The sequence below is a fragment of the Elgaria multicarinata genome, chromosome 6 (genome assembly GCF_023053635.1).
Source record: "Elgaria multicarinata webbii isolate HBS135686 ecotype San Diego chromosome 6, rElgMul1.1.pri, whole genome shotgun sequence".
Classification (NCBI taxonomy): Eukaryota; Metazoa; Chordata; class Lepidosauria; order Squamata; family Anguidae; genus Elgaria; species Elgaria multicarinata.
In genome coordinates, this window is record NC_086176.1 from 42,572,988 (window position 1) to 42,644,766 (window position 71,779).

The 71,779-nt window shown below is 42.2% G+C and overlaps 3 protein-coding genes across 4 annotated transcripts; 1 reads left to right on the forward strand and 2 right to left on the reverse strand.

Annotated features, from left to right (window-relative positions):
* Positions 1–254: 254 nt before the first annotated feature.
* Positions 255–30,633, reverse strand: RCL1 (RNA terminal phosphate cyclase like 1). Its single transcript, XM_063129281.1, has 9 exons — positions 30,331–30,633; positions 26,811–26,882; positions 25,836–26,011; positions 21,788–21,862; positions 20,082–20,206; positions 18,394–18,519; positions 16,259–16,415; positions 10,911–11,014; positions 255–2,000 (listed from the first exon to the last, which is right to left on the reverse strand). The coding sequence occupies exons 1-9, from the start codon at positions 30,464–30,466 to the stop codon at positions 1,850–1,852; spliced, it is 1,122 nt and encodes a 373-aa protein (XP_062985351.1). The 5' UTR covers positions 30,467–30,633; the 3' UTR covers positions 255–1,849.
* An 11,947-nt stretch (positions 30,634–42,580) lies between these two features.
* On the forward strand, positions 42,581–52,632 carry AK3 (adenylate kinase 3). 2 transcript variants are annotated; one of them, XM_063129283.1, is made up of 5 exons: positions 42,581–42,924; positions 46,089–46,208; positions 49,245–49,417; positions 50,758–50,876; positions 52,240–52,632. In XM_063129283.1, exons 1-5 carry the CDS (start codon positions 42,777–42,779, stop codon positions 52,361–52,363), a joined length of 684 nt encoding a protein of 227 aa, XP_062985353.1. In that variant the 5' UTR covers positions 42,581–42,776; the 3' UTR covers positions 52,364–52,632. The 2 variants fall into 2 exon arrangements, with proteins under 2 accessions (XP_062985353.1, XP_062985352.1); XM_063129282.1 differs by lacking the exon at positions 52,240–52,632 and adding an exon at positions 51,445–52,200 and having other exon boundaries at positions 42,608–42,924.
* A 656-nt stretch (positions 52,633–53,288) lies between these two features.
* On the reverse strand, positions 53,289–71,167 carry CDC37L1 (cell division cycle 37 like 1, HSP90 cochaperone). The gene is made up of 7 exons (XM_063129287.1): positions 71,046–71,167; positions 68,740–69,021; positions 67,106–67,196; positions 66,644–66,759; positions 64,219–64,341; positions 61,362–61,526; positions 53,289–60,254 (listed from the first exon to the last, which is right to left on the reverse strand). The coding sequence occupies exons 1-7, from the start codon at positions 71,118–71,120 to the stop codon at positions 60,171–60,173; spliced, it is 936 nt and encodes a 311-aa protein (XP_062985357.1). The 5' UTR covers positions 71,121–71,167; the 3' UTR covers positions 53,289–60,170.
* Between the last annotated feature and the right edge of the window lie 612 nt (positions 71,168–71,779).

Consider the following 71,779-nt stretch of genomic DNA (forward strand, 5'->3'; position numbering starts at 1 on the left):
TTTTGTCAGTAAGCAGCACAATTTGTCCAAACCAGCACTGACCTATTGGTCAGGCTGAAGGGTACTTTGCCACCACCAAAGTATTTTCTTCTTTGACTCTGGAGAATTGTTTGCTATGAATGGCTCAGTCTAATTTCTGACATACAACTGGAATCTTTGAGCATAACTGTTTTATAAAGCATGAAATCAAACCGGTCATGCAGTCTCAAACAGAGGGCATAGGTGAAATCTCATGAATTTCAAGGCAAGGGACATTGAAATGAAATGTTATTTATTATAAACAAGCAGTCTTGCAGGAAAACAAAACACCTTTTGACTTTAATAGACTAATCAATTAGCTACTGTAATTGGTTCTGGAACAATCCCATTTCAGATGTCTTTCCTGAGAAGAATCAGCAACTTGAATAAGGGAAAAAGCAACTGTTGTTGAGTTTGAATATATTCATCGGTCCTCAAAAAGCCTTTATTCGTGTATTGCAATGCTGGGCCAAGGGGTGCTTTTATTGTGCAATCACATTACCTCATTCACATACTTTAATGAAGAGTCCAGGTGACAACGTCTTCCACTTACAGACCACTGCTGCACACTACGATCTCCAGGAGCGCTCCCTGAAGATTCCTAAGAGACAGGCATTTGGGTCTGGCCGAATCAGCTGCTTTTTACAGCCAACATGGCTCCTCAGAGAGTCTGCCCTTCCCAGAGCATTTGCCACAGCAGGAGAATAGGGCAACTGGGGCTCACTGGAACACTGACTGTTCTGCCTCTGGGCTGGGCAGCAGCTTTAGAGAGCCCTGTCAGCTCCACTCTCCCATGCAGCAAATGCCGCAGTGGGAGAGCAGCCAGCCAGGCTTTCTAGAGCACCCACCAAGAGGCACCAACAGTGTGAGTCTCCAGGCAGTAGGGGTGAATATATAATTAACTCCTGAAGCAGGGCCTTCACCACGTTTCATGGGAAGGCAGGCTCTGATACCATAGAGTTTGTCCATTGCTAGACAGCAGAACCATTCTTTTAATCCTCAGCTTTTGCGCCAGATGTTATAGTTGTCATTGTGTGTGACCAGGGATAAGTTATGGCACTATCAAGCAGCATACAAGAGCATCGATTCGTAAGCATAATGATTGGGAGACTAGATGCTTAGATCAGCACTGGCCAAGGGGAAGGGGAAGAAGGAGATATAGCTAGATAGAAGTACTTCATTCAGCACAACCAGTTGATTTCTCACACAATCTATGATGCACATAAGTCTTACAGATCATCCTCTCCGGTGCATTTTGCCATGAAATGAAGAGGAAGGCTCTTCTGCTTAACACCCCCCCCCCAAAAAAAGGAGCTAAATAAAGATGTTCCAAGAGTAATTAATACAAGCAGGAAAGATTACTAGTGTAGAAAATTAAAACTAAAGTTTTGTTTTGCAGCCGATGCCTAATAAAAATGTAGAGGAAGCATATTTATGACTGCAGCTGACAATGGACAAGCTGCATTCAGAAGAAAAGCAGCCGAGTGGCAGATTATGGAATACATTTTGTACTTGGAATGCACAGTGTTCACCATAATCACTTGGAAGGATGTTCTACTAAAATTATTTACTCATTAGGCCAAACATTTTACATCATAGCTCTTCAGTTCAATGAGGATTCTTTTACATAATCTTTCAGAGTAATTATTTTGACAAAACATAGCAAACACTGCTTTACAGAGCAGATAGAATTCAGATGCATACGCAAAATCAACATTTTTTCTGAGTGCAAAGTGAAGTTGGTTAAAAGTTTCTCAACAGAATATTTTATATGTAACAAAATGGTACTTAATTATCAAGGTGCTTTTAATTGAAATCCACAGGCACATCATCATTTTACTGTTTTGCTAAGGTTGGAAAAACCAACGCCAACACATGTCATTAAGACTTTATCACCGCCTTTGCGTTCTTCTTCAAATGATTTGGTTTCAATTTTAAACATAACCTGGAAATAACTTCTCAAATGCCGCAGGAACTCAATCCTAAAAAAAAAAAAAAAGGGGGGGGGAAGAAAACATCAGTATAAACACCTCAACCTATGTTATAGTTAACAAAGACAGGATTTGGGGTCTAATATATGACAACAGGCCGCCCTGGTTGCTATGTTCTGTGGGAGAGGTCTTGCTTACCATATCACGGCCTACTGATGTTCACTTGGGGTGTGGTGCAGAGGAGGACCTTCTCTGCTGTGGCACCCACCAAGCGGAATGACATTTCCATCGAGATCAGGCTGGCTTCTAGTAGGGAGTGATCCCACCAACAACTAAAAAGATATCTGTGTGGGCATTTTCCTGACTGCTAGCATTACCAGCTGCCCTTGCTTATTTTAATGCAATGTTTTATTGTTTTATTGCTGTTTTCTTGATTGGCTTTATTGTATTTTAAGATGGTTTTACTTTTTGAATTGCGTTGGGATCACATAAAGTTTCCATAGGAAGTTTCTTAAATAAAAATCTGTCAGTAAATATAACGTTTGTTACTTTCCCACAATTTCTCAACATGATATGCAGAAGGTGCAGAAACAAAAGACAAAAAAAATATACATGTTGCAATTAAAATTTTCATTTAGTTAGGACAACAGGCTGTTAGAGCTGAAAAGCATTTACCAACAAACATCTGAAGATTGCTTTAAAAATCTAAATGGACTTTGTTCTACAGATTCCAGAACGTTATTTTCTGGGGCATGAAAACAATCTAAAATGTTCAGTGTTTCAAATCAAGCAATTTCAGCAAAGTTTAAAGTATTATATATATTCAAGTAATGCAGTACTTCCACTCTTTATTTCCCAGTCCTGTGCTGCAATTCTAGATAAATATAAATTGTAGAAATAGAAGTGTGCTAATATTAAATTAGAAAACTATTATGTTACATCATATTAAATATCTATGGTGGTATCCACCACTAGCTCAAAAGGGAGCTAGCAGCTCTAAAACCCACCTGAAATGAATGAAACTGCTCAGTTCCGGAATGGGCCAGGTCAACGGAGCTTCCATATCCAGAAACAAGTGTTTCTGGTTGTTTCCAGGGTTAGTTTTGTGGGTCCCGCTTGCACAACAGATTCAGTGGGACTGCCCTCTATATCTACACTCACACACACAAATTAATTTACAATACTAAACTAATCAAAACATTTCATAAGGGTCAATATTACATAATAAATCTTCTTTCACAATTCTCTTTACTGCTTCCAACAATTATCATGCAATAGTTATCAGTTATTCAACATTTGTTTAAGGCTGCAATCCTATACATACTTTACATGGGACTACGCCCCTCTGAACTCAGTGTGTTTATTTCTGAGTAAACATGCACTCGACTGCAACTCTAAATCAATAAATACATACTGATCTATATTTAGGAGTCCTGAAAGGGGCAAAACTACCACTTTGTATCTCATTACATACCTTATATCTAAGATCAATATACAGAAGTTCACTGATGGTAAGTAGAGAGCAAAAATATGAATGCATACTTGCTTTCTGCTGTATTTTTGAAAGGCACACAATATGCAAACATGAATTGGAAGGAAAATTAGATGCTATTAACCTTGCCACAAAAATGATCAAATGAAAGGCAAAAAGTGGGTGCATTTCTATTAGTACCATTTTGTTGGTATGGCTGGAAATACCACTTTAGTTAAAACTGATTTAGTTACCATTGGAAGTTCCAAGAATACTTGGATATATTCCTACAGAGCCAACTTTTTTTTTTTGGTGGGGGTGTTAGTATTGTTTTAAAAAGCAATATATGTTGTTTGGGGATCTCTACAACATAAATAATTAGTCACACCATGTTCATTAAATCAACTTTCCACACATTCCCAGTGCACACTTGAGGAGAATGGAGTGGCTATTTTCTTCAGACAGTTATTAATCAAAAGATTAATTTACAATATGTATATAACCAGAAAAGAAACAGTTAACCTAGAAGTTAAACACAGGAAAATTCCTGCATGGGGAAAAGTGAGTGTGTAAGTAAGAGAAAAAGCAACTATTGTCACTCTCATTGCAGGTTTTTTGACTCCATCAAAAGCGGGCTGGCCAAATGCAAAAGAGGACAGCTTGTCAAGTGTACCCTGCTCAGGCAGCAACCAGCTCAATTATCTGTGGCATTACACCACTCATATATGAGTAATACCACTTGCATGAACAGTTGTGTGTTCAGGTAAGCCCCAAGCTGAGAGCCAGTGTGGTGTAGCGGTTAGACTCAGGAGATCTGGGTTCTAGTTCCCATTCAGCCATGAAACTCACTGGTTGATTTGGGCCAGTCACTGACTCTCAGCTTAACCAACCTCACCGGGTTGCTGTTGTGAGGATTAAATGGAGGTAAATAAGACCATGTGACTCATGTTGGATTCCTTGCAAGAGTAAAAAAGGTAGGATGTAAGTAGAATTAACCAATTAACATAAATTAAATAAAACAAATTCAAGACTGGCACATAGAGTTTCAAGCACTTGTGTCTTGAAACTCCACAGTAAGGTGTGTGTATTTCCATTCCATAGTTTGAGAACCTAGACTGTGAGAAGATTTTACTAAGAGCTGCTCAAGAAACCTTCTCCTTTCAGAAATCATTCATTCTTACCTTACAACACAGGTTTGAATGTAACCTGTCTGCGACTTTATATCAAGAGAGGTGTGCATAGGATTGCAGCTTATGGCAGAGTAAGGGCTTGTGAACAAATACCATATTGTGTGGACATATCACTGGCATTCATGTCATGCTGGATGAAATTAAAAATCAGGCAGTAGTGCTTATCAGAAGCAATTACATGCTGCTGGAAGAGTTAAGCATCACTACACCTGTATGAATTACATCTTACGTATTCTGATGGTGCTTGCTTGCCTACAGAGGTTATGATTGTAGATTCCCCTCCATTTACTACACACACATACACACACACTTGTGGCGCACTAGTACATGCATCACCCCAATTTCTGATCTGATTAGCAGCCTGGAGCATGATGCTATTCGGACCATGCTTTCGGGGCCTCAATTCCTATACTGATATCCCAAGGTTTTTTTAAAAAACATGTCTTTAGGAACTACTTACTGTAAAATCAAATAAATATCTGTAATAATAATAAAAGATTTGTGTCTGTCTATCCATTAGTGTCATAGTTCCAAGGCCATGTAACCTTGGAAGTTGGTGTGCACAGTAAGGGGACCCTAGTGGGTGTATATTTTATTTTGTTTCGGAAACACTTTAATTTTAAGTTGTCCATGTGGTTGAAGCCTGCAGTAACACCTTTAGCCACTAGGTAACAGACGTCCCTGACCAGCACTTAGCTTTATAGTCCATACAGTTTGAAGCCAGGGAAGATTAGCAGGCAGAAGAGACTTATATGCTTGAGCCTTCCCAGCTGCCGTAGGGAAACGGAGTGGGCAGTCCCCTCTCTTAGAGGGCTATAAAGCTGCGCCATCACAGGGGCCATGCTTAGGGATGCCAGCAGCCATAGTGTCACTCAGACAGGGCATGCACAATGTGTCCAATTCTGACAGCTGTACAAGTTTGCTTGAAAACTAAGCCGTTTTCCAACCCATGCGAAGCCCAGCCTATTTGTTAGCAGGATATAAAAGAGGGTGGTGTGAGGGAAAGACAGTTAACTGTTTCAGCTTCACAAAGCTATATATACCCAGAGGGTGGAAATACTCAAACAGAGGCATGGGCTGCCCAGAGATTCAAATCCTTCCAAAATCCCAGGATGAGGAAATTGCAATAGAAACAAAAGCACAGCATGGAACTCATTTTTAAAAAACCTTGACAATTGGACTTATAAGGCAAGAGGAGATAAAAGACTTGGTATAAAGAGATGAAAGGCGTCCAGAGAAAGGTTTGCAGCAAACGATCTGGGATACTTTCTTCCAGTGCATGTCTGAGTAAGGCGCCTAGGGCAGAACTCAGGGTGGTGCTGAGTGCCAGGCTTCCATGTTATGTAAAAGCACGCCTACCTATTCCCTTTGAGGAGCAGCCAGAATGCCTGCCTGCATGGCAGACCTCTCACACCATTCAAACAGACTAGCAGCCTAAAAAAGGAAGCACAATTCCCTTCCCCTTCAGCTATTCCATAGACACGTGATTTCCCATAGCAGCAATAAGCAAACAGGCCCAGACTGGAGAAGGGGATTGTCAGGAAACGGGACAGGCAGCCCTCATAACCCAAGTTCTCTGCCTTTCTCACCAATAAAAGTATTTACGTTCGTGACTAGAACCCAGGAGAAGAGGAAGCTCTCAGTTTGCCTGTACTTAGCAAGCTAAATAGGCAGGGCCATTCATATTCTGCACCACCGCCCCCCCCCCCCCAATCCCAAGAAAATAAGCATTTCTTTATAAAGATTAAAACAAGCAAACAAGACCCAAGATCAAAGCTTGAAATAAATTATGAAAATTGGGGAAAGTGAGGGCTTTGCATAAGCACGGCTTATCTGCATGTTTCATTCTAAACCTGATATTTGAATGGGAAATAGTTGTGTGTGTGTTTTTAGCAAAGGCAGAAAATGAGAAATATGGGAAAAGGAGGGAAGGGGAGAGAGTGTGTGTTATTGCAGGAGCCATAAGAGAAGAGCAGGTAACCATGCAGGACTACCAGAGCCTTTTAACACATTCTTCTTCAAGTTGTTAAATATACATCAAGGCCAGAAACTTCTCTTCTTTAAAACAGAAAAGAAAAGGTAAGGACAAATAAGATTCTAGAGAATCAGATTCTACATCAGATGTCTGACTGCACAGTGTACCTAAACTTTTCAGAGGCTATTTCCATGTACTTAAAATTGCAGAGAATAAACCACTGTAATTGCAAGGCTCAGGCAGATGGCTGCACTATAGGTGGCACTGAGAATAGCCAGGAAGTGCTCAATGCTTTGAAACAGCAGTGCATCTTGGTTACCTTTTGTCAGTCCTGGGAGAAGAAAGCAGAGGTGGGGAAAAGCTAACAGGTGTGAAAGATCTTGTTATATGGCGAGGGCAAGCAAGCAGGTGCCCCCAGATGATTTCGATTGCATCTCCTATAAGCTCTGGCCAGTATGGATAATGATGAAGCATTATGGGAGCTGTAGTCAAAAACATATGGAGAGCACCAGGTTGCCAACCTCTGCCATATGCTAGCAGCCACAAAGCAAGATATTTGATAGGGAGTATTGGTCAAAAAGAGAGCTGAGCAGGTTCTCCGACCCATTACTGCTGCTGCCGGCTAGGAAACATAAAACTAGGCCCATGCCAGCATTAGGATACAGAAGAGATGACAAAATAAACAAACTGTAACAGCAGCATGTTAGCATCTGTTAGGAATCCCTTACCAGGCAGCAGAGGGCAGCAAAGAGGGATATTGATCACAATGTGGCCAACATTTCCCTCAAAAATGTAAGCTGTGCTCCAATTTGTTTTATTTGTAGAATAGCTTGTTCTGTTGAACTCGCTTGCAATATCATTAATTTTCCTCTCAAGGAATGTAGAAATAGCTGTGGCTGTAATTGCATAACGTGAAATCCTGGGAACTTGCACTTTCGCTTTAGAAAGGGCGAGTTTGTAAGCAGTCTTTCCGTGCCTTATGTGGCAGCAAATCCAGTTGTTTGAGCGAAAGGTACACTTGAGGGGCAGCTGAAGCCAAGCCTGCCTCTTTGAAGAGTCTTCCTTTATGACATTTGCCGTTTCTAGCAAGTGTTTGTCTCATCTGCAAACCACACTTTTGGGTGTACAGCTAAAAAATATTTTGTTTAAAAACTGGAATGTATACTGAAATCGATAGAATTAGAGAGGGTAGACAAGGGAACAAATGCTTCATTGAAAAATGGCTTAGTTTTGTTATGTTTGAGGATAATGAAGTGCAGGACAAGGTACAACCTCATGATTTATTGGGAATGTTGTAAGGAGGGTTGACTATGTAACATTACAAGGCTATACAAAAATTATTAGTTGATTGGAATAATAATATGAACGATTGTACAATGGAAATATCTGTATAATCTGACATAAGGTTGCATTATTTATTAAAAATATATAGAAAGGAAAAACATGTGTAAAAGATGCAACTCTTACAACAAGTGCAGAACACAGATGTTGTCAGGTTTTATTTTCAAAAACCGCATAGGTCAGGTCTTCTTCACTTATCACAGATCAGAGACCCTGCCCATGACCCCAATTTTTGTGACCCTATAAATTGATCTATAGGACAGGGTGAGTCCATACAGGATCCCTTTGCTGAGAGAACTGCACAGATCTGCCTGCTACCAGGCCAGGTTTAAGGTCCTGTTATTATGTATAAAGTCCTAAACAACTTGGGGCCAGTGCATCTGAGAGACTGCCTTCCCCCTTATCAACCTGTCTGGTCACCAAGGTCATCAGATGAGGCGCTCTGTTTGGAGTCCACTCTGAGTAGAACTTTCAGTGTATTGCCTTCTTCTCCGTGGAATTCCCTGCCAGTTGATGTTAAGGCAAGTGCTAAAACATTGCTTGGGTTCTGGCATCTGCTAAAAACATTTTTATCTAAACAACCATTTCCTGAATGACTAGCCCTGAGCTTATTGTATAATTTGATTTTAAATGTTTTCTTTTCGTATTTTGATTTTTCTTCTTTACTGTTCACAGGTTGGAAACCATTTTTTAAAAAGATATAGTGGTTTATCAGTTTTGTAAATAAATAAAATCATAGGCAGTTGTGGGCAGGTCATGAGGCAGCTTCTATCTGAAGCCATGTAAGGTCTGGCGACAGTTTTCGGCTGGAAGCAAACAACAGTAAAGTTCTCATCAGAGTTGAAACACTTTGCCTTCTTACTTTCTTCTCTTCCTAACTATAAAAATGGCTTATAACCTATGGCTTTTAGGATCAGAGGAAGGGTTAGTTGGCAACTATAACAGGTCACTTTGTGCAGGGACTAGAGCAGAGGTGGACAGAAGGTAGATCCCCAGATGTTTGGGACTTTGATTCCCAGAAGCCCCTGCCAGCATGGTCAATGGTCAGGAATGCTGGGAGTTGAAGTCCAAAACACCTGGAGATCTACTTTCTGCTCACCCCTGGACTACAGTAAACACACCCATGACAGGCTCATGTTGTCTTCCTTCCAACTCATTTTATATTCATATGATCATAGGCGATAACCCTGTTCAGGCAACATGCTAAACCATGACGTTTATGCATTTTGAGCTAAACAGTATGGCATAGTGTGCCATGTGAACCATTCCTAACCATGGTGGCTTCATTAGCACGGCTTAAACACACCCACTTACCACTTGCTGCAAAAGGGTTAGCGGCGTAACTATGGCTTAACGTGTTGTTTGAACAGGCCTAGTATGTCTGTCATGTTCTTTTGTCTTGGCAGTCCTCAACAAAATGGAGCTATAGTTTCTGCATGCTAAACAGCAAAAAAGAAATCCAAGTTCTGCTTTGCAGGCAAAGTTCTTTTCTTTTACTTTTTTTTAAAGGACTATTATTTGCATGGTGTATTGGCTTGCAGAAGTGCAGATACAGGACTTTGGCCGCACTTTTATATAATGATTAAATGGGAGCTCTCAGGTCAAAAATGCCTCGTCCCAGGTAAGGCAAGTTGACCCTAATTTTTGTATAGGGAATATCAAAGTGGATAAGCAGAAGCCTTTTACTGGTTAGAATAGAATCAACACTGCAAGAATATAAAACACAAGAATTATTATGCTGATATGGTAAACTTTCAAATATATGTTTCTCATGACGTGTTGTTCATTTGAAACCTGAATGTACAACTCCATTCCACCCTTGTAGTAATTCCAGTAGGATCATGACACTTTGGGAAATACTACTGTTCATTGGTTTAATATCCAATTAAATACCACTTGGTAATCTTTATTACCAAGAGAATTACAATCCTTTGCACAAGTCTACTGGAAGCCATTTTTGAGAATTGCTTGATTACCATCCATCAGCATAATGCATAAGCTCTCTCACTTATCATACCATCCTGAGATTTCCTGCTTGGCTTCCAAGATCGGATGCCAATGGTCAGCAATAGTTTTCCAGTATATTACATCTCATTGTGATGGCACCATCATTCTTCAGTTATCACAGTACTGTACCTTTCACATATACAGCACCGGTACCATGATAACCGAAAAAGGACAGTTCACAGTCTAGTTGTTTTAATACTATTCCCCAATGAATATAACAATTGGCATGCAATCTGAAGAACACATAAAGACAAAGCCAAGCTGTTTCCCCAAGGCTGAAATAGTAAGCTAGTTACAAAGGAAGTATAAGCTGAATCCCAATATTCACATCCCTTTCCACAGAAACAGAAGGTCTTTCCCTTCTTACGGACAGTTTTGCACTAGTGCTTAAAAAGACACATACACACATATCCTCTTGCCCATGAAAACACACTGCAAACTCCAAGTAGATCTCTAACAGTTTCCCTTTTAACAGTAACTTCCCCAAACACTTGCTATTCTATGCCACAGCTACTAGGTATCTGGGTCAAGATGTTATTCCAGGTAGAAAACAGCTAGTGTGTGTGTGTGTGTGTGTGTGTGTTTGTTTGTGTGTGAAGGTTTAATTACTCTGATGAGTATTGATGAGTAAGGAAGTCATCTGGTAGCATAAACGAAAATAGACAACAGGTAACATATAGCACTGAATGCTTTAAAGCAGGCTTCGGCAACCTGGCAACTTCCAGTTGTGTTGAGAATACAATTCCCATAATTCCCAGCCAGCAATGGCCATGCTGGCTGGGAATTATGGGAGTTGCAGTCCCAGCACATCTGGAGGGCGCCAAGTTGCCAAAGGTTACTTTAAAAAATAAGTATAAGTCTTTCCTTTGGCAGCTACAAAGAGTTCAAGACAACAACAAAAAAACTGTATTCAATGCAATTAGCAAATTGAACAGGACTTGGTAATTAGTTTTCAGAAGGGAACAAAAGAGACTTACGTGTAAGGCGATAGTGGTCCTAACAGAACTTTGGAAACATCCCGCTGTCCAAGGGTCATGAGGAGCAGGACAAGACTTTGGTTTGTTGAATCCACACAGCCTCCCTGCAAATGCAAACACTTTAATAATTAAGCTTTGCACTAACTAGATAACGCAGGCAGAAAGGGGAAGAGGGAGGGAAACAACAGGAAAGTGCCACTCGCACATTTCAAGGCTCAAAAGATCAGGCACACACATTTTGCTACGTTTTAAACAAACCCAACTCAAAAATAAAAAGTTTGAAATGAGGACAGGGACCCATTTGCATAAAGAGTCCTGCAATTGCTGCCTGAAACTCAACAGCGTGGCAAACCTTTTATATGAATCAAGCGATTTCCACCACAACATCTCAAATCCCAGAATGGGAGGCCTTGCGTTGGTGTGCCAGCACCCACGCGGCAAGTTGTTTCACACAAACGACTTGACCTGTGCAACCCGCTTCCGTAGCTTTGCATTATAACTACGGGGCCGTCTCAGTCAGAAGCAGGGGCAGGGCTAGATGAGGGGGTTGGAGGGGTATGATCTTGCAATTTTATGATCGCGAGATTGTCCCCCTCATCTATACATGGCACGTGACATTCCAGGAGGAAGAGGACGTCGCAGCCGCCATTTTGATATTTTTTCAATTGGAGAGGAGCACAGGAGCGCTCCTGCACTAAATGTGAGTTAATTCTTTTAGAAAACAACCCTCCCGTTCCCCCCACCCCACCCCCGATGGGCACAGAGCTCCTGAGGAGCTCCGTGCCCGGGTCCCGGCTCCTTGCGAGGAAATGGGACAAAAATGGGATGGCGGGCCACATGTTCCGCGGTCTCAGGATCATCCCAAGACCGTGGAAAAAATCAGAATTTATTGGTAGGGTGATATCCTGGGCCAAGGGAAGGATTGTCCCTCCCTGCTCCTGGGATGCCCTGTGCATCATGTGGATGCACAGGAACAATCCCGGGACGATCACCTTGATATCGCCCTGTCTAGCTATGCCCAGGGAGGAGGACAATGTCCCACCCCCACGTCTGATAGTGTTCCTCCTGTCATGGCAGCAAAGAAGAGTCTCCCTGAAGACTTTCATATATTCTAAAGAACTTTGGATCAAGCAGAGGAAATACATACATGCTAACCTATCTACATAACACAGTTTATTCCCAGTGTGGACTGTGGAGTAGTGCGAGTTTCAGTTAAGAAATAAAGGATGTTTTAAATTGTTTTTATTTTTATTACACAGAGTCGAAGACATTTCTCATTAGGAATGTGTCTGCAGCATAAGAGGACTTAAGTGGTAGCAGAGCCTCTGTGGTACTGTGTGTATATCTGAGGGTGATGTTTGCACATCACAATATAAATAAGCCAGAATTCAAAATGATTCTGGCTTATGGCGAATGAACCAGTATGCTGCGCATGCCGTTTGATTGTTCCTGCTGCAAGCATAAGTGGCTAGACAAACGGTGGAACTTCTCCCCATGGTTTGTATATTGCCCACGGTTTGTATCTTTTGGACTGAGGTTCAAATTCCAGTTCAGAGAAGCTCAGGGGGAAGCATTCCCATGGTGGGCAGGGCCAAAAAGTTTAATAATAATAATAATAATAACAACAACAACATATTGTAGCTTAAATCTCTTGCTTTTAGTAAATGAGCTTTAGGAGAGGCATTTCAGATGCTCAGAATGGAGGGAAAGGCTAGGAAACTTCCAAACAGGTGGTTGAGGGAAGGGTCTGGGGCCAGGGGAAGAGAACATGGGCCTTTTGGGGAATCCAAGAGCCAGATCAGGACCCCAGGACTGAGTTTTTGTACCCCTGATTTCTTGTGACAGGCAAACTGCGAACTCTGGCTTGCCTCTCTGCAGACAAGCCAGAGTCATTAGACAGGTTTTTTTCCTCAGCTTATGACTCTGGCTTGCCTGGGGAGAGACAGGCCAGAGTTCCCAGCTCACACATCATGCTAAACAAGCAATGGATGAAAGGTCCTTGGTTTATTCAGCTGTTTCCACTTAGAGCGGGAGCGTACACTAGCACACTGGCTCATTCACACAGAACCAGAATTACATAGAATTCTGGCTTATTGAACTGTGCCAATAGGGCCACTGTATGAGTTGGGCTCAAACCTTTGAACTCCGGAGCAGTATCAACTCAATGAAGTGTCAGGTGGTTTGACAGCTGCCGCTCTAGGATTTTCCTTTCATCAAGCCGATAGTGTTTCCTCCACTTATAGACCTCCGTTGATAAGTATGCCTCATTCTCTATAAACTTGCTGATTTAAATGCACTCTTGAGAAAGAGAACACTTTGAACTGCCTGATGAGAGAGCTTCAAATTTCAATACATGTGAATTTTCTAGCTTCCCCCAATCCAATTGCTAGGGTGACAGGTGGGGTGGGTATCTATTAGAAAAACGCTCTTTCTGACAAACACCTGAAAAACAAAAGCTAGAGCCCTTTTAAAATAAATGAGTACATGGATGAGTTTTATAAAGAGGAGTGAAAGGCAATATATGCTTTATTACCTCCCACTGATCCACTACAATGCTGCGTACTGCAAGCAAGCATTTGCCACACCAGGAAGATTTCTAGGGCCATAGGAGTAATAGTGCAAAAGCAATCACCTATTCATCTTTACTCAGAAGTAAGCTCCATTGAATTCAATGGTACTTATTCTCAAATAAGTGAGTATACAATCATCAGAAAGAACGCCTATAAGAATGTTGAAACTAAGAACTGGTGCCTTTGCTTAGCTCTTTTCTTCCTCCCTCCCAATCCCTTTTCCTCTTGTGTCATGACTTTTAGCCTATAAGCCTGAGGAGAGGGCCTGTCTTATTACTAATCACTGTAAGCAACTCTGGGAGCATGTTTTTGGCTGAAGAGTGGAGTAAAAATGGTGTAAATAAATAAACAAATAAACTTACAGCCTAAGTTAGCAAAATAAGGTAGTTTGACAGGGACATGCCTTTCTGCAACCCCAAACCATTCTGACCCAGGACCTATTTTCTTGACCTCAAGTGCAATCAGCCTAAACATAGAAAGAAGTGACCCTGGTTTTCCACCTCTATACTGAGCCTTACAGCCCATTAGGCAGCACAGAGAAGGCCCATCTGTTTCTCTGGCTTTCATTAGGAAGCAATATAACCAGTACAGTATCCAGTGGCTCAATTTAAGCACTAATGGATCAGGAACCCATTAACTGGTGGGTGCCTCATCGGCAGGCACGGAATGATGCTTCAGCCCACAACCTTCCGCAATGAACTTCTAATCAAGCAAGCGAGGCTTTGAAAGCCACAGACTTGTTCCAATTGCCTATTAAAGAAAAATCGTATTTCGCACAAAGACGATTTGCTGCAGTAGGGGAAAATGCATTATACACAACATAGCTTCACTTTGGGCTCAAAGTGGGCTTCACTTGGACCATTTATATGGAATAAGGAAAGCACGTGGCAAATATAAAATGAGGCGTTCCCCTCAGTCTCAGCTGATGAACTGTCTAAAATACTGCGCTCGTCGAAGCCTTCCACTTGTTCCCGTGATCCAATTCCCTCTCGCGTCTTTATTAATCTTATCCCCGCTATCCTCCCGTCCTTGCTTCACATCATTAATTCTTCTCTGTCCTCTGGCTCATTTCCCTCTGCTTTTAAACATGCTACTGTCTCTCCCATTCTCAAAAAACCCACTCTTGATCGACTTTCTCTGTCTAACTACCGACCTGTCTCTCTGTTGCCCCTTGTCTCAAAGATTCTGGAACGTGTGGTCTACTCTCGCTGTCTTGACTTTCTCTCTAGTAACTCTGCTCTGGATCCCTTTCAATCTGGATTCCGTCCTTTGCATTCCACTGAAACAGCCCTTACCAAGATCACCAATGATCTTCTCACTGCCAAGTCTAAGGGCCATTATTCCGTCCTTATTCTCCTTGATCTAACTCCAGCCTTTGACACGGTTGATCACGATCTTCTCTTAGATTCCCTCCATGACCTTGGACTCTGTGGCTCTGTCTATAACTGGTTCGCCTCCTATCTAGAGGGTCGCTCTTTCAGCGTGTCGGCTAACGGCAGCTCGTCCTCCTCCTTTCCCCTTTCAGTAGGGGTTCCGCAAGGCTCGGTGCTTGGCCCGCTGCTGTTTTCTCTATACATGCTGCCCTTGGGTAAGCTTATTCAATCTCATGGCCTCCAATATCACCTGTATGCCGATGACACACAACTATACCTCTCATCTCCGGAACTTTCTCCTGATGTCCACGATCGTATCTCAGCATGTCTTTCAGATATCTCAGCCTGGCTGCTTCATCGCCGTTTGAAACTCAATATGGCAAAAACTGAACTGCTTGTTTTTCCTCCTAAACCTTCTCCTCACCTCTCATTCTCTCTTACTGTCAACGATGTCACGCTTACTCCAGTCAAGGAAACTCGTAGCCTTGGCTTTATATTTGATTCCTCGCTCTCCTTTATTCCTCATATCGAGGCAGTAGCTAAATCTTGTCGTTTCTTCCTGTATAATATTGCCAGGATTCGACCATTTTTGTCTGTCTCTTCTGCCAAGACTCTCGTTCACGCACTGGTTATCTCTCGGTTGGACTACTGCAACCTCCTCCTCTCTGGCCTCCCCTCATCTCACATCAGTCCGCTGGTCTCTGTCCACCACTCTGCTGCTAAGATCATCTTCCTGGCCCGCCGCTCTGACCATGTCACTCCGCTTCTGAAATCTCTTCATTGGCTCCCAATTCATTCCAGAATCCAATACAAACTTCTCCTGTTGACCTTCAAAGCTTTTCACGGTCTAGCTCCTGCCTATCTCTCCTCTCTCATCTCACACTATTGCCCCGCTCGTGCTCTTCGCTCCTCTGATGCCATGCTTCTTGCCTGCCCAAGGGTCTCTACTTCCCTTGCTCGGCTTCGTCCATTTTCCTCTGCTGCCCCTCATGCCTGGAATGCTCTTCCAGAACACCTGAGAACTACCAACTCAATCACAGCTTTTAAAACACAGCTAAAAACTTTTCTTTTCCCTATAGCTTTTAAACTTTGAGTTTGTTCTGACTCTATACTGTTAGCTTCACCCTTCCCGGTGCCTGTTTACACTTCCCTGTGCCTGTTTGCATTCTCCTTCCCTTCTTATTGTTTACCACAACTTTATTAGATTGTAAGCCTATGCGGCAGGGTCTTGCTATTTACTGTGTTATCTGTACAGCACCATGTACATCGATGGTGCTATATAAATAAATAATAATAATAATAATAAAAACAAAACAAAGTAATATGTGAAACTGCACGCAGGGAGATCCAAGGGTGAGGCACTATCTTGCTTTCTTCTAAAGAGACATGAAAAACAGCCACTTACTCTGTGAATCTCTTCCAGTAGCAACTTTGCACAGTTTGTACCAAGGTCTTCTGGGAGGACAGCTGTACCCTCTCCTTGGGGGTTAGAGGCCAGCTCAGCACTAAGGAAAGTACCGTTTGTCGTCTCAGCCACAAGAGACAGCCCAAAACCTGGAGACCTGAAATAAAGGATGAGCGGGAGGAAGGGTTAAAAGGCTTTTATAGATCTCTATCTATATTTGTAAGTTCTCCCATAAAGATGTCCACTTCTCCTCTCAATGAGAAGGCTGCTTCACCTACGCTTAGTTGTAAAATTGACGTTTGGATATCAAATAGCCAGCCCCAAACATTGCCCCCCTCCCATTCCTGCCCTACTGAACCTGAGAAATCTTCCTTTTCATCTAGAAACATAGGGAGCTGCCTCATACCAGTGGTCAGACTATGCATCCTTTGAGCCCAGTATTGTCTGTTCTGATTGCCAGTGGGTCTCAAGCGGAAGTTTTCCTGCCACCTGCTACAGGATCTTTTTATAACTGGAAATCAGAGACCTTCTGCATGCAGAGCATGAGTTCTACCACTAAGTTAGGGCCTCTCCCCTTTAAAAAAGAATCTTGGGACCAGGATACCTGAGAGAGCGCCTTCTCCCCTACCAACCTGCCCGGTCACTGAGGTCATCCTCCGACTGGATTCCATCAGGGGAAGAGCCTTCAGCATGGTAGCCCCCCTCCTATGGAACTCCCTGCCTCTGGAGGTCAGGCAGGCACCAACTTTGTATACCTTCCGGCGCCTCCTGAAAACGTTATTCCAGGAAGCCTTTCCTTAAGGACCAGCCACGGTTCACTGTACATTTTGCTTCTTTTAAAATCTATTTTAAAGTGTTTTATTCTGTTTTTATTTTATCTTGTACACTACTCTGAAATTTTCAAGATGGAGCGGTATATAAATATTGTAAATAAATAAATAAATAAATATCCAGCCTGATATGGACACTGACTGGTAGTGGCTCTCCAGGATCTTCGCAGGAGTTTTTCCAGCCCTGCCTTTAGATGCCAGAGATTGAACCTGGGACCTTCTGCATGCAAAGCAGGGACTCTACCACTGTGTCAAGTTCCTGCCTGCTCCACATTTGTCTCACAGGCTTGACTTGCAGCTTGATTGGACTCAGCAAGGAATTGCTCTCGCTTTGCCCTCCAACCAGCTCATGCGAAGCTGCATACACCTGGGAAGCCAACAAAGGAAAGCAAGCAGCCTTAATCCAAGATCTTGAAAAGCCAGAGGATGGGCCTGGGAATTTGATTGCAGCTCCTCGTTTAACTTCAGGAGAAAAAGGGCCATCTAGACCATGCTAAGAGGCAGCGCTAGTCTTTCCAATTGGCTTAATAAGAGGACAGTACAGGACCGTAGCACAGTGGCAGAGCATCTGCTTTGCATACAGAAGGCCTCAAGTTCAATCCCTGGCATCCCCAGGTAGGGCTAAGAAATAATCCTGGCAGCTGGTAGTTAGTAGACATGGATGGGTCAATGGTCTGTCTCAGTATAAGGCATGATCCATGAAATGGAAAGGCCAGCTGAGCTGGATGGTGGGGCGGGGAAGGAGAAAGGAGACTGTCTTAAAAACCTCTCAAGCCTAACAGGGGGCAATGGGTGAGATGGTGAAAAGGTAAGAACCCCTCTTCCAAGATCCATCAGATTTGAAGGTGTGGTCTGCAGAGTTCAGGTGAGGTTTCTCCTTCCTCATATAAGCTTATCTTGATCAGGAGGCAGGAAGATTAGATGGACTGTCCTGCCTTGTTGTGAATAACTCCACTGGTGTGATGAAGTAGTTAAGAGTGCAAGCTGGGAAGCCCAGGGGTTCACATCTCACTTTAACCACAAACGCCGTGGTTTGGCCTATGGAAAACCACTGTTCCCTGAGCCTCACTGCTCCCTCACCTGCAATATAGAGATAATCATGATGGCATATCTTACAGGGCTGTTGAAAAGATTACTGAGATAATGAAAACCAGATGCTTGGAAAACTTTAAATGTGCTATATCGTTATTACGACTAGATAGTATTCTGGTCACTTCAAACTTCCCCTTCAAGTGAGCATTATGTTAGTATACCGCTGGTACATATTTTGCAAAAGAATCATCTGGGGGAAAAACCAATACGTACTTCCCAGAGCTGGTCCCCTTCATATGATCTGTGTGAATGTAAATATCTGGAAGGAATTTATTCAGGATGCTCCTTGCAGAATCCACAATTCGGTTTGCTATCTGGGGAGACACTCTGACCGAATAGCTGGTTTATAGTTAAGCAATTTCTTGTAAAAAGACTCTAAAGCAAGGAAATGTCCTGTACACAGAAGGGGACTTTAATACTTTTCCTGTATGAGTGTGTGTGTATAATATTTATTTAATTCAGTTTATGAGTCACCTTATAGCTGAAGCTTTCAGGGCAATGTACATAACAATTAATGTTATTATGTGTGTGTTACTGTCCATACAGCAAAACACAGGACTATGCAATTTACAGGCTACAGTTTGTAAGTAATACTTACATCCCTTTTGTGGGGTCAAAAGGTTATGCTAAAAACACCTTGAGGAGCATAACACACCTACAGAAAGTTACTGTGTCTTTTTACTAAGCTACAACTACACTACAGGCCCAGGCAACATTTTAACTGCCAAAGCAACATGGAAAAAGTAGTGACACATTCCTAAACCAGTGAAGCATAGCTATCATAGTTTTATCTTTCAAACTGTTGCTAAAATACAGCTGTGTTTGACTATTGCAATCCCAACCCTGCAATCTGAACTTAGAACTGCCAGCTTTCCCCAACCTGGTGCCATCCAGATATGCTAGACTACAACATCCATAATTCCCAGCCAGGCTGGAATAAACCATGCTCTACTGCTACTGAATGATTAGGAGAATGGCAAGAGTAAAACAAATGCATTGTTAGCCATTGTCTCTGGGGGCTGTGTGTGTGTGTGTGTGTTGACTTCTCGTCAATCTAATTGAATAGTGAGGTGGATGAATACAATCTAGAACTGAGAAGGCCATTTATGTTCACAAGGAAGCAGACATCAGGTGCTAGTTTCCTGAAGAGCAATATTTGAGCTTCAGGTTAAGTCTTAGCATTCAATTTAGAGTGGGAGATAAAATTGGAAGATTGAAGACCAGGCAAGAACCTGGAGCCATAATATTGGTAAACGAATATTAGGTGTACTCCATCTTCAAGCATTCTTTCCCACACTGCTCACTTTCATGGCTGGATAGTTTATTCTGTATAATCTGATCATAATAGTAATATTGGTAATGCTGAGTTTTAATTCACTGTGGGGAGAAGCTAGGTGTTTGACATTTATGTAATCATCCAATGTAGATGGAAAACAAAGCTTTAAAAAAATCACCACTCATCTTAATCACCTATGGTAATTAAGAATTGGGTCTGGTGAAGGATTCTTATTTTCCTCCTTTTAGGGCACAAATAACTGTAATAGATAGGCACAGACAGGTGGACTACTAAATGTGTGTGGTTTGACAACTATGATAGCCTTCTTTCCAAGGCTGGTGAAATCGCCTGGACAGCAAACTTAAGCATTTGTTGTAAAAGGCAAAGTTCTGCACCACTTGGTTGAAAAGTTCAAACTGTTTCACCACAGCTTAGCCATCTGCACATCGGTCATTCACAGAACATATTATTGACAACACAACCTTATACATTTCTACTAAGAAGCAAAATCTCCATTGAGTTCAATGGGGCTTACTCCTAGGTAAGTAGGGCTGCAGCCTAAATCTCTAATGTACATGAAAAGGGCTGCATAGATTTCAGTCTATAAATATTTAAAGAAGGATACGCAACTCCTCTGATGCGCTTAATTTTGCCAGGGTCGACATACTGAATAGGCTTCAATGCTTTCTTCACGGGACAACAAAATACCACTTCACCTCCACCTTTGGGGGGCATACCCCTCCTTGTGATCTGAAAACAAAAAATGAGATTAACGTTATGAAACAGTCTTTGATTTTCTATCTAAACAACCAAGAGGCCTTACAGACTCTAGTAAGATAATGCAACCAACAAAATGGATTAGAAGGGCTAACTAAAGTGATGTTTCTCAGAATTAAAGTATTTGCTTGTATTCATGCTGCCCAGAACATTTAATTTGGCTCCTATTCAATGGGCTCCCAATGTAAGGACCATTCCCATGTTACAAAAACCACATGCTGTACTTGAGTGTGGACTAGCATGTATGAAGCTGTCTCAGTCTCCACAACCACACTATCTAACAGGGTGGAAATCACACATGCCTATTTGCAGCCTAAAAAATACCTCTGTGCCTCTTTCATAATCATGGATCTTTGTATACAAATATGTCGACACTGGAATCCACTTGGAGCAGAGCCCTATCAACTCTAATTAAGGAAGCTAATACTACCGGCTGGAAGAAAGAAAATAGGGGTGGCAATACAAAAAGCAGTCAGCCTCAGAATGTTACCTCATAAAGTAATCAAATAATATTGCTAGATCACTCAACCCAAGCAAAGCCAGTGCTTGGAATAATTAATCAGTAATTAAGGAACTCTCTTATGGATTAGAAACAAAGTAGAATTATGAGGGAGAAGATGCCTAGGTTCTTCTTAACAATCAGATTTTTGGATCTGGAACAGGAAAGGGAAGACTATGCAACTGGTTCTACACACTCCCCAGTTTCATCCCTCAGTACCCTTGTTCATTCCCTGCTATTTGTTCACTGCGGGGACAAAAACACTTTTTCGAAGTATTTGGTTAGTAACCATTGACTGACGACTCCTCGGTGAATTTATCCAATCACTGCTTAGCTACCTCTTATTGGTCTTCACAATATGAAGGATTGCCTCCTCCCACATGTAAGTGCTCAGATCCTCTACAGAGACCCACTCTGCATCTGCCCCACCGTGATAGGTGGCGACTGGAGACGCTACCCCATTTATGGAATACCCTCTCAGAGAGCCTTGCCTGGAGCCATCCTTATATTATTTTCAACACCAGGTAAAGCTCTTTTTATTTTCCCAGAGTTTTTACATCTGCATATTTTTAATCCACTTTAGATCTGTATACTTTCAGAAATACCATGGATCTCATTATATACTGTTTTATTACTGCCTCTGAAATTCTTATGTCATTTTTTTATTATTTTATTGACTGAGCATTATTGTGTTATAATGTTTTATTGTTATAAAGTGCCAAGGACATTGTTATTGGGGTGGCATACAAATATGGCAAATAAACAAATATCCAATAACAATTATTTATATAAAATTTCTTGACTTTATCAGCTATCTTGACTGGTAAGAGATGCAAAGTAATAAAAAAGGTCAAAAAACAGCAAAATCAGGAGAGAAACTACCTCCCTCTTTCCTTTTTCAACTACCACAGGCTCAACACAAATGATTAACAGAGTATTGTTTTAAATTCATGTCTCTTAGTACATTCCTTTTATTTTCCTGTATTAGAGGAAGGGTAGCACACCAGCGGTAGAGGATGAATGGGAATATGTAGAAATGGCAATTAAGTTCTTACCTTCAATTCTAACTCTTCGCCATCAATTCCAAATCTTTTCAATAAAGGTATAGCGGTTGCCTTAAGAACATCCACCTGAAAGATATTCAGTAAGAAAGCCTCTTTACTCAAAGGGGACGCCAGCAATATTTGTGCACCAATACATCAAATGTTCATTCTGAGGACAGGTTTTTAATCTGTCAATTTGTCTGGCATGTAAAGAAACTGAAAAATTTTAAATGAGCAAAGTCACATTAGTACAAGGTGTATCTATTGATGTCGAAATTGATTATGTAAGTAAGAGAGAGACAGAGAAAATAAATGTACAAGTAGAAAAGTAGGGATATGGGGCAGTATCCAATGGGACATGACTGCTAACATAAATTATATTGTGCTAGTGTAACCTACTTTAGCACAGTACCAATAGTGTTAGCAGGTGCACCAATTTCCAACAGAAATAGGTATCCTAGAGTAGTTTATGCAGATGCAAAGTCATCTATGTTAGCAGCTGCGCCTTGTTGGAATTCTGCCCAAGGGCTGCAAGGTGGTCACTTTCAAGTTCTTGCTAACTAGTTTCACATGCCACCCACTACCGTCTTCCATTCTTTTCAAACGTGTTCTCGTGGTATTGCAGCATGCACACGTGTACCCATTGTGTAGTCTGCAAGCTTCAACCAAGAGTAGAGTTCATAGCTTCAGAGCATTTTCTAACCCACAGAGACCTATGCGAGCCACTGGGCTATTGTTACAAAATTCAAGTCTCCTCCTGTTATTTCTTCTACCATCAGGCTCACCCAGCATCCCTTGCCTCAACCCTTCCTCATCCCCGTTTGACACAGATAATGCTATTTCTTGGCTAGGAGCGGTAACGCTGGCTCCCGCAGGAATGCAGCTATTAGCAAACAGGTGGAAAAAGAGAAGCGTCACCAGGCAAATGCTTCAGTTTTCATGTTGCTCAAAAGGGTTTACAAGGAACTTTTTTTTTTACAAAAATAATAAGCAAGTTTTGAAGCAAAACAGAAGGTTTATTTTTGATTGCTTCCCAACCAAGCCCTTCTTTTTACATTGACATACAGTTGACAAATATTTCAGTTGCAAGACTCCTCAAAATCTGTAGTTCATCGGATGGCAGAACCAGGCCCCAAATCTGGACAGCTACCTTTTTAAAAGAGCTGTGATAGCTGTGGCAGGTCAAGATAACTCAAGGACAGCCGCTTTATTTGCTAGAAACTCCTGGGTCCTGTTGCCAACGGTTTTGACAAAACAGGGCTGGAGTCGCAACATACACTGGCCAGCCCACTAAGACGGCAGTGCTTCTGATCCCTAAACTAGACAGGTTTAGACTCTTCTTTGGAATATCCTTTTCCCCACAGATGTGCTCTGTGCCTTCATTTTCTCGTTAACAAGCTACCTATGAGGAGAGTGCTGGAACCCTCTTGCTGGGGTGGGAGGCATTTGCTGGCAGCCCTCCTTGACATTTCTTTAAATGGTGCTGTACTGACCTTTCGGTAACAATCCTACTGTAAAGGCATATTCAGCTAGGGTGACCAGTGGCTCCTGTGTCTTTAACACTTGCATAGAAAAGAGAATTTCAGCAGATGTCATTTGTATGCATGCAGCAGTAGGTGAAATTCCCTCTTCATCACAACAGTTAAAGCTGCAGGAGCCCTGCCCTCTTTTGTATCTGGTCAATAGGGCAGGGCTCCTGCAGCTTTAACTGTTGTGATGAAGAGGGAATTTCACCTGGTGCTGCATGCAAATGACAGCTGCTGAAATGCCCTTTTCTAGGCAAGTGTTAAAGATACAGGAGCCCTGCCTTCCTTTTCATATGGTCACCCTAATAATATTCACGTGAAGAACCACTTTCCTTATGCCCACACACAGCACTTTAAATAGAGGCTGAATAGAAGGGTCGTAGCTGAGTGGTAGAGCACAGGATTTGCATGCAGAAGGTTCAGTCTCTGACATCACTAGAGAAGGCTGGGAAAGACCAGTATCTGAAACCCTGGAAAGCTGCTGCTAGTCAATATAGACCAGGGGTGCCATACCTTAGGCCTAGAGGGCAAATCCGGCCCTCCTGGGGTCCCAATCTGGCTCTTTGGGATTCCCCAAATGGCCGCGCCCCCTCCCCCTGGTCCCACCCAGTTTCCCCCAACTGCCATTTGGTGGTTCCCTGGCTTTTGCATGTTCCTGCCTCCCCCACATTCCTAAAACATTGAAATGCCTCTCCTATGGCTTAGTTACTGGGATGAAGAGCTTTAAATCGACCTATGCTGTGCATGGTAGTTTGGCCCTACCCACCACTGGAATGCAGCCTGCAAGAGCTTCTCTGAAATGGAATTAGGCCCTTGGGCTGAAAAGGGTTCAATGCCTCAGATATCGACAATGCTGAGCTTGATGGGACAATGGGCAAACTTGGCAGAAAGCAGCTTCCTGCAGAACTAAGCTCCTTGCCATACAGCCTGCTGCTTAGAAAAGAATACGAATAAGGTGGGGATGTGGAGTAGTGGCTAAAGTGTTGGACTGGGTGTCGGGAAATCTAGGTTCTAGTCCCCAGTCAGCCATGGAGACCCACTGGGTGACTTTGGGCATTTCACACACTCTCAGCCCAACCCACCTCACAGGGTTGTTGTTGTGAGGATAAACTAGAGAGGAGAAGGAGGAGGAGGGATATGTACGCCGCCTTGGGTTCCTTGGAGGAAAAAAGGTGGGATATAAATGCAATAATAATAATAAATAAAATATTTCAATGTCCAATCCGTGCAACTTTTAAAAAACAGCTTGTAACACCACCACCCCTTTCTACATATACAATAAACTGGTCTAGGTAAGACAGTTTGGGGGTGGGGGCGGAGGTGGGAGAGTGTTGCGTAATTCATGTAGCTGATCTGAGCTAAGCTGAAAGCTTAGCTTGTCTCCCTTCATTTCCTGTAACTGGGTAAGAGGAGAAAGATGTGTCTAAATGATCTAGAGCAGAACAGCATTTGTTTCTGTTTACTTCTCTGCCTCCCTTCCATTTTGTCTGTTACAAGCCCTGGCAAGTCAAAAGCCAATACCGTGTATCTCAACTGAGAATATTGAAATGTTAGAGAGGAACAAAGTGTTGACGTAGTTGGATGGCCCAAAGGTGCTGTAACCCTTTAGATCCTGGCAGAACCTGGATTCCATTTGCAGACCATCTTGTTTATTAAAGCTATGAATGAATAAAGCATAACACACGTGGTCTCATACCACACAAAGCAGATCTTGAAAATGGGTTGTGGGGTAGCATTTGTTGCTTAGATTTGCCAAGTTCAACATAGCCTCAGGAATGGTTTTGATTTACTAAAGGTTTTGATTTACTAAAGGTAAGCTTTTCTATTCTTTCAATTCCCTGGTCCCAGTACAATTCCTCCATCTTGTCCTGGGACAGAGACGAGGGCCAATCTCTGGCGACTTCCTTACAATGAAAGCACAGGCAACTCGTGCTCAATTTCAAAGGAGCGAAAGCTCTGTCAAGTCGGATGATGGAATTTGTGATTTTCCTCAAATCAATCACAAAATCGACGGCCAGATTACAGCAGCTACCTGTCACATGTATGTGCATGAGCACACTGGTCTACAAACTACTCAGGGCTCCCTGTTGCCAATTCCTTTTCCTGGGGCAGCGATTCTTAAAGCGACCTTTGGTTGGGGCTACAGCTACAGAGCTTGGTGCCCTCCTCTCATGATGACAGACCCTTCCCAATTACATGATATGGACACAGAGAAATGATCTACAACTCTGGAACCAATAAATGTGCCCCAAAGTGTGGAGAGGCAACCCCCCCCCCCACTGTTCCAGAGATGATGTCAAGGGGCATGAGTGCCCCCCCCATCCGTGCCTCCCCTCCCCTTGCTCTTGCTGCAGCCACCCTCCATTGCTTCTGCTTTCTGTCTGATTCCTATCACTTTGTACCACCCTCTATTCCATATCTGCTTCCCCCACCCTGCTCCTGACTATGCCGCTGCATTTGAGTCCCCGTGTGTCCTGAGAGAGGGATGGCTTGAGGAAGAGTACACATTTGGTCCTTGGAGCTTTGCAACTTACCGAAGGATCTACTTGATCGTTGGTGACGCCCCGGAGAACAATTCTTAATGAGTGTTTCATGAATGGTGCTAAGCAGAGAAGGCTCTCCAAGTAATACCCAATGCTGCGACTGGGGCTACAATCGTGTTCCAATGAGCCCCCATAGAGCAGGCCAGGCTGATAGTATAAAGTGGTACCTTTTAAAGACGAAGAGGAAACATTCTCCGCGTTAATTTTTTGCAGCTTCAACAGAGACGTTAAGACCAAGTCACAGTGTGCCCATGATGGGATTCCTACATAAAGTTCCTTTATGACCCTTCAAACCCAAAGCAGCTATTCACTCTGCATTACCAGGTGAGGTCATTGCAGCTCCAGTGGGTGGGCTGAGAGAGACAACAAGGATTTTGGACCATTTGAAGGGGGATTTAACCCTTCTCCAGTCCACCACCCATGCTGCGACCCTAATGAAAATAATCCATAACCCTTCAGCAGTGGGGGCAGATGGCTCCGATGTCAGTAGGGTGGGGAATCTACTCTGGGATTCAGTCAGACTTCTAAAGGAGCTATCCAAAGTGCTTTGTACCTCAGATAGTTCCTCTAGAGTTCTGACTGAAACCTGGAGCAGATTCATCGCCCCACTGGCATTGGAGCCACCAGCATCCACTGCCCTTCATCCTCCACCCCCTGCAAAGCTGCTATTGGCTCTTGAAGGGATGCTGCCATTTATTACTACCAATAAGTTTCACTGATTGCTGTGAGCTACACAAGCAGCCCTTTGTTCAATGAGAACCACCACTATTTAGGTCAGGGTGGCAGAAACTGATGCCTGTGGACCCCATCTAGCCTTCCTGGGTTTCCCCAGATGGCCCCACCCCCTTTCTTCCAATCACTGATTGTCCCTGTTTACTTCTGCCTTCCCTCCTATCCTTGTTCCCCTGTGTGTAATTTTAGATTGTAAGCTCCTCAGGGCAGGGCCCCATTTTCTAGGTAACAAACCTGTTTGGTTTATTTCAATCCTAGAGCCATTGGTTATTTTGTCAATCAGCCGTATAAAGTTGGCTTCAAAATCTGTAAGGGAAACCAAAAGCATATTAGATGCTAAGCATTCAATAGTTATTCCAAGAACTTTCATTGGTGTCCTTTCGCATGTACTGTACTGCAATCAAAATCTTCCCCCCTTTAACCCTTATACAGTTAATTAACCATGTGATTAAAGTAGATGAGCAAGTAAAATTTATTCTTATTTTATAATTGCGGGAACCAAAGGAACAACAAGAATTTACCCCCAACAAGCTCAAGAATGCAATCCTACACACACAGACACACACCAAGACTTTCATTCTAGAAATAATGCATAGAACTCACCTGCAAGATACTTTGCCAGTGCTATGCAAAAAGGCTGCATCATTGTTCCAAACCAATGTTTTGAGTAACTCAACAATTCTCTTTTGTGGCATATATCACATTTGTGCACAACGCATGCTCACACAACCACCAAACAAAAATAAAAAGTGATTTTCTGTGTTGCATTACAAAGATATCTCATGACCAGGCACATCATGTTTTAAAATATAATCTCCAAAACAGCCATAATCAGTGATGCTAGAAGCTCAACACTGCAAAAGAAATGATTAACTGGAATCACTACCTACATTTTGGACCCAAATCATCCCACTTTCTCTTTCCTAGTGATGCTCTCCTTATCAGCTTAGGGTGCTATCCTATGCATGTTTACACAGAAAAAAGTTCTACAACTCCCAGAATTCCCTAGTTAGTATAGCTGGCTGGGGAATGCTGGGAGTTATATGACTATTTTCTGTGTAAACATGCATAGGATTGCATCCTTGGTCACCTATTCTCTCATGGCTCCCATTAGAACACACACACACACACCACATAGGAAATGTGTGGGAGTTTCAGGATATGGTGGTCCTTTACATCCTGTGCTATGACTGTATTATGCAGATATGCCCAGTTCTTCTCTTGACTTCTGCTGGCTCTAGGGTATGTATGGTATGTTTTTAATCAGTTTTTAATGTGTATTTTATATCATGTTTTTATACTGAGTTTTATACTTTGAATGGTGTTAGTTTTTGTGAACCACCCAGGGAGCTTCGGCTTTTGGGTGGTATAAAAATGCAATAAATAATAATAATAATAATATAGTTTTGTTCCTTTTAATTGGAAATCCAAATGATTTAATGCAATCCAATTTGTTTCCCTCCAGATGATTTTGATCACAGAGCTCATCATCTGCAGCCAGCATTGCCAATAGTCAGGGATTATGGGAGTTGTAGTCTGAAACATCTGGAAGGCACCAGACTGAGAAAAGCTGGTTTAATATATTGGTATTGAGGCATAAGTGCGCATTTTGGGCTAAAATATGGGTTGCTTTTAAAGTATTACCTTATTGTTTACTGAAATCTTATTGATTAATTTTGTGTTGTGTATTACCTGAACTTGTGCTTTTTAAATATTGAACTGAAAGTTTATAGGTTTGTGGCATTTATTTTTTATTGTCAAATTTTTCATATTGTTTGCCTTTTGCTAATGTATTTGTATGATATTAAACTCTTTAGGTTTCCTTTTTGAGAGAAAAGTGGGGTACAGTGGATGATGGTGATATTGTGATGTTTAGGCCCCAGCTTCCTTCAAGAAGTTCAGGTCCGCATGTATGGGATCACCCCATGTTTCTCAAGACAAGCCTATGCATGAGCATGAATTTGAACCCAGGTCTTCCCAGTACAGTCCAACATTCTATCCACTACACCTCCTTTCCCCAACCTGCTGTCTTCCAGATGTGCCAGAATACATTTTTTGTCATACCCAGGCAGATGGTGGCTGATGGGAATTGTAGTTCAACACATCTGAAGGACAACAGGTTAATGAAGGCTGCATTACAACTTACAAATGTTGAGATGGAGGCAACTAAGTCCTATGAGAATAGGGAGGCACATACCAAGTATAATTTCTCCTGTCATAGTCTTGAACTGTTCAGATAAGTGAACTTTCATATAACTCTTTGCCATGAAGTCATGGAGCCACAGAAATACCTCTTAAGGCCAACCATTGGCAACTGTATTTTCGAGGTCATGACAAAGCATTTCGTGCTAGTGAATGGAATTGAACCTCAGCCAACAACGTGGCTTTGGAAGACATTGATGAGTCTGGACCAGTGAAGAAACATGTCAAACAATCTGAAAGACGCTCAGTGCAAAGGAACACTCTAGCTAATACTGCAATATAAGAAGTTGCCAAAAATATTATGGTGGGAACTAATAGGTCTCCTGAAGAAAAGTTATAGAACAAAATCTATGAAAGCCCAAGAGTCAGCTGCTTAATACTAATTTAGGTAGAAACATTTGGGAATAATTGTAACATGCTGTAGCTGCAATCCTAAACACCTTTCCCCACCGAACAGAGAGGGATTTGCTTTTAAGTAAACATGCCTGGGAATGCGCCGCATGTCTGTCCTAAGTCAACCACATACCACTTACTGTAAAGGATTTTCACTACATTATATGGGGCAACTGTAGAGTAAGATTAAGTCATAGACAAACCTTAACTCAGTGGCAGAAAACATGCTTTGCATGCAGGAAGTCGTAGCTAGGTTCAATCCCCAAAAATCTCCAGACAGGACTGGAAAAGAATCTTGCCTGAAAACCTGCTGACAATGTGTAGAACTACTGAGCTACAGAGACCAGGGATGGGGAATATGTAGATATTGTTGGATTGCAACGCCATTAGCTATGCTGGCTAGGGCTGATGGGAGTTGTAGTCCACCAGCACACTCTTGGCATGGGCCATTGTTCTGACTCAGTATGTTCCTGATAAAGTATTACCTTTCACCAAGGGGGGGGGGAGTTACAACTCTTCCTAGAAGTAGCTCGAGTCTATTGCCAAGGGCTTTTTTGTTGCGGTTTGTCGGATTTCAGTGTTTTAATGTTGAGTCATTTTGTTCCATCTCCTTAGGAAGGGCTGCCTAAAATACACCCCAGTTCCTGTGGAGATCCAGGCAAGGCCTGCTGCGACAGGGATTGTCCCAGGGATGTACTGACCAAACTATTCTTTTTTCTTTGAAGGAAAGGAAAACCACCTGATACTTTCTCTGAAAGGCATAAACAAGAACGCGCCGAGCAAAGCGCAGGCCGAGAAATATCGGCATTCTACTCCATTGTTCATTGCACAGTTTACTCATAAACGGCGGAGTGAAGAGAGAGAGAGGTCTCGCTTCAATCCCATCACAACCAGCACACCAAACCCCGCACAGAGGAGGCATTCTTCTCGCGCTAGTGGAAGCAGGCAGCCGCGCTCTTTCATCGCCCAGCCGAACACGAACAAAACCAGCCTCTTAACACCGATTCCAGGTTCGCTGGTGTAGCCACCTCCGCGGGAATTCAATCCGCCCGCCAGCAAGCCAGCCTCCAACAGCCGCTCTCAGCATCGCCTGCCTGCCCGCCTCCCACCATCCCGAACCACCTGCATGGATGTGTCCTATACCCTAAGGCGGACGAACCTCTGAGGCCGGGGTTGTCATCCTTGGCTCGGATCTTGCGGATTTTCACCGGCCGCCCGCTCAGCGTGGAAAGCACCAGCCTCTGCCGTAAAAAGTTGCACCCAACATAGCTGAGGGAGTGAGATTCACTCGCCATGTTGTTGTTGCTGCTGCTGCTGCTGCTACGCACCACTGCAACCACGCCAGCCAGCCAGCCAGCCAGCCAGCTAACGAAAGGCACACACGGGCAACCAAGGCAGCCGAGCTACCTTGTTGTGATGATCGCCCAGCACCGCTGCTCTTGCCCCGCAGTGCCCAGCGCGCGTCCACGTGGTTTGGAACAGGAAGATGGAACGCTGAGACATCGGCGGGGTCAAAGGGGAAAGGGGCGGGGTTTACGGAAGGGGCGCTGCTTAGTTAAGGAGCAGGCTCGGCAGAAAGCGGCAGCAAGTAAGATTGACCGTAGGGACGGACTCCGGGAGGAAAATTTAACGTGAGGTCGAGTTTTTTTGTAAAGCACTTAGTACTCTGAAAAGTGCCATAGAAAGGGCTGGTAACACAACGGTAATTAACTGCAGTAGGTGAATCCTGACTAATTTCTAGCTACATTGTGCATGCATGCATGCATGCATGTGATGCTCTAGTCCACAACAACTTAACGCCACACAAACAAACAAAAATTGGGTTCTGCCCGCTTACGTGGGAGTAAATACCTTTGCACGAAATAAACTTCTAAGTAAACAGGCATAGGATTACGCTGCTAGCCTAAAGGTGCCACAAAAATCTTAATTGCTTTTATTTTAGCTGCACGGAGATGCAAATGCACAAGTTTGGATACAAACGCACATATTTTTATCCATTCATAACTGTTTGTGTGAAGGAGCTGTCACCAATCCAACACAACCATAGATAAAATTATAGTGGGGAGGCAATTCGAGTGCAATTCAAGCACTGTCGTGTTTTGCAGTGTCTCATCCACTGCTTTTAGACTGCCTTTGGTTCCCCTGAGCGCACTCTTTATTTTTATGTGAATAATTCAAATCCCATAGTAACATGAAATTTAAACAGTAAGAGACGGTCTTCAAATAAGATTAGGGCTATTTATGAGTCAATTTCCGTTTGGCGTTATTGATCACTGATGTATGACATTCCATCTGGTTAAGAAAAATTAAGTGTGTGCGTGTGTGGCCACTTTGAGTCTGGAAGAATGAAAAAACACTAAGAAGGCTAACAAAAAAGGGGTTCCCCATGGCATAGATATGCACCTTACGTCCTACCAGTAGGCAAGGTGGCGGTAGAGTTTGGGGAAAATCAAATTTATACATGCTAGGTGAGAACTGTTCCAACCCTGGGGGCCAGATTGCCTTCCTGCTCACATCCTGGGGGGCCTGGATGACATCAGGGTGGGCCCTTCCCTCCTTAAAGTCCCACCTCCCAACATTTCTCCATGCTGGGAGATGCAAGGGGCAAACATTCTGTGCCATTCTGTCCATGGAGAAAGGGGTTTCTCCATCCTGAGAGAGGCCCAGAGTTACTTCACTGTGCCTGTCTGAGTATACATGGAGAAAAGAGTTTATATGTGCAGAGAGAGTCATGGAGTGAATGCCCCTGCCTCTCTCTACACAGAGGAAAGACAGCTCTTCTCTGCCTTTGTCTAGATCTGACAAGGAAACCTGCACTGTTATCTCCAATGAGCCGCAATGCTGGGAACCCCTAATCTTAGCCAGGTTCCCTCCCTCAGCCGCTAGAGAAAAGCTGCCTTTTTCTACCGCTGGGAGTGGGGCGGGGCCTAAGAGAGAATTCCTGATGCCTTGTCTGTAATTACTGCACTCTTAAATGGGCTTACAGAAGATTTAAATACCATATTCAATAATCAAGTTGAAACCATTAAAGAGAAGCAAATTGTCAATTACTTAGTTTATTATTATATTTTAACATATACAAGAAGTAGTTTTTATCGTATTTCTCTCTATTTTCCTGGGTCCCCAATGAATCTTACAAATCTCAATGTAATTACTGATACAGGGAGATTATTTCTCTATAATGTTGACTGGTGCAGCCATTTTTCCATCCCACTCCTCCTCTGCATCAGAGGCAGTATGCTTGTGTACGCTGGTTGCTGGGCAACATGGCTGGGAGGGTGCTGTTGCACTCATGTCCTGCCTGTGGGTTTCTCGCAAGCAGCCGGCTGACCACTGAGTGAACAGAATTCTGGTCTAGATGGACCTTAGTCTGATCCAGCATGGATCTTGTTAAGTTCTCAGGCATTCATTCATGAACTTACTCTTGGCTTTTATTCAGAGTAAACAATGCAAGAACGAGGATTGCTCCACCAAGGTTATGACCACTTCAGTCGGCATGTTGGAATGGAGAGAACCTTTTGTATTGCTCAAAAGGTTATGTGGTCATTAATTAACATTCCATATTGCTAATGTTCGGAGAGAAAGAAAATGAAAATGTCCTCCAGGTAAATTTACAAAAGGCCTATTGTAAGTCTATGATATTTATTTTAATGCTATTTGTATACTGCTTTTCAACCATAACAGTTCACAATAATAAAATCAGATTGATAGGCAGAGCATATTGTCTTCCCACAATACCAGATCCAAACCACCGGGTGCTGCCAGTGCTCTCATACAATAGCATTGTGTGCTCCTGGCCCTGCTCTCATTTAAACATGGTGGTGATAGCATATGTGGGTCCTGGGAGTGGCATTGTTTTTCAGAATGCTTTCCTCAGTCCACCAGTGCTACAGAGCAGATGGTATCAATGGCTCCCCCACCACTTAGAGCAGCATGGGTAACATGTAGCTCCCCCAAGCCTTTTTTGCAGCCTCTGCCACCTTTGTCACCGCTGCCCAGTTGCCACCAAATTTTGCTAGCATAGCTGCAAAAAAGCTACATTTTCATTTGAATGCTAGGCGATAGGGGAGTGCACATCTTGCTTTAATGGAGATTCACATTCCCTCAAGGGTTCTGGGAGCGTGATTATTTCAGCCACATTTCAATGGCAGCAATTTCAAGGGGGGGGGGGGAGAAGTGTGGCCCCTGGTGGGTTCTGGGAGTGGGAAATTGGCCTCTGGGCCTACTGAAGTGGTCCACCCCTGCCGTAGAGGCAGCAGCTATTAGAGGCACTGGAGAATATAGAAAGATGTATGAAGTCCTCTCCCCAGCCCTCCAACTTAGACTACCAAGCTTATGCTCAGCAGCCAGATGTTTTAAGGCCTCACTGGGAGTGATGTCCTGAGTGGGGGGGCAGGTGTTCTTCAGAGCCTTCTCTCCAGACCATCAGATGTTCCTGTTGTCACTATTGCTATGCCACAATAGCACTATATGTTATGCGTACAATGGGTTAGGCAATATTTGCTACAGGCACAGAACTGGAAACAGATTTCTGTGCAGCTCAAGTCTAGGTGCACATTTATTCACAAGTATCCCCGCCCCCCAAATTCAAGTAGGTGTGAATAGGACTCAGGGTTTTGAGTGGGGAGGAAGTGGAATGGTTTTATTTCAAATTCAGCCAGACTCAGTATAACCTGTGAGCCGTTCAGCTTCTTCATAACTGCATAAACTATTTGAATTAGCACATTCACACTCATTACTATGAAAAGAACAGTTAGTATAAATGGAGAAGTCAAAAACCATGAGAAGCAGCGGGCAGGCAGTTGGTTAGACAGTTTCCTCTTTCTCCAAGGCCAAACCTCAGCAAGAAGCTGTGCTGGTCTTGAGGCTTCAGTTGCTGGCAGAAGAGAAAGCTATCTGAAAGCACCTGCCTCCCCCAGCTCAGGGCTGGCGTCAAGAGGTGGCATGGTTGGGCACCTGCCAGGGGGCCCATACCAACAGGGTCCCACTGACAAGAACCCCCTGGAGTTGCTCCTCTTCATTTGCAAGGTGCTTGTTCTCTTGCCTCTTATTCTGGCCCAGACAACGGTTGTGATGAGAAGGAGGCGCAGTAAATGCCGCTGCCTCTTTGCTTACTGGTTCTCTGCCAGTCAAAACAGCAAGTAAGGGAAAAGATGATCAGGAACAATAGAAGGTAGACTCACTGTGGGGATCCCACTGCGGTTGTCTTACCTGAGAGCTCTCAAAACCCAGGAGCTGGCACTGCAGCTCCACAAGCAACTCTGGCCTGTGTCAAGTGGGTTTCTGCAAAAATGGTGTACACCCTAGTCTGCATAGCATCCCAGGATAGTTTTATGGCCCTTACAAAGAAATGGGACTGTTTTCTGTCCACCTGATAAGAAGTGGGGATGGCTTTCCACCCCATCACTGATAGGGTTGCATCTTTAATGGTGAGACGAGCATGGCCTTTGCATAATATATATCACCCTCCCCAGGTTCTTTTGATAGCCTTTCTGGAATTGCATATGCATTGCAATTCCACACTGTAATTCTCCATTTGCTGCTCTCTATGGATGTGGCCCAATCACCCCCATCCAAATTCTACACAAATATAAATGTTTACACGTGTACTTTATAATTTAATTGAAATGTATTTAGAATAAATTCTTTAATAATGTATTTTGCTTTTGTTGTTAGAGCAGAAGTTGGTGCAGAAATCTATAACTCCGGATGTATGTTTTGACAAAATAAAGGACAGTTTATACGCATTTTTTAATTTGCATTTACTTAGGCTTAATTGCAACAGTTAAAACATTATATATTATACAGCCCAGTAGATTTACAGCACAATTCGAATTATGTTTACTCAGAAGTAAATCCCATTGAGTTCAGTGGGACTTGCTCCTTAGTAAATGTGCTTAGGATTGCAGTGTATGCATTACAAGCTTTTGAAGTTTTTATTCTCACAGAGTTCTTTCACAGGAAAAGGCAAAAATGTAATAAGATGGAATTTATTTGTACCTGTTCTACATTCCCATGATAGGTTGCTAATTATATGCTGTAGCTTAAATTCTGAATTGCTTCCGCTCTCCATCCCTTTTAAATGATGCTTTTCATTCAAAGGAGTTAAGGGCAGTATATTTCCCCCCATAATGGGGCTGTTTGCACATAATGGTGACAAAATCAAATTGCCATGGTGTACGTGGGATGTTTTCTGAAATGGGTCCCAAAATGCATGTTTGGGCTGAAGGTGGGCCCCACATCTGAAAAGGCTGAAGAACACACTGCTATATAGAGAATTAGTGACATCTGTTGGCCAGAGATAGTATCAACTAATATTTTGTCTAATTTCTAGACAATATTTTAACAAAACAACTGTGTTCTTTTTATAATGTTCTCTGCATTTCCACAAATCAGAAAAATTGCTACAGATCGGCCTTTAAAAAAGCAAAAACAAACACAGAAGGACAATACAGAAAAACACTGGAATGTATTGAGCTGACAATGGCACCATCTGGATTCTCTGTAATTAACGAGTGAATGAAGGATGGCAATTCCAGAGTAAAGGATGAATATAGAGCAACCCAGGATAACATGCATGCTTCAGCTTTGGATGTTTAAACCCAAACTTTTGATATTTCCAGTTGTGTGTGTAAAGGAAACACTCCCCAGCAGAAGCTGGGTTTTTGACTGGATTTAGCACAGATCCCCAGGACAGACACTCACAGCTCACACATTGAGGTTTAAGACCTTTTTTATTTAGGAAACAGGTAGGTTACATGGGATTAGCAGACTAAAACTATAAAAGCATGCATATATATGTAAGAACCCAGAAGGAGCAAGCTAGAAAACTAAAAGTTACAATCATACGTCACCCAACCTTGGTGTTCAGCCGCCCGCCCTTAATCCCCCACTGGACAGGCTTTATACTATCTTTTCAGCTCCTTCCCCCCTCCCTTCGGCTTTGATGCGTGGATCCTTTCACACCTCTGCCTGAGATGTTAATTTCTCTCAAGGCCAAGCGGACATGCCACAACGAGGTGGTCTCCCACATGCAGCTGGGCTGCTTATCTCCCCTCCTACGGACCATAAAATGTAGCACATTAAAAGACATGCCAGCCCCATGTTCCATTTAACCCTTCCTATACCCTTACAGTGTGGTCCTAGGAAAAGTAAATATATAACTCACCAATTATTAATCTTTTAATTTCTGCTGGTTCTCTGGATTGTGTATCTACTACCAAGTATGACACATAGAATTCTATTAGCTAAGTGAAGCTACATTGGTTTAAATGGTTTATTGAATGCAGTCAAACCACTGAAATCAATGGATTTTCACCCATCTAAACAGCATAGTGTGGAGAACATGTATAGGGGAAAGTTTTCCTCCTTCTCCTAATAGTAGAACCTGGAGTCATCCAACGAAGCTAAATGCCGGGAGACTCAGGAAGCAGTTCCTCACTCAGCATGTAGTTAAACAATGGAATTCGCTACAAGGTGTAGTGATGGCCACTAACTGGTACAGCTTTAAAAGGGGACTAGACAAATTCATGGAAGATACAGCTATCTGTGACTACTAGTCATGATGGCTATATAATACTTCCAGTAGTATTGGAAGGAGCATACCTAGGAACACCAGATACTAGAGAACATGAGTGGGAGGGTGCTGTTGTGCTCACGTCCTGTTTCTGGGCTTCCCGTGGGCATCTGATCAGCCACTGCCGGGAAAGCACGCTGGCCTAGATAGGCGTTTGGTCTGATCCAGCATGACTCTACTTACATTCTTATGAAGAGGGTGTGATATGCAATATTACATCATTTATATTTGCTATTTTAAGCGTTACTAGCAGATGAACCCAGTGTCGCATAAGTTGGAATATCCCTGACTTTGATACAAGCAAAGTTACCCAGCTGTCAAGAGTTGAAAACATTATGCCCACCCAGTCTGAGTGAAGCCATGGCTGATGGCAATCCTAGGCTCGGCTCCTGCTATGGTACATCCATACAGCCCTCTGAGGGAGGGGTCTGTCCATTCCCCAGAAGTGGGGCTGCCCCAGAGTAGGGGGAAGGGCAACTGTACAAATGTCCCTCAGACTACTTTCCCAGGGTTTCAAACTACAAAGCTATGTGTTGGTTAGGGATGCCTGCCATTTAGTGACTGAAAATAGTACTGCGGGCTTAGAACACACAAACACATTTAAATTAATTAAAATGTGTTTTAAAAACCAAATAACCATGAAGTGCACACCTCTAGGGTCGCCTTAGTATGCATGCCACGTTTTGGGTGTCTACGTTTTGTGGCCTTGGAGTTATGGTGCTGATGATCTAGGCAAGTCATCTGTTAACTCTAGTAGAGAAGATGTCCACAACGACTGTTTTTTGGCCCCCTATTCTTTGAAGGTCTAGCAGGAACCCGAAGAAGGGCCAGCAGTTTCCATCCAGGCTGCCAAAGAAAGCGGACTTAGTTGTCAACTTATCACATACCTTGAGTGCACAGGAAATTGCCCTTTTAAATAAGAGCCTTTCCTTTGTATCTACCCTACATTATGATTTTTTCCACATCCGGATTGATCATTTCAAATTGATGAGATTATTAAAATTGAAATATCCGGAGGAGATAAAATTACTAGAACTGGGTCAACTGATGTGGATCAATGCACCTGCCTGCATTTTTGGATTCTTCCCAGGGGTGTGGCTATGGGGACTGTTATGATGAGTGCCTGCACTTCAAAATTTAGCATTACATCACTGTTCATAGGGTTGCCAAGACTTTTTTTCCTAGCAGAGGTTCTGTGTCTTTTTCAGATGCCTAGCCTGCAGAAATGTAGTGGGTGAATCTTTTCCTGGCATGACAATGTAATGATGGGGAATGCTTCACCCATAAGTGCAGCCATTAAAGGTGAAAGACCTGCACCAACACACATAGTAGTGAAGGACACATTCAGCTTGCCTTCGTGTTTGCTAACAAAAAAAAGGTGGGGGGGAAGGAGAGCACACAGATTTGTCATACATTAGAGGATCACTTTCCACACTATGGTTTTTAATTTTACATGTATATGTAAAAACAATAACATGTGTTTTCTGTCACAGAATGTATGAAAGCACCATCATCAGTTCTTTTCCCTGTGGGGTAGTAAGTAGCAAATTACATTCTCCAGAGAATTTGCTGATCCACGAATCAGGGTTTGAGAAGCACTATTTTGGGATATTCAATTATACTGTGGAAGTGTTAATATAGCACTTGAGTATTTGGTAAAGGCAGTCCTTCTTTTTAAAATACTGTGTAATTTAAGATACTGTGTAATTAATAATATATCCCCTCTCTCTCTCTCTCTCTCTCTCTCTATATATATATATATCAAATGACATTACTTTTTGCTTCATGTTTTATTATTGACAAATAAAAGTTGTAAACTTGTAAACGAAGAGGACTGAACAATTAAAACTAACAGGACTGAACAATTAAAAAACAACAGCAGGGAAAAAAAAGCAATATCTGCCTTTGAGGTAGATCCGTATGAGGGGCTGCCTGAGGGAGCATTTAGACAGTTTTAAAATGACTTATTTGGTGAAAGGAAGAATGAATAACCTAGTGGTTGCAATGGATTAAAGAGATACTGAGAAGTTGCATAACCTGCTGAATTTATTACACTTCTGGTCAGAGGCATCGTCAAAAATAGAAACCTGAAATTGGTGCTGCCAATTTCACAATCTAATCAGTTAGCACGCACTACAGTAACCGTTACACACTGTTCTACTGTTTCAAGGTAATACGAGAGACAAGCTAGTAGGCCTTGCTTTCCAGGAAGCAATTTCTTTGGCTTTAATTGGACTACTCTGGATTAATGGGATAACATTCAAAAGAGGTGGACTTCTCACTCCTAGAGATCTCATTCCACAAAAGCCTAAGTAAAGTTCAGCACCAAGCCAAAAAATAAATTAAAAAAGAATGTCTAGAAAAGTCTAGGCAACCAGATAAAAACTAAAGTAACAGAGAAGAAATCTTACCAGGGAGGTTATAATTTTTGAATTCTTATCTCAGAATCAGGGACAATAAGGGATACCGTGGTCATGCTGTTATGAAGTACACTCCTAAACCACTGTTCAGGAGGAAAAGACAGACTATATGCACAATTTATTATTATTATTATTATTATTTATTTATATAGCACCATCAATGTACATGGTGCTGTACAGAGTAAAACAGTAAATAGCAAGACCCTGCCGCATAGGCTTACAATCTAATAAAATCATAGTAAAACAATAAGGAGGGGAAGATAATGCAAACAGGTACAGGGTAGGGTAAGCAGGCACAGGGTAGGGTAAAACTAACAGTAGAAAGTAACAGTAGAAGTCTGCACAACATCAAGTTTTAAAAGCTTTAGGAAAAAGAAAAGGTTTTAGTTGAGCTTTAAAAGCTGCGATTGAACTTGTAGTTCTCAAATGTTCTGGAAGAGCGTTCCAGGCGTAAGGGGCAGCAGACGAAAATGGACGAAGCCGAGCAAGGGAAGTAGAGGCCCTTGGGCAGGCGAGAAACATGGCATCAGAGGAGCGAAGAGCACGAGCGGGGCAATAGTGTGAGATGAGAGAGGAGAGATAGGAAGGAGCTGGACCGTGAAAGCTTTGAAGGTTAACAGGAGAAGTTTATATTGGATTCTGAAGTGAATTGGAAGCCAATGAAGAGATTTCAGAAGCGGAGTAACATGGTTGGAGCGGCGAGCCAAGAAGATGATCTTTGCGGCAGAGTGGTGAACAGAAACCAACGGGCTGATGTGAGAAGAAGGAAGGCCAGAGAGAAGAAGGTTGCAGTAGTCCAACCGAGAAATAACCAGTGCATGAACAAGCGTCTTGGCAGAAGAGACAGACAAAAATGATCGAATCCTGGCAATATTATACAGGAAAAATCGACAAGATTTAGCTACTGCCTCAATAGCTAAAGACAATGTCTTTTGATTAGTAGTGCTAGGAGGTATCCATCTGGAAGCAAACACCCATTGTCAGGCGGTTATCAGGTGCTAAAAGGATTGGACTGGAGATGGCTGCCACCTCGATGACTTCAAAATACTTTGGATCACAGTTTGGGAATCTTTTGCAGCTCAAGGGCCAGATTACCACCACAGGAATCTCTTGGGGCCCACATACCAGTAGTGGGCATGGCTGGAGACTATAAGTGTCTCTACATTATGAAAAAAATCTGCATCCTTACCACGCTTTCTTCTTCTGGGGTTATTCCACATTTATTATGGCTTCTTTAGATGGTGTCCAATGGTAACCACATGATTTGTCATTGAAAACTTCCCCTCTGTATAAAATTCAGTGAAACAGGACCATCTAGTCGCTATATTATAGCACAATGGTGACTTTACACACTGGGGATATCCTGCAATGATTTTAAAAAGTGCATCATCTCTGATCTTTTTAAAAGCGAGATTACTACAAGAAGGCGCAAGACATGTCCTGGAGGTTGACAGTATCATGTAAGTTCCATGAGTGGGCAATCATGAAAGTGCAATAAATTGCTCATGTAGAGAAGCTCTATGGGGTCTCTATGGGTGGACAAATGAATGGTGTGGATGAGGACTTTAACACAAGTCACTCACCCACCTCGTAAACACACACTACTCAGCCCCCCTTTCGTATTGTCCAGTGAGAAGAGGCAACTAAGCAGACAAATGGAATGACTGCACCCTCCAGAGGGCTAAGCCCATTTCTTCTCCTTGCATTGGCTAAAGAGATGGGATGAATAAGCATCCAAATGGGGAGGAGCAGATGTGCAATGAAGGAGGAGGTTGGGTGCAGCAGCAACCATCACTTGTCCAGTCCTTCCTGCTGATAAACGAAAAAGCTGAGTGATTCGGCACAGTGAACCAAAACCTCCCTGCTGTGTCATCCACCCAACCAGAAAGGGAGAAGGAACTAGAGGAGACAACCCAATTGCTCAGACTTTCTCTCAGTAGCAAGGATTGGGCAATTGATGGCTGCTACTGATTCCGATTGTTCACGCCTATTCTCTCCCTCTGCAACAATCTACCTGCTCGCTCATCCTCCCTCTTTGGGCAATGGTTGGACTGGAAGTACTGGGCTTCACAGGGACATCCAGAGAGAGTGGGTGGTATGGAGGAGAGAAGCAAGTAAGCAAAAGAAGCAAGTAAACCACATCCTCATTCACTACCTCTTACTGGTGGATAGTGTACAGCTGGGGTGAGCAGAATATAGAACTCCAGAAGTTTTGGACTTCAACTCCCAGAAGCCCCTGCCAGCACAGGCAATGGTCAGGAATGCTGGGAGTTGAAGTCCAAAACCTCTGGATATCTACTTTCTCTCCCCCCCCCCCCGCCCAATGCACAGTAGTTAGGGCTAGTTGGACCCAATCCCCACTGCTGGCACACTCTAGGCTGCATTGGGTGTGTGTGAATGCTCCCTACCATGGTGCCCAAAGGTGGTGAGTAAGAGTAGAGGTAGAAGCAGCTGCTGTCTCCTCTGACATGCACCCGTACCTGCTACGTCCCAGAAGTGGCAAAGTTCACAGGAGGAAGCAGAACCGTGTGGGCTGGACCTGTTGGCTGGGCTGACTGCCCTTTTTTTCCCAGGCAAAATTGCCCGGAACGGCAACTTCCAAGTGAGCCAAATAAACCAAATTTAGAAGTTACACATAACTGGATGGGGTGGGATGCAAAAAGCCATAATACTTTTTTAGAGAGAATCCACATCCCATTTCTGTTCCCAGGTAATATAATACTTTGTTCGAGGAGAGCAATCTGGAATGACAACCTCTGAGTGAGCCAAATCAACCAAATATATGTTTTATAGTTATTATATCAATCCCATCCAATCACGAGTGACTGGTGAGTTTGGTGGATTTGATTAACTTGGAAGTTGCATGTTCCAGGCCATTTTTCCGGAATACAGACTATTGCCTGGAACAGATACCTAAACTTGTTATTGTTTACCTTGTGTATCTTATTGCATCCCTGACATGCAGTTAGGTGTGACTGGTGAATTTGATTGGCTTGGCTCACTTGGAAGTTGCCGTTCAGGGCCACTCTGTTCTCTCCGGATGGGTTCTGGACTTTATGAGGATAAAACAACAACAACACAACATTGCAAGTGTTTTAGCTCTAAAATATTGTTCACAAGAGTCACTAACACAGGCATGGTGTTGTTTTTTAAAGTAAAGGGGCCGCTCCATTCCGGCTGTTCCACCGTTCCCGATTTTCATTCCAGATTATTAAAAACAACAACACGTGTTTGCACTTCTAACCAAGCGGTAAGGAAAAGTCAAGTTAGAATAATTTGGAAGGAGAAGACAAAGAACCCAAAGCGAGATATGTTGCCAGGAGTCGCTTCCGTTTCTGCTTTTGGAGCTGGAATGTGAAAGGAGGCTGGGCTAAATGCTGGGGGAGGAGCGGATTCGGAGCCGTCTGGGCGTCGAAGCTGTACATCCATTTTCCGCCGCCGCTGCTTCCGTTTGCAGTACAAAACCGGAGGTGCGGTGGGGGTGGTGTGTCAATAGAGCACACGGTTGTGTTGTGCCGAGGATGCCCTGGGTTGGCAACAGCCGCCGCTGCTGCTGAGCGACGCCGGGATTCTGCTTCTCTCCCCGCTCACGCGCAACCCGACTCCGACATGGTGGTGCGGGCGCTGCTGCGGGCGGTGATCATGGGCCCCCCTGGCTCCGGGAAAGGCACCGTGTCTTCCCGCATCGTCAAGCACTTCGCCCTGAAACATCTCTCCAGCGGAGATCTGCTCCGGGAGAATATGAACAAGAAGACGGGTAGGAAAAGCTCGTTCGGTGACTGGTTGTGGGGTGATTAGCAATGCGGGTTGTGTACAAATAATGCACAATGGAGCCTCACCTTCCAGAGGTAGCAAACAGCTGGCACTCGGGAAAGCAAACGTAGCCGTTAAAGTGATTGCCACCTTTTTAATTTAACAGGGCTCCAGTGCCTTAAACAGATGCAGAAATGGTCAGAAATTCAACAACTGTATCTCCGTCCCGCATAGAGCTGTGGGTGTGTAGGAAGAAAGCATCTTTAGGCTTAATCTACACCAAGCAGGATATAGCACTATGAAAGTGTTATATAAAAGGCAGGAGCCACACCAAGCAGGATATAGCACTATGAAATGGTATATACTATATGGTATGTGTCAATGGGCCCCAACAGTTGTCAGTGTACTTCAATACCGCTGTAAAGCAGTGTGGCTCCTGCCTTTTATATACCACTTTCGTAGTGCAATATCCTGCTTGGTGTAGATTAGGCCGAATTCCATGTAGCAATTATAGTTGATAAAGGTTTGCACTTTGAATGCACCCATTCTCCCCCAGCGTCTCTTGCAGTTGTCGCTTTGTTTTGGCCTTTTTTCCCATAGAACTACAGCTGCTAACAAATAGGCAGCCAAGCTTGTGGTACAGGCTTGTGGAAGTTCGTGGGGCAGCATTCCTGTGGAGGGCTACGGCATACTGCTGCCTCCCTGCCTCTCGCTCCTGTGCCACGCTGCTATTTGCTCCCTAGCCCAATAGGCTAAAGTTAAAACATATGAAACATGCTCTCTAGAGTAGCACCGTCCAACACTTTGCGCACTTCTCTTGTGGGCAGCTTGCAACGCTGGTTTAATATGTTAATTTAGCGTTAGAAGTGTGCCAGGACTGTAAGAACAACTCTGCTGGATCAAGGCCAAAGGCTTGTTCCATTGAGAGCATTAGGCAGCTAATGAAACATTTTGAGTTTCATTGCTGGGAGTATAACTTCTGCAGTTCTCCATAGCATGGAAAAATAGCCACGAGATTATTTTTAAAATTACATTTTTTGTTACTTTTACTTTCCATTATGAGCATTATGAGTACGGCAATTTTACAGATTGGTGTGAACGTATACATGAAGATTCAGAGGGGTGTGTGTGTCTGTCTCTGTATCATCCTTTGCATAGTCTTTGTGTATGTCATAGAAATTGAAATGATGATAATTGATCTATAAAATCCAGCACTTAACACATAAGTTACAAGGATATTCAATGTCATCGCTGTTACTTAATTTTCTCCTCTCTTCTATCTTGCTAACAACTTGTGTGGCATTGAATCAGAGGTCTCTTTCACTTTAAATATTATTTAAATACAGCCAGTTTAAATACACTTTGGATCAGTCACAAGTTCATGCAAGTTAAACATTCACTTCTAATCAAAGGCAGACATGCATGACCATGCTGATATTCTTTTTCATTGCTCCTAGTGTGTATTGGGTCATCTCTAGACCTGTTTTAAGGCAGCTATCATAGGAGTTTATAACTGAAATAGGATGAAGTTAAAAGCAACTGTGGATGGAGTGGGAGAGCGAGAAAATGAAAAAGACAGAAAAGAGATACTGTTATGATGGATGTTCGTAAAGTGTGAGGTTGGTCTTTTTTGTGTGGTGGTCGGACCTTACCACAACTAAGTATTAAAACAAAATCAAAGAACTCCTTTGCATCTCAGTCCAGTGCATGTTTATTGAGAAGCCAAGTCCCCTGAGTTCTAAGGAATGCTTCTAGGTAAAGCTGTATTGCTACACACAACTTTAAGGATGCCAGAAATCTGATCCGGAAAATGTACGGTGGAAGAAAATGTACCTTGGAAGAATACTAGCAGAACAGTTACCTGATTGGTACAATAGTTGTGGGTGAGGGCGGGGGCGGTAGAGATTAATGGAGGGTAGTTTAAAAATGTAAAAAACCAAAACCAAAAACCCCACCCCGTGATTACCTCTGAAAGTCAACACACAAAGGTTTTAATTATGGAAGATAAGAAAAAAGGAAGGTGGGAGCTTAAAAAAGAAACTAAGGCAAAGGGATTGCAGGAGATGGAGGCAATGTTGAAGGAAGCACCTGAAGAAAGGGCCAATCTATCATTTTTAATTTTATTTTTGTTCATTCACTGGGAGTTATGGGAGATAACTTTTTTAAATTGTTCCGTAAATCACTCTGGGAGCCTTTTTGGATAAAGGAGTTAAAATGCTTCTAGATAAATAATACTGAATAAAGATAATTTTTTTATGGTTACAGTCCTGCTCCCTCATGCTTGGAGGTATCACAGTGGGATTCACAACTAAGCTAACATATTTAGAATAAAGGTATATACACCAAAAATGGCTACAGAAACAAAGTGTTGGCAAAGGCAATGCTGATGGAACAACCCTGTTAAGATTGAATCTGTAGGCAGTTGAAACTGTTGGACTAGATAGTAGACTCAAGGAGTTTGATGGGAGATGCGAAAATAATCAAGTGATACTCAACTAATGTCCCTCAACTCCATCCACATCCCCAAACTGGGGAATACTACCTCATATCATCATCCCCTCCATAAGATTTGGCTTTAAAAATAAAGTGAAAAATGCCAAACCTGGCTTCCTTAAGACTGAAAAGATGGGGAATAGTCTGTAGAATATATATATATATATATATATATATATATATATATATATTGTAATTCTTATACCATGTATGATTTTGTTTTGGCAAGAGGAGATTCTTTGGCCTGTATTTCATGAGTCAACCGAACATGCTGTGCTCAGGCCATAATAGCCCTCTGGCTAAACTCTGTAACAAAGCACTGACTATTTTGAAGAAGTTTCTATATTTCCCAGATCTCTCCCCAAGACATATAGTGAAAAGCAGGGGGGAAACCCCTGGAGGCAAGTTTATTTATTTATTACGTTTATATCCCGCCTTTTTTCCTCCTTAAGGAACCCAAAGGGGTGTACATAATCCTCCTTCCCTCCATTTTATCCTCACAATATCAATCCTATGAGGCAGGTTGAGCTGAGAGTGTGTGATTGGCCCAGTGAGTTTCCATGGCCAGGTGGGGACTAGAACCCGGATCTCCCGACTAGTCACTGCACTGGTTCTCAAGTTGTATAGTTTCTTACAGGATTTTAAAAAGCCTTTTGTTTGTTCTTGCTTCAACAGAAATTGGTATCCTTGCTAAGTCGTATATTGATCAGGGGCGACTGATTCCTGATGACATCATGACACAGCTGATGCTAACTGAGCTGAAAACTCTTGACCAGAACCACTTGCTGCTGGATGGTGAGAGTTCCATTGCAACTCTATGGTCAACCGAGAGCAGCCCATTGACAGTACATACAGCAAATTAAATAAGAGAGGCCAAGCAGAGAAATGTTCTAGGAGACTTTCTTTGCTCTTTAGAACTTCTGTAGGTGAGCCAAAAATCTGGGCCTCTTTAACTTCCTGGAGTGATGTAAGACTTTATTGAAGAGATCATCTTCTCCCGCATGAACTTAGACCTATGAACTTTGGATCAAATAATGAAGTGTTCTTTTAGGTGCCGCCTTAGGCAAGGCCTTTTCTGTTGTGACCTGGGGCTGTTTGTATGACCTCTTTTCTGATGTCCTTTGAAAGGCACGCTTGGAGCTCTTTCTTTCATTTTGCCTTGTTGGTTGATTTCATGTTCTGTTCTGCTGTGCTGATTTACTGGATGTGTGTATTTCAGCAGCTGTATAATTCTGTTTTTATGATTTGGTTTTATGAATTGTACACAAACGAGAGAATTGCTAGTGAAACTGGTACACAATGTCTAAATAAATAGAGTCTTGGAGGTGAACAAAGATATTAAGGGCACAGTCCTGTGCATGTTTAGACAGAAAAAAGTCCTGCAATTCCCAGCTTGGCTGGCTGGGGATGCTGGGAGTTGTAGGACTTTTTTCTGTCTAAAAATGCATAGGATTGCACCCTAATGGCTTGTCTTTGTTTTGTATGCCAGTTGCAGAGGGCTTATCCCTTAGCTTCACTGAGCCTCTTTTAATAATGTGTGGCTAATTTGAACAGATATGGTTGGGCGGTAGTTCTGAATTACACAAAAGGGAACTTCTAAGGTGGAAGAAGCAATTTTAAAGCTCCTTCATTGTCTCACCTTGGGGATCGAAACAAAACACTGAATATAGGAAGAAGGGTTTTTAAGTTAAACAGCTTCAGAAACTTGCAAGGTATGGTGGAGAGTTAGCATGAGATCCGGAAGACTATTATAAATAGCTGAAGGAGGAGTGCCTAAGCATGAAATGGTTTTTCTAGTCCCGGTGTCTGCTCTTTTTTTGTATAGGTGTGTATGTAAAGGGTTGTGGGGGACTGCATTGTGGGGTCTTTCTGCCTGCATTTGACTACCATTCAGGACGCTGAATGCTCATGAGCTTTCTTTCATTCCTTTGTCCATCACTATTGTTATTACTGTGAAGATGGTTATTGAAGGAAATTACTGATCAAATAATGAATCATTTATTTAAATGAATGGAGTTATTGTCAAATTAAATCCCTAGCATTATCATGAATGCTACTTAATTTAAGTATAATTACAATTATGAATAAATCATATTTATTCATAAATAAATCTTTGTATTTAAATAATAATGATTTCATGGTATGTTGGTAAAATTGAATAGCCCAAACGCAGGTTGAATTAGGTTCTTCTTTATCGTTGAGCTTAAGTCAGGATGTTGGTTGCTGCCGTGCTCCCCTCTTTTGGCATGATCCCCATCATCACCTTGAAGCTGCACATGCTGCCTATGGCCATTTTACAGTCAAATGAAAAAAAGTTAAAGGAGCAGGAAAAACACCAAGTTGAATAGTTGTACCCCAGGCACATTTGTTCAGTCCTGAGCTTACTTATTTCAGTAGGAATTACTCATTGCATGTATTCGTCCTCCAAGCGTTAGGAAGTAAGATGCCGTGCTCGTAAATGGACCGTAATATATCTTAATTGGATGTTCCAAGAAGATGAACTACTGATTTACAAAAACAAACGTCCAAACCACCTTTCTTGGTAGCTCAAAGCAGTTTACAAATAACATAAAATAAGATTAATATGAGAATAAAATAAAACAATTATAAGTTAGACATCCAGAGAGGGAAAAGATCAGTTAAGCTAAAGGCCTAATAAAAGAGGTTGGTTTTACAGTCTCACTAAAACCTCTTTTTGGGGGAAACCCTATAGTTTTGGAGCCATAATCAAGAAAAGGCACAACTCCTTGCTGTTACAGGCTTCCCCTGTTGTAAAGCTGGAACAGACAATAAAACTTGCTGACTAGACTTCAACTGGTGCGTGGGCTTATATATTGGGCTGTACAAGTCTTTAAGGGTGAAAATGAAACTCTTGAACTGAACCTAGAAGCAAATTAGTAACCAGTAACAGGCACAAAACAAGTCAAATGTGCTCATGTACTCCATCACCAGTTAGAGCTTAGGCTTTTGGGCAGTATAAATATGTAATAAATAGGATTGTTCTCACCAGGTTGCATATGTAGTCAGTCTTGGTTGATTTCTAATTACACTGTAACTGAATATAATTACATTTGGTGTATAGACGGTGTAGGGACGTTGCCTTGGGGCCCAATGAAATGTTCATTTAATCATACCTATGATAGCTATGCTTGATAATTTTCTTACTCTCCTGCAAGCATGCTCAACCCTGATTCAGATTGCAAGCATGGTGCCCCAGGAGGGGGGGTTAAACCAGAAATTCCATCCCTACACACACACACACACACACACACACACACACACACACACACTCACTCACTCACTCACTCACAGAGGTGGGGTGGGGGAAAGAAAAGTCTCAGTTGAAATCAGTAGAGACACTTTTTTTTTACACCCCCCGTGGGTGAAATTTCAGGACAAAAATGGGTGTTTGTGGAGGAGTTTTAACCCTTCTTCCTGGAGTTCTATGATCCCGATCCAAATCAGGGTCACACACGCTTGCAGGAATGTAAGAAAAATGATCACTCATACCTATGCTATGTGTGATTACAGAAATGTTTAGTATGGCCCTAGGTAGTGTAGAATTGGAAATTGTACAATGCCATACAATCCAAGTCCACCATGCAAAGCAAGACTAACCTTCCCATCTTCTCACCTCAAACAAATGTGCGTGATCTAACTTACATTCCACTCTTATTATACTGTTGTTGTTTCCAAACCACAGCCTTCTATTTTCCTTATATGCTACAGGCAAAAGCCATGGTATTAGTGGCACTAGGACAGGGTTCCTTCTTTTAAAGATCTCGTTTTTATGCTTTGAGATTTTGACTGTGGCATTTTGTCTTTTCATAGGCTTCCCCAGGACTGTTCCACAGGCCGATGCCCTGGATAAAGTGTGTCCGATAGACACCGTGATCGACTTAGATGTGCCTTTTGAGACCATCAGACAACGCCTGACTGCACGTTGGATCCATCCTGCGAGTGGCAGGGTCTACAATCTTGAATTCAATCCTCCCAAAGTCCCTGTAAGTATTGTCCGTCTATAGCACAGTCATGCAGAAATAAGTAGCCCTATGTCTTTTCTCCTATTTGCCACCCAAACAGTGTAACAAAGTTTTGGGTTTCCTTGTTTCTTCTTGCAAATGCACTAATAACCTTGACTGTTTATTACGATTGTACCACAAGTTGAATAGTGTAAATTCAAGAGCTTTGGCTGTTGGGCAGTATAGAAATGTAATCAATCAATCAATCCTTCTATTTGCTGGGTGTGGTTGACATCAAACAGATTTTCTTCTGCTGAGATTTGGAGACTGTAGATGGAGAATTGCTAACCTTATTGGTCTGTACCATCTGAGAATATGAAGTCCTATTTAACTCACTATCAAAATTGCTCAACAAATCTTTTTCTTTAGATTTCAATATTCTACAAAAAAATGCAGATAAACACCTTTATTGGCCTGCTATAAAATGGATGTCCTGGCACAGAATAGAATCCAAGCATTACTATTACGTTGCTTCTAAAATTTATTAAGAAAAACAATACTGTATCTCTTCTATGGAGTTGGGTACTTATTGGGATGTTGCCTAATGGAAAAAAGAATACATCTTGATCCAGCAAGGGATAGACCTGTATTCTGGTGGTACTGGGGAGGGACAACAAAAACTCACAATGACCATTGGGTAAGACCGAGTCTCCTTCCATCCATAATGTTGCCATCTTTTAGAAATTAAGGGGCAAAATGTCTGCAGTGGCAGCAAAAAAATTAAAAAATATATTTTATTAATTTCTTTGCTGCCCATTAGCCAAAGTTCTCTGGGTGGTTCACATGAGCTCACTCTTAATAGTTTAGGTGATTTTTTTGGTCTAATGTTTGTCTTTCATTCAGTGATCTTCCTTGAGAACATAGGAAGCTGCCTTATATACTTAGACAGACCATTGGTCCATCTAGCCCAATATTGTTAACACTCACTGATATTTGCTCTTTGGGGTTTCAGAGGTATTTTCCCCCAGCCCTACCTGGAAAGGCTGGGGATTGAACCAGGGGCGTCTTGCATGTCAAGCATGAGCTCTACCTCTGAGATACAACCCTTCCTAAGAGCTGTATCATTCCTTACCATTAGTATGTGGGTGCAGTGTAATGTCCTATAGCTAAATACTAGCAAAGTGATTCTATTTGACTATTAAATATAACTTCTGACATTAAAAAATGTTGAAGGGGAATATTGCAGGGGCAGCTTATTTCTATTTCAAAATCAGGTGTTTTTCAAATCCATTTGAACAAAATTTGTGAGTAAAATAATACCCTTCCTAGTACGAATGGACCACATGAAACCATGTCTGTGTCTTGCCTTTTACCATAATCAGGGTTGTGACGATGATACCGGAGAGCCTCTTGTTCAACGAGATGATGACAAACCAGAAACGGTTATGAAGAGGCTGAAATCTTACGAAGCACAAACCAAACCTGTCCTAGAATATTACCGGTAAGTTCATTTTGTTGGACACATTTCAGGGGTACGACATTCATTCTCGGTCTCTGAACCTTTTCTCTTTAAGATCCTCACAGCTGCTCGGGGCTGTTTGAGATGCTCTGCAGAAGCAGTAAAAGAAAACTCCCTATGCTTCTGTGAAGCAGACGATGCACATGCCACCCTATATTCCTACACAAAGGCCCCAAAGAGGAAGCTCTTGTGGCATCGGTAGAGCATGTGAACTGGTCCTCCTTAGTAGTGTAGGTGAAGCCAAGAGTGACTTGCCTGAAGTCACACAGGTTGCTTCATGGGCTGAGCACTGATATTGAATCCATGTCCGTCTTTTCTAGTAGCTCTGTAATGAGAAATGACATGGAGTCCCTTCTCACTCTTGCCAGCAACACCCAAGCTCTTAAGTGCTAGATTGGTGGCATCCATGCATTCTAAGTGGCTAACATACTTCCAAGAAGAGCCTTCTGGTTCAGTCCTGGGAATAATAAGCAATGCCGTGTGCTCCTCTTTGCTCAACCTATAGGTCTCTGCAGCTATGACCCTTTTCCTTTGATTTATATTTCCCTAGTTCAGAGAGTTAATTTCTCCCTGAGGAGAGAACCCTGAAGCAGAACAAAAATTGAGAGATGGTGGACTTTTGCCTGTCCTTGCAGAACTATGGTGGGAAAACCTGCAGCTGTGAAACTTGTGCCTCTCTCAGAGCTCTTTCCAAGGCAGAGGCCCCGTCTCTGGTGGAAGTGGGGTGTGCCACAGGCATGGTCCCCTTACAGCCAAGTCATCACTCTTATTTATAAGGCAGCCCCATTCTGTGAATTTGCGGATTGACTTGAGCCGCTGTAGCTCAAAGACAGCAATTTGTGCTGTGGCAGCCAAAGCATGACTTGGCAAGTGGGATGGACTGACCTCCTGCTCTGCCCTACCTGCTTTATAAAACTCTCATGCTCAAGGCAATTGCTTCTATGCATGAACCTGAGGTAGTTTTGGGTGCCATTCGCTTTAGTGGATCACTGTTTGGCGGTATAAATTGCAGGCCCAGGGCCTCCAAATTTGGAATGAAGACTGCAGGAGGGCTAGGTTAACATCCCCTTATCTTCCATGCTAAATTCTCAATCTGGATTGGGATTGCTGTACTTACTCTAGAGTAAAACAAATCATAGCTGCTAGCTGTATGTCTTTAAAGTAATGTGTGCTTTGTGGCTAAGGTGGGCCACCAGGCCACACACGCCTCCCTGCTGTGCTGCCAAATTCAACAGGCTAGGGGAGGGAGTTATTTTTTGCTGCCCCATCAAGATCTCTGCAACTTGAAAGAGATCAATCCATCAGCAGGCAAACGTAACTAATTTATTTTTTGTTTCCTCTGTAGCCGTAAAGGGGTGTTAGAATCTTTCTCTGGAACAGAGACCAACAAAATCTGGCCCCATGTTCATAGTTTCCTTCAAACCAAGCTGCCTGACATAAGCCAGAAGGAAACGGCTACCCGCAGCTGAAGCGGGAGCTATTACTGTACTGATACATGGAAGTGACTTGCACACGGCTCAGCTTCTTCTAGCAAGTATTGGAATCATGGAGATCTGTGGGGTGAGGGTGCTACACAATAATATGCCATGCTTATGAATCACCAACTGAAATCCCTGAAATGGCCACATTTCAGCTCTGTGTTGTAATCTAGTATTTCTATTCTCTCATAGGCCATTTGTCAAGTGCTATTTTTGTATTAGATGGACCTGAATTTTGTGAAATTAATTTAATATTAAACTGCTTTTTAACAAAATACAGCTAAAGCGTTTATAAAGTTTGTCAACAAGAGGTACCAATTTTAAATACCAATACAGTACTAAGACTACAGATTTATACAATACATGTCAAATGGGTACAGATAAGACTGCAGTAGAAACTTTAAGGTGGTGGTAGGGCATGTCTCTTCCTTGAAAGAGTAATTCCCCGGAGGTTATCAGTTTACATCTTCTGAGAACTTTTATACCAGCTCCTATATTAAGAGTCCAGAACAAAGACTGCCTTAGAATGTTTCTGCCAAGCTGCTGCTCTGGATCATACCCTGTTTAGTTCTAAGCACACTGTTTTGGGCTTCAACTCCTACCAGCATCTGCCAGCATGATTAGTGGCTGGGAATGCTTTGAGTTGTAGTCCAAAATATCTAGAGCGAACTTGATTTGGGAAAGCTGGTATAAAGCTTTTACATAGGTCAATGTCAAGCCACTTAGGATTTCAGAGGTCAAAGCAGCACTGCAAATTGCTCCCAGCTTGTTAAAAATACCTTAATGGACACGCTGAGGCCATGGGCATCCCTGCTGAGTCACCTCCTAAGTTCTACACCAGCTGAGGCAAGTAAACAGAAGAAAGCTAAGCCATGGTTCCTGATATTTCCTTAGAACTCATTAAAAGAAACACAGATTACAGCAAAAGTACATTTTATTAACAGCTACATACATTTCATTTCCAAAACTCAGATGGGACAGTGTTAGCATAAATGTTATTTCAGAAGGTGAAGCGAAGTTTGTCACATTTCCCTCTTCTTAAGGCTTTAGAAGAATCTCGTTCTTTAATGAAGTCAGGAAGCAGAATGACTTGCTAGATCAGCACTCTCAATCTCTCCACCCCCTCCCCACCTTAGGACCACTGGAAAATTGCTGGCCATTGCTGGTCCACTTAAAAGCACCTACATAATTCATATTTTAATAACTTGCCTTTCTAACGGCATGAATATTCCTGTTTTTCTGAACAAAGCTCTGTGAAGTTGGGTGCAATCTTCGTCAGCTTTAGCCTCAGTTCAAGTACACTTTTCATTCTGCTTCTGTACTTAGGTATGAGTATGGCCAGCGATAAAATTCCATCTTGCACAGGTACATGCCCTGGTCAAAAGGGTCTCGAGCTCCATCGTCAGGGGAAAAAAAAAAGCACAGGGCCAAATACAGATATTCTCACAGTGTGGCAACCTATCCACAGACAATCAAAATGGAGCTTATGGACTACCAGTGGGCTAGACAAGATCTGTAGAAAACTTCCCATAAACAATAGACAAAACAAAACACAACTGGTACAGAAGCAGTCATACTGTGAGCACTGAAGAATATTAGGACAAGAAGTGGAATTCAGCAAATTGCATATTCCAGCATTTTAAAAGATGCAGTTCAATAAGTAAGAACAAAAATATAGTAGTTTGAAACCATCTCATGCAAAGTGATGTTGCCAAGTAAGGTAACACACGTCCTAGCTTGTAGCAGTTTCATGCTTCCTACAGCTATGTCTATAGCAAGATTTGCCATCAAGAGAATTCTATTGTTCCCCAACCCATTTTTCATGAACATGAAGATGCAAGTACCATACTGTTGTCTAGAGGAATCATGTTACTTGTTTCTCTTTGCCCCCAAGCATTAAAATACCTACAATCCCTGTAGATCTCAAGCAAACTAGAAATCAGGCCAAACTAAACAGCTACGTGTACTTTAACCATCTGTTTACCCATATGAAGTGGGGTGGAAGTCTATATTTTTACATGAAATGGAATAAGCAAGTTACAGGAATAGAACAACTTCCCTTCCCTCACTCTGCTCTGTTCCTTCCAGTAATTTTCTCTCAGTGAGTTAAGTGAAGGAGAACATTGCTTCAAGTAACAGAACACAAGAAGGTGAAGAAGAGAAAGGTACGGGTCGCTTTCTTCACCCACATGCTCCATTTCATGTAAAAATTAGATGTTCTGCCCCACTTTATATGTGAATGAGGCAACCATGTGAATAAAATACATGTGGCTTCCATGTAACATCTGTTTGATTGCTCTGTTCTCTTCTATTGATCCTGCAATGTTAGGAGAAAGCTACAACACTTTTGATATGTGACTAATTTCACCAACATTTAAAGGTATGCACCTGTTTTAATTGGTGTACTTAAATGTACAAAGCATGAATGCAACAGAACTGTGTTTGCAGGCCCATGCAGTTATACTGTTCAGGAAGCCATGATTACTACGGCTCTTTGGATGTACTCAACAGCAAACCCAGGTTTGCCTCTGCTTAATGTGTGAAATGGTCCTAAGGCAACACTTATAAGCCTATTTCTGGGGAAACTCCATTGATTTCAATGAACATCCAAGTTTAGGACTAGAATGTAAACCAAGAGTTTTCTCCTAACCCATTCGACACTTTCCACTAGAATTTCCAGGAAACTGGTATTTGCGAATCTTGCTCGCTGCTGCACATGTGAGCTATATTCATGCTACCCATTTGTATGATTTGCAGCTTATCTCCCCTTTGCTATGTACTGCTTGTACATTTACGAAAGACCGCTGTGATTGGCAAATGTTAAATTAACAAACCCATGAATTAAAACATGAGCAGTATGTGAATCCTCCAACAGCATCTATAGCAATATATAAAATGTCAGAGTGGACATGCAAGGAATCTTAATCAGTATCCTGTCCAAGAACAAACCCTTAGGAGCATGAAAGAATATAAGACAATGCAACAGATTACTCCTATCACTGCTTTCTTCTCAGCTTTCAGTAGCTAAAGCTTTTGAGACACCCTGCCAATGAGCCTTATTAATGACCACAACAGTCTGATATTTCCCCTATACCTTTTATTGACCTTTTTAAAATTGCAAAATATGTATATCTCTACATTTATTTTAACAAATTCCTCTGTTATAAACCTATTGCCACATCAAGAATTCTACCAAAGATTTGAATTTGGTCACTAACTTTCCCCACACCATTTGTAACATTATATAAACTTTTTCATCTTCTCTCATGCAATTTCCTTTAGAAACCTAACAGACCTACAGCTGAATCTATTCATGTTTAGTTGAAGTGATTTTCAATGGTACCTTCTCAAACTGGGGGGAGGTGATGAGTGGTGCACTGCAGGGCTCAGTCCTGGGCCCAGTACTCTTCAACATTTTTATTAATGATTTGGACAAATCTGCAGATGACACAAAATTGGGTGGGGCAGCTAATACCCTGGAAGACAGAAACAAACTTCAAAGTGATATTGATAGGCTGGAGTGCTGGGCTGAAAACAACAGAATTAAATTTAATAGAGATAAATGCCAAGTTCTACACCTAGGAAAAAGAAACCAAATGCAGAGCTACAAGATTGGGGTTACTTGGCTCAGCAATTCTACAAGTGAGAAGGATCCTGGAATTGTTGTAGATCACAAACTGAGTATGAGCCAACAGTGTGATGTGGCTGCATAAAAGCAAATGCTATTTTGGGCTGCATTGATAGAAGTACAGCTTCCAAATCACATGGGGTACTGGTTCCCCTCTATTCGGCACTGGTTAGGCCTCATCTTAGGTATTTCCCTGGACTGGGCACCACACTTCAGGAAGGATGCAGACAAGCTGGAGGGGATTCAGAGGAGAGCAATGAGTATGATCAGGGGTTTGGAAACAAAACTCTATGAGGAGAGACTTTGAGAACTGGGCATGTTTAGCCTTGAGAAGAGAAGATTGAGGGGAGACATGACAGCACTCTTCAAATACTTTAAAGGTTGTTACACGGAGGAGGGCCAGGACGTCTTCTCAATCATCCCAGAGTGTAGGACACGGAATAATGGGCTTGTTATAAGAAGCCAGATGCCGGCTGGACATCAGGAAAAACTTCCAGACTGTTAGAGCAGCATGGCAATGGAACCAATTACCTAGGGAGGTTGTGGGCTCTCCCATACTAGAGGCATTCAAGAGGCAGCTGGACAACCATCTGTCAGGGATGCTTTAGGGTGGATTCCTGCATTGAGCAGGGGATTGGACTCGATGGCCTTATAGGCCCCTTCTAACTCTACTATTCTATGTTTCCTTCCAAGAATGCAATCTTTGGATTTGAGAAAATGCCATTTATCTCAATGAGGCTTGCATAGGGAAAGTGGGAAGTCCCATGCAACTTAACAAGGATTGCAGCATAGCAATCAAGGAAACACTACATACCTTTGTTTCTTTAACATTGCTCCCAATACAAAATGACCGTAAAGCAAAGAGCCTCGATTTCCTGGCCTGAGAAATCGTTAGGCAAAGTCTGATCTTTTATGTTGAAAGAGGAAACTACAGTTCCTATTTAATACTAGGACCAGTTTTCCCTTCTCTCTATAACATTTAATGTATTAGGGTGGCAACCAGAATGAGAGTTTATGATGTCAGATTCTGAAATGGTGTCTGTATAACAGCTAGAGAACAAAGAACCGCAGAGGTTTAAATTGGAAAAATAAATGGATCTGATTTTTACTCTTTGCCTTGGTATCTAGCTCCTTAGTGTAGAAAATAGTTTTTTTTCCATCTAAAAGCTCGTTTTACCATCTTCTTTTGGGACAGCAAAAGAAAATATCTCATTTAGAGCGGATTCCAGGTAGAATGACCTTTCATCCCAGTAAACATTTACTTTGGAAACGGACATAAGACTGGTTTTGCTTCACAGGCCTCAATTGTTATATTCAAGTTATGGAACAAATAACTTGAATAAATAACGTGAATAAAACTCAGAGTAGTTATATTTGGCTAAGAGGGTTTTTTAACCATTTGCTTGGATCATCTAGAGCTTCCTTCTCTGCAGGACCCTGTTCGCTTCATTTTTTTGTTTGTATATTCTCAGTTAGATTAATCTATGAAGACTTTGGTGGTCCTGCCTCTATTCCCAACCAGAAAAGCTCACCTGGACATTTTTGCAATTTCTTTGGAAAGCTCCTAGAAATAGATACAGAAGCTACAATGTTCAAGAACGTAAAAGGTGGCCTCTAAGAGAAACCATGACTTCTAGATCTCGTTACAATGTAAGCTCTCATTTAAAAATATTGTTGAATTCATGATTATAAGGAAATGCAAGACGTGGTGCCTCTCAGGCTTTCATCGTGTCCTCTCAAGACATGCCTATAGCCTTGTATTATTCTGTGAGCAGAAGCCTCTCTTCTCCAAGCAATATCAAAAAATAGTATCACACTTTCCAAATTCAGCTACAAAAATAAGTTGTGCAAATTTGTCTGCCAATATGATTACTTACAGCTATACAACTGATTATTAACAAGGCCCATCTGATTTGTCTTTTGCATGGATCTACAGGTTGGATCCAGACTTAGTCATGCTTATAATAGACCCATTGAAATAAATGGGATCCAACGCTATATTCCACTGGCAGCAGATCAACAGATTCTAATATGGCTAATACCTTGCTGGAGGTTTTCTGCTCCTGCCCAGAACACTCCAAGAACTCTGGGACATACAATTTGGCAATATAAATTTTTAGAAGTTTTATTTAATATACACAAAAGTTTATTCAATGACCTACTATCCAAAATACCATCCTGTACATGGAAGAACCTCCTGCATGCAAACATTCAAAGTTATTTTTATGGAGTCCCCAAAGACTCATTTATACTTTTGACCATCTTCCCTTCTGGTTTAGGCATTAAGGACTCTACTATTGTTTCGACATAAAATGTAAAAAGGCTAGTCATGATTCTGTCATTAATAACTCACAATCTCAACAACCTTCTGAGACTTCTACAGCAGTACAGTGGGCTTAACAGCTGTCGCATCTAAGAAAATAAGTGCTCCCCTTCCTTTGTAAATTCTAGGTCACTCCCAAAAGAATATGGTTTATGACCAGAGAACCTTACAGATTAAATTATGTTCTGTACATAGACCAATATCTAAAGAAATTACTGGGGAAAGTGTTTACTTTGCTTAAATTTCAGTTGTTTAGCTGTGGGAAGACAATAATGCCCTAATTGGGCACATACAAATCTACCCTGTGCATATTTATTTTTTCTTAGGAATTTAGCAAAAGGCTTAGATGTTTTGTCCTGATTATTAGGTACAGTAGCAACAAGGGGACAGAGCCAAATGAAGAGAACCCTTCTTCCTGATTGCAGGACTGATACAACCCAAGATGTTTCAGGGCTTGAGACACACAGGTTATGAGTAACATATTAGCACTGCTCCTCTTGAGCAGTTGTTAACTAAGCACAGCAATGAGAGCAGTTCTTTAAACCAAACTGATGGTGGAAAGGAAGTTATGAACCTGTGGGCAGAATCCAATCGGCTGCTTACTCCCCAGCCAATTGTGCAAATGATGCATTGCAATTCTGATGTGCAAATGGCCCCTTACACTTGAGAAATGATCTTTTAGTGCTTCTGGGGCAACCTAAAATGAGCAACCCAAAATGCAGCTGTGCACTGGTAGAAAACAACAACAATGCATTTATGTTTACTCACACACATACCCCTACATCAATGATGTTTTCTGTGGAAGCAGTGCAAGTTGTGGGTGGGGATTGTGTTCTATACTTCTGGTGTCACATAAGCTATAGCAAAAAGTTAACAGAGTTTGTTCTATATTGATGACATACTGGAACCAACACCAGGTCAACGTAACTCCTTAGCTATTGAAAATATTTTGGTTTTAAAATAGTAAGCTGATGATTTGCCTCAAGGCACTCAACAACCTACCAAATTAGAATACTTTAAGCTTCACACTGACAAGATTTAATTGAAAACAGAGGTTCAGTCAAAATTTGGCACCTGTGTTTCTTTAAATGCTCATGTTAAAGACATTACCATAAAATAATCAAGTAGCAGTGATTTCTCTTCATTCCAAACACTCACCATGTTTGTTAGATTCCTTCTTTCAGGGGTCATGTAAAGCTAGGTTTTCTGTGAGTGTGCCTCTAGAAAATACTGTTTACAAATCTATTCTAGCCAGTTGTGGCCACTTACATATCAAGATACACAAATGTTAAAATATAAACGGCCTTTGTCCAAATGCAGAAAACAAACAAACATCCCTGTAGTAGAGTTAAAAGGCCAGTGTTTTTATCTGTTCCACCCAGATATACAATGTTGATAGCAACCACTGATCTGTTGCCATTCATGATAAAATCCGATTTGAGCGCCTACTATACAAGCAATAGAACGCATTACGATGATCTCCAGAATCCAGAGTGAGACATGGCCATATATAATAAGATTAAAGCAGATTCCTCCAAGAATTAACCAATTGTAAACACTGCACCTTTGCAGACTCTTTTTCATACTTTGATTCCTAAAATTAAAAAGGCAAGGTTTAGTAGTAGCAGAAAAACATCCAGTTTCACATTCAGCAACATATATGAATTCCCCTCTCCTAAAAAAAACCATAGCAGCACATTTTCTAAATAAAAAGAAGTGTGTTTCTGGATTACCCTTTCTCCCAAAAACACTTAAAATAAAGTGCAGCACCCATAAAAGTAAGTCTCAAGGAAGTCACCACATTGTTCTCTTTGAAATAAGAGTACTTGGGCTCAGTCTTAGGAGTCCTATACTGTATCCATCATTTTGGGTTCATCCTCATCTCTGTGTACTACTGAGTTTAAACTGCAGCCCTGAAGTGAATCTGCATTCTGCAAAAAAGGAGAGCATAACAAATGAGAAATCAGTTCCAGGAAAATATCCAATCTGAAACTCTGATTTGCATTGCAACAGGCTTCCTATCACTTAATTATTTGCAGGCTTGTGGATACTATAATTTGTAACATTCACCCCACAAGTAGCTATGCACTTGAGAACTAATGAGCATGTATGCTATCTAGTGGGGATTCATAATCTGGAAATGACAGCCTGATGCAGTAAGGAAAGGCATTTTCCCTTGGCATCGGGAATCATTGCAACTGAAGGCAGGAAATTTGAGTGGACAGATGGTAAACAGCTCCGCAACGATTGACAGCCTTCACAGTTTATTCCACTACCACAAAACATTTCCCAAGAACAGACAGTTGAAAACTGTGAAAACTATGAAAATTATTTTTTGCTGTCCATTGCAATATGTAGCATCGTGCATTTGTGGTTTGAGGGCTGAACATATGTCCTAGATGCATTGGTGGGATGGTGCTTCTTCTATCTACCTGGGTAAGAACCACAGCAACAGGAATGGTTGAAGTAGTAACTATAAGCGATTCAGCAAACCTAATGTCTTCATGATAAATAGGCAGAATCTTTTACCCAAACTCATAAGCCACATTTTACTTCAGTGTTCGAATACAAACTTAAATGCCATTCATCTTATGAGCAGTGAGAACCTCCTTTGTGACTTCTTCATACATTTCATGTCAATTAGACCTGGCAACTAATTTTAGCATTCGTTTTATGACAATATAGGGTAGGCAGGGTATGCTAATATGAATCAGTGGGCTGTTAGACATATGTCTGTAATTATTTGCACCCTTGGAGAGCAGAAGCAACTTTGGTGTGTCACTACTCAACATTCATATAGTTAAATGAGATCCTTGTGATATAAAGTGGGATACAAGTGTTTTAACAAAATAATAATAATAAATAAATCCCTGCATTGCAGGAGTGCATGCTTTAGCTACATTTAGCCGCTGGAAAAAAACAACCTGTACCAAGCTGAAACAATTCTAGGGAAGGGAGGAAAACAAGGAAAACAATGGCAGAACCTGCCTTAGACCAGTTACACATTCTCTGTAAGAAAAATGTTTCAAAAGACCCACCTGTGGAGAAGACGCAAGCCCGCCTATACAATTCAGATCCATATGAAACCAAGGATTCTGAACAGGCATAGCTTGAAAGTTCTGTGACTGCGAACAAATCCTCACTCTCGATTTAAATGCTTCAAGTTCATTTTTAAAAGCCTCCAAGTAGCCTTCTTCCCCTGTCTGTCAAACCAACCAACAAGCAATTAAGTAGCTCTTGAATTTCACGGTGTCCACCTTGTGCTAACCCCCCCCCCTTAAGATCCTCTAGCCAGGGCAAACCATAATCTGTATCAAACAGAGTTCTGTTCCCAACTTTTCTTTTACAAATGTATTCTAGTCTTGGTAGTCATGGTGGGGAACAAGAAACTATGCAGAACAGTCACAAGCCCAAACAATGGAAACCTTATTCACTCTCTCCTGTGGCTTTTGAGATTTATGCAGGCTTTGCCCAGGTTCTCCTTGCAGCCACAGGGGCTAAAACTGCTAAAAAAAGATGAAGCACAAAACATGAACCCTAAGTTTCTCAGGAAACTGAATTCTGCACCCCCACAGAATCTCTGCATTCAACACAGCACTGTTGTTGGCTGTTGTTACCATACGCCAGCCTTCCCCGACCTTGTATGCCACAGATGTGTTGGGTCTACAACTCCCATTGTCTCTGCTGGCTGGAGATGATGGGAGCTGTAGTCCAACACATCTGGAGAGCCCCACGTTGGGGAAGGCTGCCATGCAGTCACTAGAGAAACACTTCAACATAGGAATGACCCCTTTCTCTCTCAGGCTTAAGGCACACAGTTAGCTCTGCAAGTTGTATATAATGCTTTCCTGCAGCAAACAACTTAATTATGGGAGTAATTTGCAGGAGCACTTTTGAAACTTGAAGTGTTAGTACACACTCCTAATTAAGAAAGGATTTGGTTGACAAACCATCTCAACACTTTTATTTTAACCTTTCTCCTTAATGTATCGTTTCTGCATCCAAAGAAGAAGGGATGCAACATATTGTGTGGATTTGCAGCGTCTCACTTTAAAGCTGGGAAGATTCTGTGCAATTTCATTTGATAGCAATACAAACATGCTTGAAACTCAACCAGACTCTTTTCGCAAACATCCATGTGCAAGGCTAGTGAGAAGTGAATATTTTTAGACATCACTTTCCTTTGCTGGGCTCAGCCTAAAAGCAGTCCAAATTGCAGGATATATTTAGCATGGTACAACGTAGAGTACTTTGAACACAAAATTGTGTTTCTAAAGTCAGAATCAAAATCTTTTAAACAACTAACTCAATTCTAAACGAATTAGTGTACATGATTTTTAAAAATGCCACTAATACATACTTAAATATTTAAACTTTGAGGCTTTTAGAGGTGGAGCAGGGAGAGGTTAGAGATCTAGAAAGCTATGTTAACTCTTCACTATGGGCAGGATCCAATGTCACACAAGTGGGCATCCGCTTGTGCAATGGGACTTTCTCTTCTCTTCCCTCCTCCACCCCATGCAAACCTTTCAATCTGCTCTGGACGGTCCCCCAACCCTCTGAAGCAGATTTGGGGTCACACAGGAAGTGGCAAGGGAGGAGGAGAATCTGTTCCACCAGCAGTGTCTATTCCTCTGGTGGACAGACACCACTGGATACAGCCCATATCTCCCAGGTATTTTCCTACTGGGTATTCCCCCCTTCTGGGCATCCTCCAAAGGGAAAATGGACCCCACACAATGCACCCTGGTGACAAGAATGGTGCATGTATATATACTCCAATGAAGGGTTGAAGATACAAATATATAGCGAGGGAGAGAGAGGGAGTAAGTGACTGTGTGTGTGTGTGTAAGAGAGAGAAAGAGAGAGAGAGAGAGAGAGAGAGAGAGAGAGAGGGAGGTGTGAGGCAGGGAGTGCATGGTTGTGTATGTATGAGATACAGGGTATATGACTGACTACAGGGAAAGGGTTGATGCTTTTGAGTTTCGAAATTCTGTAACATTATATTAGTTTCGAAGTGAACATTTCAAAACTAAGGGACATTATGGAACATAGTTACATTCTACAGTGCAGAGATACATATAAAAAAATACGGTTCACCCTTATGTTATTTCTGTGCATCTAGCAATCTGCTATCCCACAGAATTTAGATCTGAGATTATTGGCAACAGGACAAGAGAAGCAGCAAAAAAGCAAGTTTCTAGACTTCATTGTGGAGGTAAACCTTGGATAGTCTCTACTCAAGACTTAAAGACTAGGGAGACTTTGGGTAGGCCTCACAATGGACTGGAGCATGCAGCACTGACACTTTATAGTTTTCAATGCATCACCATTTGTTGATCTTACACACACTTAAGTGATTTCCTAACTTTCCGTCCTGATTTCTGAAACAAAATGTTAAGCACTTTATGGAAAAAATTGCAAGCAATTAATGAAAATAATGCACACATAATTTAAGATACAATCCTAAATTTGTTCGTATACATTGTAAAAATGGAATTCTCTTTGAAGTAAATGTGTTTAGGACTGGGGTATTATTACACAATTTGGGCCAGAATTGTCAATCACTTTCCACAAAGTTGTGATGTTCTGGTATAAGATTAGCTTTCAATGTTTTATTTAATGTTAAATATCTTCACAATAAAGGGGCTTGATAAATTTTACTGTTCTTAGTTATAGATTCATAGAAAAGCACTTTAAAAACAAGGATCAGGGAAAGCCTTACTTTTAGTAGACATTTGCTTTGAAGACTATCACCACTTTAAGTGAGGCAGGTCATTTTAGTATCCAGCTGCCAAAAAGAATCTTCTGCCAGGCCTTAAAATGGATTTTGCAAAATTACTCCAAGTGCTTCTCTTCCCCCATCCCAGAGGTTGAATAGAAAACCCAACTTACTTTAGCTCTTTGGAAAAATAGACGGAAACATCCTCGTGGATCCACATTACAGCTTTTGGCCATTTCAATAATAAATTGCATCACTACTGCTTGGTGAGCGACTTGTTCCATCAGAGCGCCTTTCTGAAAATTAAAGGTCGTTACAATCTGTAAGCAATCAACAGAGCATTTCGTTCAAAGCGGAGTGGGTTAACAAGGCTAGCTTCAATTAGGCCTCAGTTAGAACGTACTGTAGTAAAACTGGGACTCATGCACAGCCTACAAAATGCCTTTGGCGAGTCAGAAGCTCTCAGCAGTTTCCAGAGACAGGACTTCTTCCAAGCGGCATGAGGAGGAATGCATGGTTCCCATACACATTACTCTTAATTCTTATCTTTACAAATATTAACATTGGTATTTGACAGCCTGAGGGCCAAACACAATTTCAGAGCAGATCTTTAGGGCTGCATTCCAGCACTGAAGGCAAAAACGGAGTGGACCAAAGGAAAAATGAGTGATGCCAAAAACACAAATACCAGCCCATCATAGCTTAAAGCTCTTACTACCAGTAATTAAGCCTTAGGAAAGGCATATTAACCTGGGGAACGGGGGAAAAAACTGCACCAAAGCCAGGAAGCCACCAAACAATCCATAAAGGGGGAATGGGGTTGGTGCCAGAGGAAGGGGGCATGATAATCTAGAAAACCCCAGAGAGACTGATTGGGGCCCCAGGAGGGCTGGATGTGGTCCTTGGGCCTGTGCTTTCCTATCCCTATGCTATAGCTACAAACACATAGGGTAAAGCAAAACCTAACAGGCCTACAGGTAGATCAAGTACCTATCAAGCTGCTAAGTCTTTGTAGTTCCAAACAATTTGCCGAACCAAAAATTTGGACAGTATGGTTTGAAGTCACATGACACAATTTTACTGCTCAAGCTGATCAAGTTTGGCCCTGTCAAATGCTGGCGTAGGAGACTTATCTGAGAACCACATGCAAGCCACTAAGATTGCACTTCCAAAGTGCTCAAAGAGTGATAAAGTAAATTCAACACAAAAAGCCAAAATTGGTAAGTTAGAAAGAAATATAAAAATAAAGGAATATGGCACTGAGTTGGGGAAGAAAACTGAACAAGTAGCTATCTAGTTTCGCTCGGGAACGCTGGCCCTGTCCTCTACAATGGCCCCCTGGCTCTCATTCAATCTCATGCTACCCAATATGCGTTGGGGAGAAGATTCCCCCCTGGTGGCAGCAGCACAGTCAAGTGTGGAAAAAGCAGGACAAAGTGGAGAGGGGCTGCAAGTACCATGGTGCAGCTTCAGAATGAAAAACGCCCTAGGCCAATGCTTGCTGAAGAACATAAGAAGAGCCATGCTGGATCAGACCAAGGGTCCATCTAGTCCAGCACTTTGTTCACACAGTGGCCAACTAGCCATCAGCCAGAGACCAAGAAGGCAGGACATAGTGCAACAGCACCCTCCCGCCCATGTTCCCCAGCAACTGGTGCGCACAGGCTTACTGCCTCGAATACTGGAGATAGCACACAACCATCAGGGCTAGAGCAATTCACAAGTTACAAGAGGATATCAATAAAGCTAGATGCCAGTTAAGAACAAAGCACCGCTTTTAAAAATTATACTGACCTTTTAAATATCAGCCTGCAGCACATTTTAGATTTAGATTTACAAACTAATTGCATTGTCCCTCCACAGATTAATAAAGTAGGAAGAGATTCATAACCCAGGAGCAATTTAGGTTACACTGCAAACAGTACTGGAGGAAGTCCTTTAAAATCTGGGCTTAAAGTTACCTCTGCCAGGGGTGTTGCTAGGCACTGTAAAGATTTGGGGCCCAGGCCCACATGACACAAATCTCCATAAAATCTGCATATTTCATTTACACAAATTTAGAAATAATTACTAGGAATTATTTAAATTTCACAGGAGGCAAAGCGACCTAATCAATTAATGTCTTATCCAAATCACCTCAAATTTAATTCTTCAATTAATTTGTCCCCTGACCCAAATCATCCCAAACCAGTGATTTTTTCTCTCCCTCAGCTGTATTGCTATGCAGGGGAACATGGAGGGATGCTGCAGCATGGATGAAGGCGAGAATTAACACTTCCCTCCCCCTTGAAACTTGCCCCCACTGTGTGGCGGAGGAAGAACCCTTCTATTGGCACCAATAGACACTTGGGGCTCCGTGAAATATATCAGGAGCCCTTGAAAATAAATTTGTGGGTTGGGGCCTATGGGCTCTGCCCTCTGCTGATTTCAGCACTGCCTGGATACTATATGGTTTTGCACTGAACTAGGAAGTAGAGAACCAGATGAAAGGATAAAACTGGGAACAATCGAAATAGACAAATTCAGTGTAATATAAAAGGGTTGAAATAGAAGGGGGGAAATGCTGCATTTCAAAGCAGGAGAACATTTAAATGATACCTGTTCTGCTTCTAGATGGAAACACCATAAAAGAAGATATTGAGCTGTTTCTTCACAGACAAGGTATGGGTGATCAGAGAGAAATCTCTGACTGTCAAACCATCTGCTTAACATACCTGGAAAAACAATGAGATGCAACCAAAATAGCGCTTTTGCAAATAAAGAAATGCATTGATACAACTGAGCCCAAAATTGAATATGGAATTATCATAGTGGATGAATATTAGCCATTTTGCTGCAGTCTCCCAAGAACAGAATAAGAATTTAACTGAGGTCTGATTCTCATGTTTAGTTCAGTCACACAAGGCCAATAGCACCACCATATAAAATAAAGGTCAAGAAGCCTATATATGGACTTCAGACGAAGTTCTTTACTTGCTAAAATGGTAATGTCCAGAACTGACATGATATTGCTACAGATGATATATGAAGCTTCAGAGAAACAGAAAAAGATGTACTTACCAAAATGCCTAATCTTCTGCTCATGCTTCTGCATGAATGATTTAGATGCATCATCTTCCATTTCTTTCCTTTTCTTTAGATTAATAAAGCTCTGGTAAACAAATGCTAATGTCAATTAATTATCCACCAGACCATAACATTTTAGTAAGAAATTGTTACACTGGAAAGCTGTCATTGCTCAGGAGTGACCTATCCATGCAAAATGTTATTTGTTGCAGAGAAGGCTTTAGAATGATCATGCTTTAGCAGCTGATGAACAGTGTCTCAAATAACTCATTCCAAGAAGAAACTATTGCTGAGAAAAATGGGAGAAAAAGACCCTGAGTGGGAGAAATAGACCCTTCCCTCTGCTAATTATTACTAGCTCAGTTCCTGAGCATAGCCTGTACATATTTTACTTCATACATATAAGGTTAAAATTTAAGGATCTGGCACAGAGATGGGGAATGTGTGACTCTCCAGATGTTCTTGGAAAGCAACTCCCATCAACCCTCACCATTGGCTATGCTAGATGGAGTGCTGGGAATGAGAGTCCAACAACATCTGGAGATGTAGCAGATCAATTCATTAAGGTTACTTTCAGATTAGCTGTTTATAGTCTGAAATAGAATCTTTCATTCACTCCAATTTTACAGAGAATTAACCTCCTTGCTAAGCTATTGGATTCCACTCTTCAATGTTCTCCCCCACACCTATTTTTAGACCCAGTTCATGGTGTTTTTTTGTCTTAAAAAGTAATTGTAATGCTAGCCTGTCCAATGTGTACCAGAAAAGTTCTTAAATCCAGCAGATAAGGCTTTAAAGACTAGTTTCTAGAAACCATTTGAAATGAAGGACAGGGCTGCTGTATCTTTAACAGTTACATAGAAAAGAGAATGTCAACAGGTGTTATTTGCATGCATGCAGCACCTAGTGAAATTCACTCTTCATCACAATTGTTAAAGCTCCAGGAGCCCTGCTCCCTTGACCAAATACAAAAAAGGGCAGGGCTCTTGCAGCTTTAACTGTTGTGATAAAAAGGTAATTTCACCAGGTGCTGCATGGATACAAATGACACCTGCTGACATTCCCTTTTCTATACAACTGTTAAAGATACAGGAGCCCTGTCTTCCTTTTCTTAGTGGTCACACTAAGAAAGCAATTACTGTTTTTTAAATTATATTTTCCATGATTGCAAGACTTCTGGCTAGCTTTTAAAAAAACAAATCCCCTCCCAATGGTTTCAATACAAAGCAATAGACCTATGCCAGCTCTAGAGCTGGCATAGATCTGCTTCTGGTTTGGGGGCATGTCTGTGGACAGATCCACTGCCTCTTCTGACATGCCTTTTCTCCCCACTTTGACAGGAGAGTTCCAGTGTCACAGCGGCATCAGTCACAGAAGTTTCCATGGTATCTGGATGGGGGTTCTAGGGTTGCATCTCCCCCTCCGAAGGTGGACCACATCCTACTCCTTGGAGGATGAGATCCGATATATACTATGACCTGCAGAGTGGCATCCTAGGGACCATAGGATTGTAGCCTAAGGTGTGTGGAACTATATATATTAATTCCACTTCTAGCCAAGTGTGATAAAGCCATGCATCTCTCCTGTGATTTTCTTTTTGGTTTTATGCAATCTGAATTGTTTCATACCTTATTGAATACCTCCTTGCTAACAAAATCTGTGTTCCACTGATCCTGTCTTTCTTTTTGACGTAGCACTTCCTCCTTCCGCCGCCACTCTTCTTCCCTCCATCTCAGCTCGGTAACTTCAGTCTGTGCTTTGGCATGTTCCTGGTCTAGAGACTCTGAATTGTGTAATGCTAAATTGCCAAGTTTCTGCTGGGCTTCTGCTAAATTCCATTTGCATTCCACAGAATTCTTCACAAATTCCTTTTGTTGCTGACAAGCCAGTTCAACCCCATCATTATAAATCTGCATGGCAAGAAAACCTTTTTCATTATTTGGAAATAAAACAGGCAAGATTTACATAAAATGTGCAGACAAATGAGTTCATTTTAAAGATATTCTTTCCCAAGGGATTGCACAGTTACATAATGAGTGGCTTGTAATTCTAAAGCTGAAATCAAGGAAAATGTGTCTGTAACCATTCCTTACCCAGACACACATACAGCATGCGCACACACAGCATTGCAGGTCACCACTGCAATAGTCATTTTCAGGGGCTTAAGGCTGTCACAAATGTACTTAGTTGCTGGGGTATGTGTTGCATTTTCTTGTTTTGATGGTTTTATATTTCATATTGTAATTTTACAGTTTATTGCAGTCAATAGACCATTCCAGAAAAAAAAAAGTTATTACATACAAGCAAACTGAACATACCATTAGCTATTAAAAAGACAGGCGATCATAGAAGATCTAATAGAAATGGCCAAGTTCAAAAACTTGGCCATTTGCTCAGTGATTGATTTGTCTGTATTACAAAGTAAACGAGACGTTAAAAATTCAGTAGGGTGACCAGGGAAAGATTGTAAGATAGGGGACAGAAGATCATTTCTAGCCCCTAGATAAAATCTACAAAACAGTAAAACATGAGATACAGTTTCCACTTCAACATTGTTGCCACCCAAAAGCCCTCTAACATGTTTATTGGACATTAAGAGGCACGTTTGTAGGATAGGAACTTACTTGGCTCTTTAAAGTGTTTCAATAAGACATAATTGGTCAAGGTGAACCCATTCCACATAGTGGTGGGCTATCCTCATACAGAGAAAGGTATCACAAACATATTAACGTAGAATTAATATCACCCCTTGGCTTCCTACTCACAATCATTAACAGATTTAGGCTGCAATCTTATGCATGTTTAGACAAAAAAGTCCTACAACTCACAATGTTCCCCAGCCAGCCTGTACATGTCTGTATGGGACTGTGTCCCACCCACTGCTGTTAACAAGAGACCTATAACAAGTAACATGCTGGCTGAGGAATGCTGGGACTTGTGGAGCCTTTTTCCTGTCTAAACATGCCCTTACAATCTCAACTCTATCCATAAGCACACACTGTTTGTGAGTACAAGACACTTAAAGGATGGCAAAATAAAAACCAAATAATAAAAGGTAACTATACCATGCAAATTGATCGTGATTGCTTTATGCAACTAAGACTGCAATCCTGTACGAGTCTAATGAGAGATAAAAGCAACTGAGACTTCCTGCAAGTTAAGCGTATATAGGGCTGCCACCTGAAGGTACAATCCAATGCATGTGTACTTGGGCGTACATCTGACTGAACACTGTGAGGCTTATTTCTGAATAAACATGTATAGGGAGCGGCTTCATGACTTCAATCCTAGATGCAGCTACTTGATATAGGTTTCTCATTAACAGCAGTGGGTAGGGCATAAGTGGTTTGGTGGCATGCATTTTCAAGACACCACTCCATCTCAGCAGATGCATTTCAAGGGCAGGAAAGAGGTACACATGAGCCGTGGAATACCCTACATTCAGCAATATTTTTTTTATTTCATACCCACATAAAACAGTCATAGGTAGAGCCTTCATTGAAATATCAACCCTCGCCCCAAACCGAGATAAATAGCAATTGGGGGCAATTGTTTCAACCACCCAAGGACACCAAATGAAGGCAGGTCGACATTAGAAGGCCCGAGATTACACAGACGAGAACATGAAAGGAAAACGAGGCCGAGGGCTGCAACAGCAACAACCAGAGCAGCACGCTGACTCTGAGGCGAAGCTGTGCTCCACCACCGAACGAGTGCCTTGGTTGGGCGACTGCTAGAGGCAACGAGTGCTGGTCAGGAAAAGGGGCTGGAGAGAGGAGCTCCCGTTACCATTCGGTACGGAAACGGGACCTTAAGCTCCCCGCACTTGTATGCGCACCGCTATGAGAGAGGGGACGGTACTTAAAAGCAGCGGCAGACAAACACCTCGTCTGTCATGAAAGAAGCGGCGCTCCGACACGGGGATCGACGGTACCTGCGCGTTTGGCTGAGGCGGCTGTTCCTCCAGCCCCGGGCGCAAATCACGGGAGCGCGACGGCCACAACGCCATCCCCGCCCCGCTTAGGACAAATCGGATCGCCTCCCTCCGACTTGCGCTACCACCCGGGACCGTTACAGATCCCACCGGAAACGAGGTTCGCGAGTCACTTCCGGCAACAACAAAGCGTCCCCTGTTTATGAGCTCATCACGCTGCTTCACGTGAGGGGAAACAAAACTGCTCTTGGGGTTGCTAGGAGACGGGAGGGCTGGACTTGGCCAGCTCAGCGCCTATGATTGATGGATGGATGGTGTTGGTAACGCCTCCCGTAGGGTTAGAGAGTGTCAGGGGCGGTTGTCGGGATCAGAACGAAACCCGACGCGGTAGCCGTATTATTTTGTTGTAGGAGGAATGGAAGAAAATAATAATAAAGGGTGTGTTGTGGGGTCTGAAAAAACAGATTTACAGCGCACAACCCAATACTCACTGTAGATCTCACTGAATAAATGGCGCTTACTCCTGAAGTAACAGTGCACAGGATTGCCGTTGTATTGTTCCCTGGCAGCTGGTCCACGAAAGCTTAAGCCACACAATAAATGTCAGTCTTTCAGGCAGACTTCCCCAATCGGGTGCTCTCCAGATGTGTTGGACTGCAGTCCAACACATCTGGAGAGCACCCGGTTGGGGAAGTCTGCCTGAAGGTGTTACAGGATTGGCTTTTTGCGGGGGA

Excerpts from the sequence above, each read along its gene's own strand:
- RCL1 (XM_063129281.1), bottom strand. The coding sequence starts at position 30,466 with ATGGCGAGTGAATCTCACTCCCTCAGCTATGTTGGGTGCAACTTTTTA. Across the intron at positions 21,863-25,835 it reads ACGATCAAGTAGATCCTTCG|GTGGATGTTCTTAAGGCAAC; the intron begins GTAAGTTGCAAA and ends AATATCTTTCAG. Across the intron at positions 2,001-10,910 it reads GGACCACTATCGCCTTACAC|GATTGAGTTCCTGCGGCATT; the intron begins GTAAGTCTCTTT and ends TTTTTTTTTTAG.
- AK3 (XM_063129283.1), top strand. The coding sequence starts at position 42,777 with ATGGTGGTGCGGGCGCTGCTGCGGGCGGTGATCATGGGCCCCCCTGGC. Across the intron at positions 42,925-46,088 it reads GAATATGAACAAGAAGACGG|AAATTGGTATCCTTGCTAAG; the intron begins GTAGGAAAAGCT and ends TTGCTTCAACAG. Across the intron at positions 46,209-49,244 it reads GAACCACTTGCTGCTGGATG|GCTTCCCCAGGACTGTTCCA; the intron begins GTGAGAGTTCCA and ends GTCTTTTCATAG.
- CDC37L1 (XM_063129287.1), bottom strand. The coding sequence starts at position 71,120 with ATGGCGTTGTGGCCGTCGCGCTCCCGTGATTTGCGCCCGGGGCTGGAG. Across the intron at positions 67,197-68,739 it reads GCAAGGAGGTATTCAATAAG|AGCTTTATTAATCTAAAGAA; the intron begins GTATGAAACAAT and ends TTTGTTTACCAG. Across the intron at positions 66,760-67,105 it reads GCAGAAGATTAGGCATTTTG|GTATGTTAAGCAGATGGTTT; the intron begins GTAAGTACATCT and ends TTGTTTTTCCAG.